Source organism: Malaclemys terrapin, chromosome 13, assembly GCF_027887155.1.
Source record: "Malaclemys terrapin pileata isolate rMalTer1 chromosome 13, rMalTer1.hap1, whole genome shotgun sequence".
Classification (NCBI taxonomy): domain Eukaryota; kingdom Metazoa; phylum Chordata; order Testudines; family Emydidae; genus Malaclemys; species Malaclemys terrapin.
The window spans coordinates 41,798,820-41,868,218 of record NC_071517.1 but is presented as its reverse complement, the minus strand read 5'-3'; the positions used below and the strand labels follow the sequence as shown (position 1 = coordinate 41,868,218).

General features: G+C 51.1%; 4 protein-coding genes and 1 non-coding gene across 7 annotated transcripts in view; 2 read left to right on the top strand and 3 right to left on the bottom strand.

The window, feature by feature from the left end:
- The window catches only part of LOC128847387 (zinc finger protein 239-like), a 3,959-nt gene extending 902 nt beyond the window's left edge, over positions 1-3,057 (bottom strand). Inside the window, exons 1-2 of the mRNA XM_054046778.1 lie at positions 3,051-3,057; positions 1-2,795 (exon numbers count right to left, since the gene is read on the bottom strand). The exon at positions 1-2,795 is cut by the window's left edge and continues 902 nt beyond it. Coding sequence (XP_053902753.1) covers positions 1,687-2,795; positions 3,051-3,057 — 1,116 coding nt within the window. The 3' untranslated portion in view covers positions 1-1,686. The remainder of the gene's footprint in view (positions 2,796-3,050) is intronic.
- Positions 3,058-3,118: 61 nt separating this feature from the next.
- On the top strand, positions 3,119-6,479 carry LOC128847529 (uncharacterized). Its single transcript, XM_054047022.1, has 2 exons — positions 3,119-4,389; positions 4,939-6,479. The coding sequence occupies exons 1-2, from the start codon at positions 4,026-4,028 to the stop codon at positions 5,547-5,549; spliced, it is 975 nt and encodes a 324-aa protein (XP_053902997.1). The 5' UTR covers positions 3,119-4,025; the 3' UTR covers positions 5,550-6,479.
- A 5,964-nt stretch (positions 6,480-12,443) lies between these two features.
- Positions 12,444-12,515, top strand: TRNAD-GUC (transfer RNA aspartic acid (anticodon GUC)). Its single transcript has one exon. It is a non-coding gene; the product is annotated as a tRNA-Asp (tRNA).
- A 13,633-nt stretch (positions 12,516-26,148) lies between these two features.
- On the bottom strand, positions 26,149-47,684 carry LOC128847502 (zinc finger protein 850-like). Of its 3 annotated transcripts, XM_054046970.1 has the most exons (6): positions 47,560-47,684; positions 37,508-37,564; positions 30,199-30,286; positions 29,589-29,715; positions 28,895-29,008; positions 26,149-28,523 (listed from the first exon to the last, which is right to left on the bottom strand). In XM_054046970.1, the coding sequence occupies exons 3-6, from the start codon at positions 30,220-30,222 to the stop codon at positions 26,158-26,160; spliced, it is 2,631 nt and encodes an 876-aa protein (XP_053902945.1). In that variant the 5' UTR covers positions 30,223-30,286; positions 37,508-37,564; positions 47,560-47,684; the 3' UTR covers positions 26,149-26,157. The 3 variants fall into 3 exon arrangements, with proteins under 3 accessions (XP_053902945.1, XP_053902944.1, XP_053902946.1); XM_054046969.1 differs by lacking the exon at positions 47,560-47,684 and having other exon boundaries at positions 37,508-37,725; XM_054046971.1 differs by lacking the exon at positions 47,560-47,684 and having other exon boundaries at positions 26,149-28,520; positions 37,508-37,725.
- Positions 41,426-47,684, bottom strand: LOC128847521 (zinc finger protein OZF-like). Its single transcript, XM_054047010.1, has 5 exons — positions 47,532-47,684; positions 45,700-45,787; positions 45,206-45,332; positions 43,320-43,433; positions 41,426-43,007 (listed from the first exon to the last, which is right to left on the bottom strand). Exons 2-5 carry the CDS (start codon positions 45,721-45,723, stop codon positions 41,635-41,637), a joined length of 1,638 nt encoding a protein of 545 aa, XP_053902985.1. The 5' UTR covers positions 45,724-45,787; positions 47,532-47,684; the 3' UTR covers positions 41,426-41,634.
- Positions 47,685-69,399: the final 21,715 nt, after the last annotated feature.

Genomic DNA, 69,399 nt, shown 5'->3' with positions numbered 1-69,399 from the left:
AGGCTGGGAGCTGCAGGGGTTGCCCAGGTGCCTGCAGTGGCCAGGGAGCTCCCAGGGTCCCCCTGAATCATGGGGACTGCAGAGCTGCGGGGTATCCCCCCCACTCACGACAAGGGGGAGTGCAGAGCCAAGGGGGGATCCCCAATGCCTGTGGAGACTGGATTCCCCCACACAAGGGAGGATTAGGGAGCTTCAAAGGATCTCCTCCCTGCACCTTGCGCTGGGGGCGGATTCCCGAGGGGAATTCCCGACCTCCTGGCCTCTGGGGAGGTTTAGGGGGGATTCACCCCCATTCACAGGGCCTGGGGAGCCACAGGGAATTCCCAAAAGCACGGGGGGAGGGGGCTGGGGACCTGTTTCTTCCCTGCCCCTGGGGAAGTTCCCCAATGCTCCCGGCCCCTGGGGAGCTGCTCGGTATTTGCCTCACATCAGCGGGTCCTTGGGAACACCAGAGGTCCCAGGCACGCATGGGCACTGGAGAACTGAGGGGGATCCCACAACACCTGTGGGTAGTGGGGAACCACGGGGCATTCCCCAGCACCAGGGAAGAGTGGGAAGCCGTGGGGCCGCGAGAATTGGGGACCATTGGCGGAATGCCACCCCTCCGTTGGTGGTGGCTTGCAAGCTGCGGGGGTGTTTCCCCACCAGCTGAAGCAGCTGCGGAGCCGCAGGGAACCCTCCCCCCCCCACATTGTGGGCTAGGGAGCCCTGGGGACTGACCCCGTGGAGGCTGGGGAAATGCAGGGCATTCCCCCCCATCAGCAGCAGCTGGAGTCAGAGCGATGGGGGAATCCCCCCACCCCCAAGGACTGGGGAAACTGGGGGTCCCGTGGGGGAGGGTAGTCACAGGGCATTCCCCCCGTCCATAGGGGCTAAGGAGCCACAATGGCTGAATGAAAATTGCTCCACACACAAGGCATTTCAGAAGTTGTGACCAGGGTCCTGAGGGGCCACACTGAGATTGCTCAATTAGGGCAAACTGCAAAGAATGGGCCGACAATCCTCAAAACTGGTGGATATTCCAATACTTAGATTCACCAAGCCAGTCCTTAGGTCAGTTTCACTGTAGAGATGATGCTTTAGAATGGCAAAGGGTCCTTTACAGAAACATTTCATCACGTTCTAGTCCAATGTTCACATTTCAATGTCAGGCGGTCCAGAGGGGACTGGAGATCTCCATCTTCCGACTCACACTCCAACCCCGAATAACGCTTCGGCAGATCAGAGAAGAAAGAATAATTTTTGCAGTGTCTCGACAGCACACAGTCCTTGGCTAAACAACAGGCCTTTGAAGTAACCTTCTATTTCCTAAACATCACTGGTAATTAATTACATGGATTAACATGAGGTGATTCTCCATAAAGCAGAGTTTACCACAAACTTTCAGGAGACAAACAATGACATTATTACAACCAAGTTTTATCTAAATGTTAATATTCCCTTTTGATCTCTGAATTCACAGAATACAGCCCTAGACAGGAACCGTTTATTTCCACTGTTAACCTCTAACAAGATACAGCTAAACAAAGACCACTACAGTTACCATCTTCTTCCATGTCTTTAACAATACACGTTTACCTCTCTAAGCTCTAGTTTATCTAAGGAGGACACACTTTTCTAACATGTCTCTAAAGGTTGAATCTAGGTCAATTACATGCATTTTCCTTAACACTTTCTGTCTCTGTGTCACAGAAGTTCAGATCCTGTGTGGATTCTCCCATGTTTAATGAGATGTGATCTCTGTGTGTAACTTTTCCCACAGTCCAAGCACTTGTGAGGTCTCTCTCCTGTGTGGGTTCTTTGATGTTTAACAAGGTCTGACCTCCATATGAAACCTTTACCACAGATTAAACACTTGTGGGGTCTCTCTCCTGTGTGGATTCTCTGATGTTTAAGAAGGTCTGACCTCTGTATGAAACTTTTTCCACAGTCCACGCACTTATGGGGTCTCTCTCTTGTGTGGGTTCTCTGATGTTTAACAAGGTCTGACCTCCATACGAAACTTTTTCCACAGACTAAGCACTTATGGGGTCTCTCTCCTGTGTGGATTGCCTGATGTTTAAGAAGGTCTGACCTCTGTATGAACCTTTTCCCACAGTCCAAGCACTTATGGGATCTCTCTCCTGTGTGGAATGCCTGATGATTAAAAAGGTGTGACCTCTGTCTGAAATTTTTCCCACAGTCTAAGCACTTATGGGGTCTCTCTCCTGTGTGGATTGCCTGATGTTTAAGAAGGTCTGACCTCTGTATGAAACTTTTCCCACAGTCGAAGCACTTATATGGTCTCTCTCCTGTGTGGCTTAACTGATGTCTTATTAGTTCTGACTTCCAAATGAAACATTTCCCGCACTCGAGGCATTGAGAGGCTCTCTCTCCAGTGTAGCGTCTTCCATGGTTATTCAGGTCTGAGCGATTACTGAAGCTTTTCCCATGGTCCAAGCATTGAAGGGGTTTCTCTCCAGTATGGATTGTCTGATGTGTAACAAGCTGTGATCTCACAATGAATCCTTTCCCACACTGCAGGCAGTGACAGGGTGTCTCTTCCTTGGGAATTGTCTGCTGGGTTGTGGGATCCTTGTCGCCTCCCCCACATTTAATAGATTCAACCAGTTTCTTCCTTGGGTGGTTTCCCACAAGCCTCTCTGATCTGTGCCAATTTCTGCAGGCTTCTCCCTGTTCCCAGCATTGGGAAAAATTCCCTTCAGCTCTTCCAACAAATGTGCCCCATCGTTCCACTTCCCCGGGAATTTCCTGATGATGATTCCCCTCCACGTTCTCCCTCCCTCGCTCAGCACCTGCTAAGAGAAAGAGAGACAATCCGGAAAGGAGTCATTGTGCTGGGGAAAAAGAGGAATAGCACCGAGGGAAAACCCGACACAAAGACTGAGCAATTGGATTCTGCCTCCACATCCCACCCAAACACTCATAGGGAAGGAGAGACGGGAAGGAAACTCCTGCAGCTAACAGGGTGGGTGGAAATCTTGACCAATATCTGCTGACGACAGCCCTGCCCTGGCTGAGATGAGGAAGAACTGAGGGCCCTTGCTCACACCACATTTTTGGGATTCTCAACTTTTTCCTTCATTCTCCAGATGGTTTCTGTGTCAGTCCTCACCTGTGCGGGTGCCTCTCGGGATATCTCTTTCCTCACAGGCCTGGAGATCGGGCACCCACGGCTCTTCCCCTCATTCCAGCCGGGCGATCAGCTCAGGTTTGGGAATGGGAAATCCTGCGCAGGGGGGGAAATCAGACCAGATCAGGGTGCATGGAGGATATGAGAGCGCATCTGTCACCAAGGACATTCTGTGAACGGAACCTGTCCCTGTGCTGTGCTGGAGAACATGGAACCCAAGAGGATGGGAACATGGTCACTGAGTCCTCTTGGGAGAGGCAGACGTCTGGGGAGGTGAGGGGAATGTTTACACCCTCACTAGGAGTTGCCAGGATCTGTGCAGTCTAGGGGCCTTGCTAATGCACACACAGCTCTGGCGTTAAACTCCTGCCTATTTCTAAGGCCTTGGCTACACTTGCGAGTTACAGCGCTGTAAAGCCGCCCCCAGCGCTGTACCTCGCTCCCCGTCCACACTGGCAAGGCATTTGCAGCGCTGTATCTCCGCGGCTACAGCGCTGCTGGTACTCCACCTCCCCGAGAGGAATAAAGAATATTGCGCTGCCGCTGCTGCGCCAGTGTGGCCACCCAATGCGCTCCGATTGGCCTCCAGAAGTATTCGGCAGTATCCCACAATGCCTGTTCTAGCCACTCTGGTCATCAGTTTGAACTCTACTGCTCTGTCCTCAGGTGACCAACCTTTATATTCCCCGGGAATTTTAAAAATCCCCTTCCTGTTTGCTCAGCCAGGCGTGGAGTGCTCTCAGTGACCATGTCTCCACACGTCAAGTGAGCCCCGGTATGGAGCAATGGCGAGTTGCTGGACCTCATCAGTGTTTGGGGGGAGGAAGCTGTCCAATTCCAGCTGCGCTCCCGCCGTAGGAATTATGATATCTTCAGGGAGATATCAAGGGTCATGATGGAAAGGGGCCATGACCAGGATGCCCTGCAGTGCAGGATTAAAGTGAAGGAGCTGCGGAGTGCCTACCGCAAAGCCCACGAGGCAAACGGCCGCTGGGGTGCTCCCCCCGTGACCTGCCAATTCTACAAAGAGCTGGACGCGATGCTTGGGGGTGACCCCACCTCCACTCCGAGCACCACCATGGACACTTCAGAGTGGGGGGAGGAGGATGAAAGCGGGAGTGAGGGTGCTGGGGCGGGGGGAGACACCCTGGAATCCCTGGAGCCATGCAGCCAGGAGCTCTTCTCAAGCCAGGAGGAAGGTAGCCACTCGCAGCGGCCAGTACTTGGTGGAGGACAAACAGAAGAGCAGGTTCCCGGTAAGCGGCTTTTTTTTTTCGTGAAGGAATTCTTCTAAAGTCTCATACAGAACTTGTGCAATGCGCTTGCTCAGGTTTATCGGGAGAGCCACCGTGGTCCTTGTCTCAGTCAGGCTAACGTGTCCACGCCACTGTGGCGCGAGGGGCGGGGGGACCTTTGCTGCACACAGGCAAGCTGCATATGGGCCAGGACAGAGGCCCCATTGCAGTAGAAGACCCTCCCTTGCTTCCCAGGTCACCCTCAGCAGCGAGATAGCTTCCAGGACAAACTCCTGTGGAAAATGTTGGGACAGTGTTCAGTGTAGGTGCCCCCTGCAGCCGTTGGCTCTCCCCAAGGCACAGAAACCCAGAGGACAATTCAGCCCTGAAACAATCAATCCCCCTTACTCACGATTTTGGGGCTCCCGTGGGTTATGTGCGCTCTCTTTGGGATGGGAAAATTATGCTATTGTGTAGACTGTGTGCGCCCTCCTTAAGTGCGGGGGAATCATTGCTCTGTCTGGTATAAACAATGCTGCCTCTGTTAAATGTTGCATTTTGCCTTTACAGATGCAACCTTGAGATCTCAGCCGTCCGTGTTATCACCGGCTGAGAAACTTCAAAAACTCCAGAAGAGACCGCAAAAAAGCAAAGGAGACACGCTGCAAGAAGTGATGCATCAATCTCTTAAAGAGAATCAAAAAGCGCAGGAGTGGAGGGAGAGTGAAAGCAGGATCCGCAAGGAAAACGCAGCGCACCGGAAGCAAAGCATGGATCGGCTGATAAGCATCATGGAACACCAAGCGGACTTTATCCAGGCGCTTATAGTCATGCAGGCGGAGCACTACCGCGCCCGCCACCCCCCCCTGCAGCCCTTGTCCCAAAACTCTTTCCCTTGTGCCCCAACCCACTTTCCCCAACATCTGGATTCTTACCGCCACCAGCTGCCTCCAACACTTATATCTTCACCACCCAGCCCTGAAAACTATGACCCTTACCCTCTGCACTCAACCCCCATCACCAGGCATTTTAGCCATCCTGAAGTACAGCCCTCATTGCACAGCACTCCAGACAGGACATACGCAAATCTGAGATTGTACCATTCCGCACCCTACCCCATTGCCCTTTCTGTTTCCCAAGCAGTTGTGTTTCTTTTTAATAAATGGATTTTTTGGCTTTGAAAACATTCTTTATTATTGCATAAAGTAAAAGATACCTTAGCCCAGGAAAGAAACAGGCACTGCAAGTCTGCTTAGCAAACACAGATTCCTACTAACATTGTAACCACTGCACTTCACTCCCGTGCAGGGCACCAGATATCACTGCTGGTTTTCAGCCTCAAATTGCTCCCTAAAGGCCTCCCTAATCCTTGCAGTCCCGTGCTGGGCCCCTGTAATAGCCCTGATCTCTGGCTGTGCAAATTCAGCCTCCAGGTGTTGAACCTCGGAGGTCCATGCCTGAGTGAATCTTTCACCCTTCCCTTCACAAATATTATGGAGGGCACAGCACGCGGATATAACCGCGGGGATGCTGTTTTCACCCAAGTCCAGCTTCCCGTACAGAGATCGCCAGCGGCCCTTTAAATGGCCAAAGGCACACTCCACAGTCATTCGGCACCGGCTCAGCCTATAGTTGAACCATTCCTTGCTGCTGTCAAGGCTCCCTGTGTAGGGTTTCATGAGCCATGGCATTAGAGGGTAAGCGGGATCTCCAAGGATCACAATGGGCATTTCAACTTCCCCTACCGTGATCTTCCGCTCTGGGAAAAAAGTCCCGGCCTGCAGCTTCCTGAACAGGCCAGTGTTCCGAAAGATGCGTGCGTCATGCACCTTTCCGGGCCAGCCTGTGTTAATGTCAATGAAACACCCACAGTGATCCACAAGCGCCTGGAGAACCATAGAGAAATACCCCTTCCGATTAACATACTCGGATGCTAGGTGGGGTGGTGCCAGAATAGGAATGTGCGTCCCATCTATCGCCCCTCCACAGTTAGGGAACCCCATTTGTGCAAAGGCATCCACAATGTCCTGCACATTACCCGGAGTCATGGGTCTTCTGAATAGGATGCGATTAATGGCCTTGCAAACTTGCATCAACACGATTCCAACAGTTGACTTTCCCACTCCAAACTGGTTAGCGACCAATCAGTAGCTGTCTGGATTTGCCAGCTTCCAGATTGCAATAGCCAACTGCTTCTCCACTGGCAGGGCAGCTCTCAATCCCGTGTCCTTGCGCCGCAGGGTGGGGGCGAGCCCTCACACAGTCCCATGAAAGTCACTTTTCTCATCTGAAAGTTCTGCAGCCACTGCTCGTCATCCCAGACTTCCATGACAATGTGATCCCACCACTCGGTGCTTGTTTCCCGAGCCCAAAAGCGGTGTTCCACGGTGCTGAGCATGTTTGTGAATGCCACAAGCAATTTTGTGTCGTACGCGTTACGCGGCTCGACAGCATCGTCGGACTCCTCACTCTCACTGTCACTTTGGATCTTAAGGAACAGTTCGACAGCCAAACGTAACGTGCTGGCGAGACTCGTCAGCATACGCCTCACCAGTTCGAGCTCCATTTCCTGCAGACAGATCGCGCTGCACAGAAACCGTTGAAAGATGGCGCCAAATGTGGACGGAAACACAGGGATTGCTGGGATGCGAAGTGATGCATCACGGGGTGTTGGGACAGGACCCAGAATCCCCTGCACCACCGCCCCCTTCCCACAACCCACAGCGCCAGAATGGGAAGAGGTGCTCTGTGGGATAGCTGCCCATAATGCACTGCTCCCAATGACACTGCAAGTGCCGCAAATGTGGCCACGACAGAGCGCTGGGCAGCTGTCAGTGTGGACAGACTGCAGCGCTTTCCCTACTCAGCTGTACGAATTCAAGGTTTAACTCTCAGCGCTGTACAGCTGCAAGTGTAGCCATACCCTAAACCTTCCCAATCACAGGAGCTATTCCCAAGAAGGGAGGTAAATAAGGATTGTGTGTGTGAATGGGAATCAATACAGACAGGACAATGAATGTATTTCTGCCCCTTTGAAAGCTGGAGGGGTGGGGATGAGCTAGCATGTCCATTAAGTTTTGACACCGTGTCTCACTGGAGGGTACAGAGATGGAGGTCTCTCTCACACAGCAGCTGTGCAGGACGCAAAACATTCCCCTCTGGTCACTGACGAGGGAAGAACCTGACCAGATTAATACATACGGACTCCACGGCTTCTAATAACCCAGGGCACGGGAATCCCTTACCCAGTGAGGTCACCGTCTCGTAGTTCTCCTGCATGACGTCCCTGTAGAGGGCTTTCTGAGCGGGGTCCAGCAGAGCCCCCTGGCCCTGGGTGAAATACACAGCCACCTCCTCAAAGGTCACTGGCATCTGAAACAACAAGAATACCTCCACTTAGCACCTATTTCCCCAGCCACAATCTCTCTAGTCACAGGAAAGGGGGAAAAACTCGAAGCTCTGGGCGGCCAGAGTAGCAGAATCCCACCCCCACCCGTCAGAGCAGCCAGGAGGCTTCAGGGGATGTGGAAGTTGAGAGCTCCTTGTCCCCCCCTGCACACAGAGCAGGGCAGGGTCTTTTCATTTCCCACACACCTGCCAGCCACAGGCTGATACAGGAACCACAGCTGTGAGCCAACAGCTCAGAATCCCAACAGCTTCCCTTCGTATTTCACAGCAGCCTCTGCCCAGTGGGTTCAGAGTCCAGCCCTGTGCAGGGGGGTTATGTCCTGTTTTCGAAATGGGCAAATGTCCCTCTCCCCTTTGCTGCCAATGGTCCTACTCAAAAAATCAGCAGGTTTATCACACCCTGTCTCTTCCCTGCCTCTCCCTCCCCCAGCCCAGCAGGTCCCTGAAAATCCCCTACCTGAGCTGGCTCCATCACAGCCATTTCCCTTCCCTGTCTCCTGGAAGATGGGCCGATCTGGAGTGAAATGTGGACGTGATTCCTCAGCCTGTCGGGGCGAGAGAGGCGATGGGGGAGGTTACAGAAGGGGCTGGAGTCCATGTCACACCCCGATTCTCCCCAGGCTCTTTAGACCCTTCCAGTAATAGCATCTCTGAGCCAAATGCTAGAAAAAGAGCAGAATCAAAGGGGCCACTTTGGGGGATTGCCCCCCATTGCAGTGTAAACCCCTCTCCCTGAGCAACAGCCGGAGCCCTCTGGTGGCATCATCTGAAGAATGAGCTGCCCTGGACTCCCCCAGCAGCCCCGAGGGACAGGCAGGCAGAGGCTGATCCCATTGGCCCATCCGCACGTCCCCCTTGCCAGAGCCAGCAGTGACTCCGGTCTGACACCAGTGTGGCTGAGATCTGAATCCTGCAGGGAAATCAGACCAAGACCTAGGGCAGCCCTGAACACTCAAGGATCAGACCGCCAAAGGCCATGAGTTTGTCTCTTTTTAAAAAAATCCAATGTAAGCTGCGAGCAGTGTGTGTGCGCGAACGGAGGGGGTCGCGTGTGGATATTTGCCTTGTAACTAGGCTCTGCTGGGGAAATGTAACTCGGACAGACAGCATTGTCTGTTACCCCCGTCGTACATGGGGATGGTCATATCGGTGAGTCTGTGACTGCCATGCTCACAAAGGTGTGAGGCAGAGTCTGGCAGGTGTAACAAAAATCTATTAAGCTCCTTTCACACATTGTCGTGTTGTGGCTCAGCACAGGTGCAGAGCGCAGGGCTGATCTTGCTCCAAAGCATCGAGAAGTAGGGTGTGGCGGTTACCAGACATGCTCTGTATTTGTTTCCAAAGCTGCATCGGATGTTTTCATTGGGCACATGTCACATGGTATGGCCACTCCCTCTTTACTCACCTGAGAGCTGAGGCAATCAGAGTTTGGAGGGGAGATAGGTGTTTAGGACAGTCACCATCTCCATGCTCTGGAACGGCTCTGAATGAAGCCAGGCAGGACTCTGGTGCAGTTTGTCCCTCTCAGGGCGCACTGTCACCAGGGGCAAGGGATCAAAGGAGTCTTTATAGTTCACTCTTATGGGACAAGAGTGCCGCCACTTGGTCTATATTCCTTATAAAGGGGATCACAGAGCAGTCAGGCCAACACCCTCTGTGCGCACAGCAGGATCTACCATGACACTATCAGGCCTTTTCCCTCCTGCTCATGAGGGATGTCCTGTCCTTTGCAGCAGAGAGAAGAGGAGCGAGATCACCTTACATTTCCACCTCAACCCATCTACTGAAATTCTGTCAGACCAAAGCTGATACTGGGAAATATCCTAATGGCGTTTCTATACAAGGCAACACTCAGGGAAGATGAGATGAGTGCCCCACTGTTTCGCTCCTTCTCTTTGGACTTGAAACATCACATGTGCGTTATACTTGGACGATACAAAACTTAAAAATGTTCAAGAAGTAACCAAAGACCTGATGATTTGTAGTGTTTGGGGGAAAGTCTCCTGCACTTATCTGGCTGTCCTGACTGCCAATGTCAAAATTAAGGCCACCTTACTTCTGAATGAGAGCGTCCACACAGGGGTTTAAAGCTCTAGAATTCATATATGGATTAACTTCACACCTTTAACATCAGACCATGCAGACAAGCCCTGAAGAAGTAAAGGGGAGGGAAGAAGAGAAATTGGTGAGAAGGGCTGGGGGAGACTCTGCTAATTCTTTTAATTTTAAAAGTTTTAATTTGTTTTCCATGACACCCATAGAAATGGGCACAGACATTCATATGCAGCGCCTGGCACAGGAGCAGAAGCAATAGACACAGAATCAGTATCAGCGTTTTCAGCCCTTGAACAATAATGGGTCATTTAACATCGGAGTCGGCAGCTTAATCTGTGTCTATAAGAAAACGGGTGTTTTTCACATGGGGTAACTGACCTCACCTGCATTAGCTAGACCACTGCAAAAACAGAGAAGAGGCAAAGTACATTAGTTTCACCAAAAGGTAAACAAGGTGAGGTCAGCACGGTGTCCCCCAACCTGACCAATGCAAAGGAGATACAGAGCAATTCGTTTTAAAAATTCTTTGACTGCGGCCGTACAAATCAGTACATCTGTCAGAACAAAGGACATCCCTGAAATGGATCACAACAAAAAATGGAAAACATAGGGAATTGGAAGCATAAACAATGTGGTAGAAAAATCCACATCAATGCATACAGTAAATGAAGTTATAGAAAAGTAAAGTGGGCCATTCAGAGTGTGCAGGATGGGGGGGTTACTTACAGAAATAAGGTTTTCAAATCAGTTTTCAATTGCAAGTGTGGGAGGGGAATCACATGTTCCTGGAAGTGTAAAATGGCATTGAATGTTACAGGATTGTCCAACCATCCTAGATATATGGATCGTTTGGAAGGGGTAGCAGTAAAACTATAAATCCAGTACACCCCAAAGGCTCAGACACAAAAAGGTAATAAAAGAAAAACAAAATTTATCTACTTATTTGTTTAAATTCTAGACTTTAGGGTGCAAAACTCATGGGGTTTGAATTATTTGGGTTGTCAATCTGTCTTGCGGTTATATTTCTATCCCTAGTTAAAAAAAACCCAGACATTTATTTTTGAGAAGTATTTTATACGAGACACTCTAAGGCCCTTAGGAACTGAGTTTTAAAATGATTGAGGCCACTAGTCGCATATTTAAAAATATCTAGGTGCCTTCAACCTTGAAACTTCTGTCTGTTAGTGAATATTTGGGAACTATGTTCAATACGCAAATGGGACATGAGAAAAAACACCAGGGTGCTGGATAGAGAGACAAAGTAACAGTTGGCTAAAGCAAAGGAAATTGAAGTTTTCAGATCAGCCCATGAAATCGTCAGCGCTGAACTCAAATTACAACATTACAATAGAAACAGGAACTGTTACAATGTCATCGGGAGATGTGATTGCTGAAGCTACTCGCAACTATTAATACTTCCCATGATGATTTGCCATTAAAAATATGAATTCTATGGCCCAATGACGTCCCTCCACACAAAGCTAATGAAGTTGAAGATGAAGAGCTCAGAGTAATAAAAAGAATATTTTCATAAGGCACTAATGTGCAGGAGTGAAACTGCCCAGACTGGATTCCAAGAGGAGTGAAACTCGGGGCACAGGGACAGTGGCTAGGACACACTGATGAAGCGCTGGGCGGCTTTACACAGACACAGGAACTGAGACCTGGATTCTTTAAACACTCGAAGCAGGTGTGACAGTGAGATCTTTGTGGGGGTGCCTGTAAATATTTCACTGGATCAAGTCTCCTTTCTTTAGCAACTCAGTAACATCTTATGGGTGGGTGGGGGGGAGGAGCCTGTCCAGACACTGCGATGCACTGGGGCCTTTAAGGACACAGCCCTGGGAAATGGGAGCTGAGATCCTGGGAAAGGGGGGGAGGAAAAGCCCCCCCCCAACCGGAGGGAACGTTTATCCCCTCTGTCCCCGCTCCTTGCCCACCCCACATGTCGCTGTCCCAGCCCCCAGCACGCCCGGGCTGGCTCCCCCGCCCCACTGCAGCTGGCTCAGCCCATCTAGGGGGAATTTTTATCCACTCTGCCCCCTTCATTCCTGGGTTTCCCCCCGCCCCGCACACACCGGGAGCTGGCGGCAGCTTTCCCGGGCCCAGGGCGGGAATCGCAGCCAGCTCCGCTGGGAGCAGCCTGGGGCCAAACCTCCCCCTGCAGCCGGGGGGTGACGGGGGGGGCGGGTCTCTCACCTTCCCTCCGATCGGGCACCCTTGGGGCAGGGGCCGGGCCGGGAAGGGGCCTGGCCGGGCTGGGGGCTCTGCCCTGGGAGAGGCTCCTGGGGAGCAGCGGGAAGGGCCCTGCTGGAGATTCCCCTCTCCCGGCTGCAGCCCGGGCTCCGGGCTCCCAGCACCAGCCGCCGGGGCTCGGGGATCTCGCCAGGAGCCTGGAGCCAGAGTCCCCGCAGCGGCTGCGAGTCACTTCGTGCTGCCGGGCCTGAGCCCAGCGATCGCTCCCCCCAGAGCCGCCTCCCAGCTGCTCCTGGGTCCTAGCGATCAACCCACCGCGCTGCAGCATCTCTGTGTCCGGCTCCTGTTCCACTCACAGGCTCTACGGTCAGAAGGGCCCATCATGAGGATCTAGCCCAAGCCAGTCATAAACCACTTCCTCGTTAGTATAGTGGTGAGTATCCCCGCCTGTCACGCGGGAGACCGGGGTTCGATTCCCCGACGGGGAGTACAATCGTTTTTTGACAGAACAGGGAGCAAGGGTCGGCAAGGTTTAGGTTGAATATTAGGAAACACTACTCTGAAAACTATTTGTATTTTAATGAATCAGTCCAGTTCCGAGTGCACACATGGCTACAACACTAAGACCAGCAGGGAGGCCAAGGAGTGAATTGGCCGTGGAGACTCAATTCCTGTTTTGCCCCAGAGCCGGTCTCTCCAGGCCAGAGCTGAAGAATATTAATGGGATCTTCAGGGGGAAGGTTGTAGGGCCACAGCCTGTGCTGCACCTGCTCTGAGGCTGGGAGAAGCCGAGGAATTCTAAGTCCAGCCCCATTACAGCAGCAACTTTCACTAACGACAAATGATGACGTGTCACTAAACGAAAACAAGAATGTGACATTTTCTCTCCAGGTGTGAGAAGGGGAAGGTCCAGCAGCCAGTGGAGATGTCTTCGGAGCTGGAAAAGAGACTCGGAGAGTTGTCTCAGAATAATAGTGCTCTAACGGAGACTCTGAAGAAGTTCAAAGGTACCAAGATGGGATCGAGGAGCGGAAATTGGGATGAGTGCAGAGACTGTGGGAGAAGATTGGGCTGCATCAGTAGGAGTGTTGCCAGCAGATCCAGGGAACTGATTATTCCCTTTTATTCAGCACTGGTGAAGCCACATCTGGAGTATGGCATCCAGTTTTGGTCCCCCCACTACAGAAGGGATGTGGACAAATTGGAGAGAGTCCAGCAAAGAGCAATGAAAATGATTAGGGGGCTGCGGCACATGACTTATGAGGAGAGGATGAGGGAACTGGGATTATTTAGTCTGCAGAAGAGAAGAGTGAGGGGGGATTTGATAGCAGCTTTCAACTACCTGATGGATGGTTCCAAAGAGGATGGAGCTCGGCTGTTCTCAGTGGTGGCAGATGACAGAACAAGGAGCAATGGTCTCAAGTTGCAGTGGGGGAGATTTAGGTTGGATATTAGGAAACACTATTTCACTAGGAAGGTGGTGAAGCACTGGAATGGGTTACCTAGGGAGGTGGTGGAATCTCCTTCCTTAGAGGTTTTTAAGGCCTGACTTCACAAAACCAATAAATATGCACTTAGGTAAGCGCTGGGGGGGGGGCTATTGTGGGGAACTTCCCTGACTTATACACCACCCTGGTGGAATTGAATAACAGAAGGCTCTGAGTCCTCGCTCCCACTCCCTTTACCCAGATGCTGCCTGACCTCAAGGACTAGTCCCCGAAACTCCGATGTTGTTGGATCCAGGATTCCTGAGGGGACTTAAGCTGCAATCTTGTTGCGATCACTGAGGATGGAGACTGGGACGTCCCCACTCCGGGGTGCTCTCTTCGCATTGGACGCTTCCCTGACTATTGCATAGAGTTCACAACAAATACAATTTATTAAACAGCGAGTAATACAAAAATTAAGGAAAATAAGGGAAGGCGAAAGGAAAACACGTCACCCCACTCTGTGAGCAGGGCCAGATTAACCCTTCTGTGGGATGAGGCTATTAGTTTTTGTGAGGCCCTCTCAGCTGGGGGTGTCTCCCTGCACTGGGCCCTCTGCTCAGGATCCCCCCTCGCTCTCCACAACTGCTCACTGCACCCAGCTCCAGACTGCTCCAGCCTCCCTCTGGCTCAGCGCTGCTGCCATAGGCCCTGACCTCCCTCCGCCCCCACCCCTTCCGCAGTAGCATAGCTGGGGGGGGGTGCAGGGGAAGCAGCAGTGCACTTTCCAAAAGCGGCACCTTAGTTAGGGGTTACCATGGCGCCAGCGGGCGGGGCCCACGCTCCACTCTGAAGCTTGGCTTCCGGGTCGGCACTGGGCTCCTGCAGGCAAGGGGGGGCAGCAGTGCCGGAGGAGCCATGCGGGGGTGGCAGCAGGCGCGGCCGGAGGAGCCATGGGGGGGGGGCGGGACCGCGAGGGCGGCACAGCATGGCTGGAGGAGCCAACCAGGATGGCCCGGGGAACAGAAAGAGAAACAGAGCCCAGGCTCGCTCCCGCTCTCCTCTCTCAGTCCGTGCTTAGCATTACTTCCCCCCTGCCACCTGCACTCCCCGCCACCACCCCCCCGCTGCCGTAGTTGCAGGGTTATTTCAGGACACAGCCCGCCTCCCTTGCTCAGAAGCGCTGCTGAAGCCTGTCCAGCGTCTCCCACGCTCAGGCTGGCATTGGTCAGGTGAGAGCTCCCCCTCCACGCTTCCTTAGGGGCTGCCCTTTCTCCACAAGTCAATCGCCCCAGAGACCAGGGGGAGGCGGCGGGGGGCCGTGTGCACAGGAGTCTTTGCAAGTCAGCAATGAGCTGCGGGGCGAGGTGGACGGAGCTGCCAGTCGCCACAAGTGGTTCAGAAGCCCCTTGGGAGGGTGGGGGGCCCGGGATGCTGCCGAGCGCTGCTCCGGGGGGTGCATTCAAGCCTCCAAGGGGGAGGCGGTGCGGCCGGAGGAACGAGGGGGGCCGCAGCATGGCCAGAGGAGCCATGGCGGGGAGGGGTACGGAGCGGCCAGAGGAGAAGCCAAGGGGGGGCGTGGCCAGAGGAGGAGCCAAGGGGGGCACCTTTTTTATGTTTGCTCCCCCTCCTCTTAGAAGCTGGCTACGCCGCTGCCCTTCCCCCAATCCCCCGCCCTGCTTCTCCCATTCTCTGGCAGGCAGCTGCAACTCACTCCAAGGGTGGGACCCCAGATGCCGACTCCCTCATTGGCCTGCCTGCCTTTCCATGAGACTGACCTACAGCCTTGACCTCTCCCCATTGGCCCTGGTGACTAGTCTCAGGTTCTTCATTTCTCCCTTCCCCTGGTTTTTGGTACTGGGAGAGGGCCAATAAAAAAAAAACCCACTAAGTTTCAGTGAGGGGCCAACAGTCCCATTACCCACACACACATCAAAATCATTGTAATGTATTTATTGCTAGTTAGTAACTCTGCTGCTGTGAAAAGTGATATTTGTATGTTGGTTAATATTTTTCACAGCCTCTCAGCGAGCAGCTTGGGTTGCCAACCAGGTAATATTTAAAACCAGACACTACAGCAGGAGTGCCGGAATCTCTCCTGCCCTGCTTCTTCTCCCCAAGGTCCCACCCCTACCCTGCCTAGTCTCCCCAAGGCTCTGCCCCCTTCCCCCAAGGCTCTGCCCCCATCCACTCCTCTTCCCACCCTCCCTGCCCCGGATCAGGAGGGACTTGCCTGTGGAGTCAGGGCTGGGAGCTGCAGGTAGGAGAAGGCAGCCCCAGATGAGTAGGGTCTGGTGCAAGTGATGACCCAGTGCCTCCCCACCTGCAGTAACTAAATTTTGGGTGTCTGGTCAATAGATCTGATCAGACACTGTCAGGTCCCCTTTTCGACTAGACTTTCCAGTCAAAAACTGGGCACCTGGCCACCCTCATAGCACCCAATGGGCAATAAGTGCTGGGAATGCGTCGGGGACAACTTCAGCTTTCCAAAGGTGGGGGAAGTAAGCGGGGGGCAGCCGGGTTAGACTCAGTTCTGACCAGCAGGGACAAATTCATTGGTATAGATGAAATAACTATAAGGTGGATGCACAACAGGTTGGAAGACTGGTTGAAAGACAGAGTAGTTATCAATGGTCTGGTGGCAAACTGGGAGGGGCCCCTATTCCATCCCCTTCCCCAAATCACAGGCCCAGTCCCACCTCTTCCCCGCCTCCTCCCCTGAGCGCGCCATGTTCCCGCTCCTCCCCCTCCCTCCCAGGGCATGCTAATGCCACCAAACAGCTGTTTGACAGTGGTCGGGCGGGAAGTGCTAGGAGGTAGGCGGTGCGCTCAGGGTGGGAGGAGGCGGAGGAGGTGGGGAAGGGGAGCTTGGTTACCAGTGGTTGCAGAGCACCCATTCATTTTTCCCTGTGGCTGCTCCAGCCCCAGAGCACCCACAGAGTCGACGCCTATGACAGCAGGTGGGTGTGGTGGGGGACAGAGAACAGGGAGTGGGGAAGGGGCAGCCCACCCTGAGCTTCTGCGGCAGCCAGGCTCCTGGGAGGGAGCAACGGCAGGAGCTGAGAGATCAGGCTCTCAGCTCTGCACACGGCCCCTTTTAGGTCGGTGGAAGCGCTTCTGGTGTGGTCAGGTCCCCCAACCCAAAGAGGGTAGCGTGGACATCGCCTACCACAGTAATTACTCTGGGGGCTGTAAGTCAACCTAATATAGGTTGACTTAGGTTTGGTGTGTAGACGTACCCTTACAAGCAAAAGGATTCTCTCACCCAAGAGATTTCAGCAGTCCATACTCACGGGAAAGCCTTCCAGCTAGGACCACTCCCCCCAGTTCAATGATGCTCCTATTGTCTTTCAAGTGATCCTGCTTCCAGAGTTACTTCTTGCTGCCGGGCCTGAGCCCAGCCAACGATCACTCCCCCAGCCTCTCCTGGGTCCTAGCGATAAACCCATTGCATTACAGCCCCCTGTCCCAGACCCTGCTCCCTGGGGACCCACCGCCCCTGGGCTCGGGCAGCTTCTCCCAGCATTAGGGGGACATCCTGCATAGAAACTTCTCCTGTCAGCATTCAGTCTCACTTGCAACCTCCCTGCAGAACAAACCCGGGCACAGGCCGCTGGCTGATCAGCCCATCTGTGGCAAACTTCTCTCCACATCTGGCTGGCTAAGGCCTTGCTTTAACCTGCCTCTCTGGTCACAGGCTACCGGCACTGGTGCAAAACGTCTGGTTGTCTCAGCTGGCTGGGCCAGATTTGTAGGGGAGAGAGAAAGAGAAGGCAAAAGGAGAGAGAGCAGAAGTGGGGGGTGGCATAATAATTTAGACCAGTGGGAAGGAAACAGATGCATGAGGGGAAGGCTGGCAGCAGAATTTCAAGTGTCACATCCCAGGGGGAGTTCAGGATTTAGCCAAAGCAGTTGAGGATGTCGGCTGGTTCCCCTTCTCTGGTCTGCCCTGCGTAACTTGCCTTTCAGGATCAGGATGATGAAAGCCCAACGGTGCCATGCTGGGTTGCAGGAGACAGTTGGTGTGAGACATACCCAAGGGTACAATCTGGACAGTTGAACTGCTTAATTCTCCATCCCAGGGCATGTTTTACACTGCTGCCCTGTGTGAACAACAAACCCTTCCACGTTCTGCTCCCACACAGCCACCAGCATCCACAGTCACTCCTGGCTGCACTGTACTGAGTGCGACCAGCCAGACACTCAGGAAAATACCAAATGACACAGCAACATCAGCCAGTTTTCTACTCCCAGCCTTGCACCCTGGGAAAGTGCATCTTGGACTGCTCAGTCTGTTTGCTGTGGCTGGACAAACTCAGTAATTAGTGGGTCACCCCCACAAAGGGGTTGGATTAGGCCACAGCCTTGTTCTCTCCAGTCAAATCCTCCAAATACTTCCATGAAAACACACAGGTCCAGACAAAACACTAAAACCAGTTTATTAACTGAAGCAAGGGGGCTTTCAGGGATTACAAGGGAGAAAGATGTAAAAGGTCAGAATTGGTTAAAAAATAAAATTAAAATATGCATTTTAAATCCTAAATTTTACCAAGCTTAGGAAGATGTGAAGCAAACAGGTTTTTGCACCCCACCCGCTGTTGCAGGCAGTTCACAGTTCTTAGTACCCAGGCTGGATTTCCTTCCAGCCTTGGTCCGTCCTCCCCACTCCAAGGCCCCCGTTGCCTTTCAAGCCATCTTGTTGCCTTCTGTAAAGATGGGAGAGGAGAGGTAAAAATAGAGGCAATTCTCCCTTGTGCTTTTATACCACTCTCCTCTTTGAGGTTCACCCCCGCAGCCGGGGGGCAGGCGACAATCAGTCTGTGGCCTAAGTGAGCGTCCAGCCGTCCTTCCGGTGAATTGTAACTCTCCTGTTCCCAGCTCCACAGCTGCTGAATGGCCGGCTGAGCAATTACTGGCCACGTAGCACCTAGCTGGTGTGCAGGTGACATTGTCTCGGAGGAGCTCGTCTGTGGGCGTTTTCCAGCTTTACAGCATGTAACAAACATACAGCAAACTCTCAGAGCTCCATGGACAGTGCTGATAGACATATTTTAACGGGACACTAATATTCAGCAGGTGATGGCTTTTCCCATGATACCTCACAAGACGTACTTTGGAGAAGATTTATCACTTTGTAAACGTGATCATAATAGTGTAGACCAGTGGTTCTCAGATGTTTTTCATTGGGCCCCCCTTCTGTGTGTCTGTGGTCATTTACGCCCCCACCCTCACAGGCACATATATTGCTACCCAGCTCTAAAGGCAGAGTAGTTGCTGGTGAGGCACCCAGCTCTGAAGGCCTCTAATAGCAGCACAAAAGTTAGGGTGGCCATGTGAAAAGTGATATTCGTCAGTATCGCTGTTCACAGCAGATTTATCACCCCATTGACACCCCTACTTCTGTGCTGCTGCTCCACCTGGGTTTGAGAGCCTGAGCATTTATCCACACCTCCCAGCTAGGCCTGTTCCTTCTTCATGAGCCCCAGCCACCCAGGGCCGACAGCCAGTGCTCTTTAAAGAAAACCCAAACAACCCACAGAGGTCACACTTCTCTTGACACATTTCTGTATCTCCCTTGGGAGGCCTGCCCCATAGTTTGAGAATTGCTAGTTTAGATAGTCACCATTGGGATTGGTAGTCATGATGGTATTGCCTGCTCTTTTCTGTGTCCAGGATCTCCAGAGAAAATGTCCGAGCAGGAAAGCGGAACAGATCCCATTGACATTAACCTTGTAAAACACATTTTGGTGATTTCAGCTATAAACATTCCCTCCATCCTTCAGCCCCTACCCCCAGCGAATTCAAAGAGACTGAGCTAGAATTGGGCAGGTCGCAGGGGCGATGGGTATAATCTCTGAATTATTGATCCCTGACTTAACACAATACAGGAACCCTTGGGATAAATTGTTAAGCTCTAACAAGATATAGCTAAACATAGACCACTATAGTTACCCCTCTTCTTCCAAGTCCTCTGTATGAAACCTTTCCCACACTCCAAGCACTTCTATGGTCTCTCTCCTGTGTGGATTGCCTGATGATTAACAAGGTTTGACCCGTGTATGGAACTTTTCCCACAGCCCAAGCACTTATGGGGTCTCTCTCCTGTCCAGAGACTTATGGGGTCTCTGATGTTTAACAAGGTGTGGGAGAGGAACTGTGTATGTGTAGGGGAGAAGTCCCAGGTGCACGCTACCAACCCAAGGAGGATAGTGGGGACATTGGCTACCTCAGTAATTACTGTGGTGGCTGTAAATCAACCTAATATAGATCGACTTAGGTTTGGTGTATAGACGTACCGCCATAAGCAAAAGGATTTCTCTCACCCAATAGCATTCAGGAGCCCGAACTCACTGGAAAGCCCTCCAGCCAGGACCACTCCCCCGAGTTCAGTGATGCACTTTCAAGGTATCTTGCTGCCATGAATTGAAATAGGGGTGGGGAGATGGCCAGAGGGATTTTTTTCCTCCTTCTCATACTCCGACCCTTGATACTGGAAAAGTCTTTGCTGGGTCTTGGGGTCAGGCAACTCCATGGCGTACGTGAGCTCCAAAGTGTCCTACAGATGAATTGTAAATTTCCGCTTTCTTCCTATTGGTGGATGGCCAGATAAAAGACTGGTGTTCTTTGAGATGTGTTGCTCATGTCTATTCCACAGTAGGTGAGTGCGCTCGCCATGTGCACCAGTTCCGGAAGTTTTTCCCCTAGCAGTACCCGTAGGGGGGGAGCACCCCCCGCGACCCTTGGAGTGGTGCCTGCCTGGCGCGGTATAAGGGGAGCTGCCCATTCCCCCCACCCTTAGTTCCTTCTTGCCAAACAACTCTGGCAGAGGGGAAGGAGGGCAGGATGTGGAATGGACATGAGCAACACATCTCGAAGAACACCAATTATGAAAAGGTAACTGTCTTTTCTTTTTTTGAGTGATTGCTCATGTGTATTCCACAGTAGGTGATTCCAAGCTATATCTGCTGGAGGTGGTTAAGAGTTCACAAGTTCTCAGGACGGAGTACCACCCTGCCGAACCTGGCATCATCCCTGGTTTGGGAGACTATCGCATAGTGCGAGGTGAACGTGTGAACTGAAGACCACGTGGCGGCCCTACAAATGTCCTGTATAGGGACGTGGGCCATGAAGGCAGCCGATGAGGCCTGTGCCATCGTCGAGTGTGCCCTCACAATGGGCAGCGGGGGGACACCCATCAGCTCGTAACAGGAGAGGATGCACGAGGTGATCCAGTTGAAAGCCGCTGAGTGGAAATCGGCTGGCCTCTTGGGTGCTCGGCCGAGGCGACGAACAGTTGTGAGGACTTTCTGAACAGCTTGATTCGCTCGAGGTAGAAAGCCAGAGCCCGCCTCACATTGAGCGTGTGGCGATGGCGCGCCTCACTAGTCACGTGGGCTTGGGGCAGAGGACTGGTAGAAAAATGTGGTAGGTGGAAACCACCTTCAGGAGGAACGTGCGGTGTGGGCGGAGCTGGACCTTGTCCTTATGTCCGTATACAGCGGCTCGGAGGTCAGGGCCCGGATCTCCGAGACTCACCTGGCCAACGTGATAGCAACCAGGAAGGCCACCTTCCACGAGAGGTGAGACCAGGAACTCGTGGCTAACGGTTCAAACAGGGGCCTCGTAAGACGAGTCAGCACCACATTCAGGTCCCATTGCGGGACCAGGGGCTTAGAATATGGGTAAAGACAGTCCAAACCCTTAAGAAACCGGCCAGTCATACCATGGGAGAACACAGTGTCCATCACACAGAGGATGGAAGGCCGATAGGTGCACCCTGACTGACGAGGGTGCCAGGCCCTGGGCCCTCAGGCGGAGGAGGTAATCAAGGATAAGCTGGATCGGGGCAGCCGTTGGGGACACACCTTGGTCCGTTGTCCACCTAGAAAACCGAGACCACTTCGTAGGAGTGACGCCCTTCCCTAGGCCTCCCCGAAGCAGAACCAAGGCATTGCCGGTTCTGCTGGGTCGTGAACAGGTCCACCTGGGGACTTCTCCACCTTCAGAAGAGCTGGCGGGCCACTTCCGGGTGTAGAGACCACTCGTGCTGAGAGGAGCAGTCCCTGCTCAAGCAATCCGCCCTCACGTTCTGAGTGCCCGGCAGGTGAAAGGCTTTTAGGTGGATGTCGTGGGCTATACAGAAGTCCTACAGACTGAGGGCTTTGTGGCAGAGGGCAGAGGATCAGGCCCCGCCTTTCCTGTTGATATAGAATATCGAGGCCATGTTGTCCATGAGAATCCGGACTACCTTGCCCTTCAGGTGTGAGCAGCAGGCCACACACGCCAGCTGCACTGCCCTGAGTTCCTTGACGTTTATGTGAAGGGTCAGGTCTTGCGGAGACCGCAGGCCTTAGGTATGAAAATTCCCCCCAGCCCAGGACCGATGCATCGGACACCAGCTCCAACTACGGGGCCCTTTCCCTGAATGGGACCCCTTGGAGCATGTTGCTTGGGGCGAACCACCACCGCAGGGAAGTGATCACTGAGTTCGGCATGGTGAGAACCTTGTCCATTCTGTCCGTGGCCTGGGAGAACTGCGAGGCCAGCCAGAGCTGGAGGGGCCTCATGCTGAGTCTGGTGTTGCGGACCATATACATGCACGCCGACATGTGACCTAGCAGCTGCAGGCAAGCCCTGGCTGTCATCACCGGGAACCTTGCGATCGAGTCGATGAGCCCTGTCAGCGTCTCAAACCTGTCCGGAGGGAGAGAGGCCTTGGCCGACATTGTGTCCAGGAGCGCCCTGATAAACTCTATGTGTTGGACCAGGATTAACGTGGACTTGGTGTTGTTTATCAACAGGCCCAGGGCGGTGCATGTGGACAGGAGGAGTGCCACATGATCCCTCACCTGTGATCGGGAGGTGCCCTTGACCAGCCAGTCATCCAGCCCCCGAGCGTCTCGTCAAAAATGCCTTTTACCCCCCTGCTTGCCCTTAGAGGACCCAGGCTGGGGGGCAGGCTGATACTGCCTTTGCAGGCGTTTTTTATAGTCCCGCTGCTTCTTCTCGGTGGCCTTGTATTTCGGGAAGGCGACCTGGGTGGGAGCCTGCTGTGGCTTGAACATGGGTTTTGCCAGAGTAGGGACATAGAGGCCCAAGGTCTGGAGGGTCGTGCGGGAGTCTTTCATGCCGTGCAGCCTTGTGTCTGTCTCCTCCGCAAACAGTGCCTTCCCGTTGAAAGGGAGATCCTGCAGTGATGACTAGGATGCCTCATGAACACCACCGGGGCCATGGACTGTGCGGCCATGTCCGCTGTATCCAAAGTAGCCTGCAGGGATGGATGCCCTTGCGGCCACTGCCCCTTCCTCCACTAGCGTCTTAAACTCTTTTGTATCGTGTTCCCGGAGGAAGTCCTCGAACTTGGGGAGGGATCCCCAGAGATTAAACTCGTAGCAACCCAGGAGTGCCTGATAGTTTGCTACTCTTAGCTGGAAGCTTGATGACTAATAAACTTTTCTCCCAAAAGCATCCAGCCGCCGAGAGTCTTTGGTCTTAGGGGTCGGGGCTGGCTGCTCCTCCTGTTCCCTGTGGTTGACCAACTCGACCACCAAGGAGTATACAAGGTGGGTATACAAATACTCGTGCCCCTTAGTGGGTACAAAGTACTCGTGCTCCGCCTTCTTCGAGATGGGAGCCAACGAGGCTGGAGTTTGCCACAGGGCATTTGAGATCCGTGCCATCCCTTCTTGGAGTGGCAAGGCCACCCTGCCCAGTGCCGAGGGGGACAGCACATTGAACAGGGAGTCTGAGGGCTCCTCCATCTCCTCTGCCTGGAGGTGGAGGCTCGCTGCCACCCTTTTTAAGAGTTCTTGGTGGGCCCGGTAGTCCTCCTGCGGGATGGAGGGGGGCAGGGCCACAATTAGCTCCTCCGGATGGGGTGAGGAGGCCGGTGCGGTGCTTTGGGTGTCGGCTGGCACCGGAGGGTCCACCACCTGGTCAGACTCCGGGCTCATGGATGGGGGTCGGCCTGACTTCAAGGCTGTCCCGGTCTGTTGACATCCTAGGCTCCCTTCTTGCCTGCACCCAACCTCGGAATCTAGCAATAGGGAGATGCTGACTCCTTCCCCTATCATTTTTGGGGTGTCATACATGGTCCTTTAGATGTATGGGGCAGCGTCACATGAAACTGACAAGCTAAGTGTAGTCACTATGTGGCTGTGATGCAGCGAGTTCACAGTTCTCAGCCTCAGCCGTCTAACTCTCAGGATCAAACCCAGCAGTTTCCCAGCTCTGCTGTTCCTGCCTTCTTCCCCTCCCAGCAGTATCTCACATCACTGCAGGGATCAGGCAGTAACTTTTTCTCCATTTCAGTCTCTGCCTCTTGCACTCTGAATCTAGCTCGCAGCATCTGTGTTTGTGCTGAGAGATACTGACACTGTCATTGTTCAAACCACACAAAAATATCTCAAGACAAAGCGTTAGATAAAAATTAAAATCTAAAAAAGGACTATTCGAACAAACGATCATTTGTTTCCTGAGGTCTTCAATAAACCTGAGCTACATCCTGTCAAACTAAACTAATATCAAAGTACGTGACTTCACGGTCTTCACGAAGAGAGAAAAACCCACAGTCCAGGGTAGGCCATAAAACACTTTCACATTCATAAAGTGAAATCTCAAATAATCTTTTAAGACTCAAAATCAGGAAAATAAACGTACCCATTTTCTTCTGAAGTGGCTAAACCAGCTTCACTTCTAGCCTCATAATTCGGTTGTATTATTTGCAGCATTATAATAAAAGAAAGAGAAAGAAAGAAAAATTTTCCCATCTACAAATGATCTGGACTAGCCTAGAAAAAGTCAGGAAGCAATTTTACCAATAGATGAAAACAGGGCTATAAGATCTGAAAGGTCAAACTGTGCTTTGAGGTTCATTGGGATTTCCCTGCCCACTCCTAGGTCTGGGACACTGTCTTCCCAAGCCCTCAGGAGTCTGACTTAGGATCATAGACATCAAAACTGTGATTCCTAAGCATGGAGAGCCAGGGACATGGTGGTAAGTGACATTGGGACACGGAGGGGTAGAATTGGGTCATGATAAAACTCTGCATTGCTGAGACAGAGGCTGCTATGTGGAGAGTGGAGCGTGATGGTGATGGGGGAAGGAGGAAAACCCTCAGACTCACCCCTTCACCCTAAAATAGCAAAGAAGGTAAAACACCACATTTTACTTTCCCTGCTCCACATTCTTTTAGCATCTAGTTAATTCTGCTTCATAAGGGAGAAAATGTACAAAAACTAAATGCTTTTCAGCCTTGCCCGGAATAATGTGAGACTATCTGGGAATGAGACAATCCGGCCCCAAAGGGGAAATTCAGGGACTAATGATCACTCTCCTAATGGGAGAGAGTTGGAACACATTAGTAAGCAGTCAAGGGACACCAGACCCAAGCAGCAATGGGTGCTGGAGCCTTCTCCCTCCCCATTTTGTCAAGGATATTTTTAATAAAACTCATGGACAGGTCATGGGATTCTGTGAATTTTTCTTTATTACCTGTGATCTGTCCATGAGTTTTACTAAAAATGTCCATGACAAACTCTTAGCCTTACACATAAGATGCTCGGGGTGAATTTACACTAGGAAATCTGGTGCAGGGTCACAAAGATGAGCTGGCTGATCCTGACCATGATTCCTACCGTAGACAGACGCTCGGAGGCTGATGCTGCGGAGGCAGAGGTGGGATCTCCAGGCCTCCGACAAAAGGCCTGTGGGAATCAGTGCCTCTCAGTGGCACTGTCTGAATGCAGAGGGGGCAGGTAGAAGGGGCCGAGGGGGTGAGTGAGAAGAGGCAGCACCTCTCTGCCCCTGTGCTCTCCCACGCCTCTTATCCTATCATCCCCAAACACTCGATAGCTCCAGCACCCAGCTCCCCCTGCTTCCCAGCTCCACCAGCCCCAACCATTCAATCCCCAGTGTCTGCCCAAGAACCCATCGCCCTGGTGCCTTTACATTTGATCCCCCAGAGCCCAGCGCCCTGAGGGATGAGGGGAGGGGAGGAGTTACCAGCCCCCAGGGACACTCCCCCTGCAGGGAACAGCTCCAGGTAAGTGGGGGAGCCCATCTCAGGGGCTGGGGACAGGTGTGTAGAGTGAAGGTGGGGCCTGGCCCAAGTGTCCTTCTCCTCATCTCCATGGCAGGGGGATCCCGGCTGGGAGGGGAAGGGAGAGGGGGGAACTTCAGCCAGGCAGAGAGAACATCTGGCAGAGTTTCTCTCTCTCCCTTCCCCCGCCTGTGTCCCATCAGCTCAGCAGCCACGGCTGCAGCAGGGAGGAGGGGCTGATCGGGGCATCTCCTCCTCTGCCTGGGGTTTGCTTAGACCAGGCAGAGCCAATGGGTCACTAACCAGCTGATGCTCGGCTGCTGTTGGATCCTCACCCCAGCGATGGGCAGCTGGAACCTTGGGAGTCAAATGCCCCTGTTGTGTGTGGGAACGAGGAAATGGGTTGGTCACCATGGCCAGCCCTAGTCAGGGCACTGAGAAAATTTCCCTGCTGTGTGGAGGAGTCTGATGTCCACTGTGGTGTTAGTTCCACTTGGAGCATTTTCCACGCTGAGAACATCTCAGTGGTTTCTTTCCTGTGCGGATTTGTGGATGCTTGATACTCCGGGAGCACCAAATGAAGCTTCTCCCACATTCAAGGTCTCTCTGTTTTGTGGATCACTGATGTGTGAAGTCAAGCTGAATCGTCTTCTGCAGTCAGGCTATTGCTGGGGTCTCTCACCTTTGTGGATTTTCTGATGTTTGGTGAGCTCTGAGCTCTTACTGAAGCTTTTCCCACACTCAAGGCATTTATAAGGTCTCTCCCTCATGTGGATTCTCCCATGTCGAGTAAGGTATGAGCGCTGACTGAAAGTTTTCCCACAGTCCAAGCATTTATGGGGTTTCTCTCCCGTGTGGGTTTTCTGATGATTAGTAAGTTTTGTTCTGTAAACAAAACTTTTCCCACAGTCAAGGCATTTATAGGGTTTGTCGCCTGTGTGGATTCTCTGATGAGTAATAAGGTGTGAGTGCTGCCTGAAAGTTTTCCCACAGTCAAAGCATTTAAAGGGTCTCTCTCCTGTATGCACTCTCTGGTGTCTAATAAGTTGTGACTTCTGAAGGAAGTTTTTCCCACAGTCCAAGCATTTATGGGGTCTTTCTCCTGTATGGGTTGCCTGATGTGTAATAAGTTTTGTTCTGTCAAGGAAACTTTTCCCACAATCGAGGCATTTATAGGATTTGTCACCAGTGTGGATCTTCTGATGCTTAATAAGGTTTGAACGGCAAATGAAACTTTTCCCACACTCAGGGCATTTATGGGGTCGTAATCCTGTGTGGATTCTCTGATGTGCAATAAGGTGTGGGCTCTGACTAAAACTTTTCCCACACTCAGGGCATTTGTAGGGTGTTTCTCCTGTGTGGATTCTCCTATGTTTAGTAAGGGATGAACTTTCCTTGAAATCTTTCCCACAGTCAAGGCATTTATATGGTCTCTCTCCTGTGTGGATTCTCCCATGTTTAGTAAGCTGTGAGCTCTGACTGAAAGTTTTCCCACAGTCAAGGCATTTATGGGTTTTCTCTCCTGTGTGGGTTTTCTGATGTGTATTAAGGGTTGATTTCAAACTGAAACTTTTCCCACACTCAAGGCATTGATAGGGTCTCTCTCCTGTGTGGGTCCTCTGATGTGAAATAAGGTTTGAAGTTTGACTAAAACTTTTCCCACACTCAAGGCATTTATAGGGTTTTTCTCCTGTGTGCAGTCTCCGGTGTCTAATAAAGTTTGACTTCTTACTGAAGCTTTTCCCACAGTCCAAGCATTTATGAGGTCTCTCTCCTGTGTGGATTGCCTGATGTCTAGTAAGTTTTGTTCTGTCAACAAAACTTTTCCCACAGTTGAGGCATTTATAGGGTTTGGCACCTGTGTGGATTCTCTGATGTTTAATAAGGTGTGAGCGGCTAATGAAATTTTTCCCACACTCAAAGCATTTGTACGGTCTCTCTCCTGTGTGGATTCTCCTATGTTTAGTAAGCTGTGAGCGCTGACCAAAAGTTTTCCCACAGTCCAAGCATTTATGGGGTTTCTCTCCTGTGTGGGTTTTCTGATGTGTATTAAGGGTTGATTTCAAATTGAAACTTTTCCCACACTCAAGGCATGTATAGGGTCTCTCCCCTGTGTGCAGTCTCTGGTGTGTAATAAGGTGTATCTTCTGAATGAAGCTTTTCCCACAGTCCAAGCATTTATGGGGTCTCGCTCCTGTGTGGATTGCCTGATGTCTAATAAGTTTTGTACTGTCAATGAAACTTTTCCCACAGTCGAGGCATTTATAGGGTTTGGCACCCGTGTGGATTCTCCTATGTTTAGCAAGGTGTGAACGACAAATGAAATTTTTCCCACACTCAAGGCATTTATACGGTCTCTCTCCTGTGTGGATTCTCCTATGTTCAATAAGGTATGAGTTCTGACTGAAAGCTTTCCCACAGTCCAAGCATTTATGGGGTTTCTCTCCCGTGTGGGTTTTCTGATGCATATTAAGAGTTGATTTCAAACGGAAACTTTTCCCACACTCAAGGCATTTATAGGGTCTTTCTCCTGTGTGGATTCTCATATTTTTAATAAGGGATGAACTTTTGCTAAAACTTTTTCCATAGTCGAGGCATGTATTGGGTCTCTGGTGTATAATAAGACTTGGCTTCTTACTGAAGCTCTTCCCACAGTCCAAGCATTTATAGGGCTTCTCTCCTGTGTGGGTTCTCTGATGTGTACTAAGTTTTGCACTAAAACGGAATCTTTTTCCACAGTCAAGGCATTCGTAGGGTTTCTCTTCATTGTGACTTGTCTGCTGGACTGTGGTTTCCTTGGGATCCTTGCATCCTCTGCCACGTTGAATGGATTCATCCAGTTTCTTCCCGGGAAAGTTTCTCAGCTGCATCTCTGATCTATGTCGATCTCCCCAGGCATTTCCCTGCTCCAAGCGCTGGGAAAAATTCCCTTCAGCTTTTCTCAAAAATGTCTCCTGCAGTTCCACTTTCCCAGGACCTTCATGCTGCTGATTCTCCTCCTTTTTCTCACTCACTGTCCTATCACCTGCTGGGAGAGAGAGAAGCCAGACACTAGGAGTCACTGCCTGTGCTGGGGGGAAAGGACAGAAAGGGGAATAGCAAAGCGGGAAAACACAACACAGTGACTATTGGGGAGATGGAGACGTTGAATTCTGCCTCCACATCCCACCCAAACACTCCCAGGGAAGTAAAGTCAAGAAGGAAATTCCCGACAGCTAACAGGATGGGTGGGAAGCCAGACTGATATTTGACTTGATGCTATGGCACCTGCTGACTGCAACCCTGACCTGGGTGAGTTGCAGCAGAACTGAGGGCTTTAACTCACTGCACATTTTGGGAGTCCCAGCTTTTTCCTTCACTCACCAGATGGTTTCTTTGTCAGTTTCCCTGACTCCTCACCTGTGCTGGTGCCTCTCGGGCTCTCCCTTTCCTTGGAGTCCTGGAGATCCGGGACCCACGGCTCTTCCCCTCGTTCCAGCCGGGCGATCAAGTCAGGTTTGGGAATGGGGAATCCTGCACAGGGGGTGAAATCAGGCAAGGTCAGGGCGCAGGGAGCACTGGTAGAGTATTTGCCATTCGGAACATTCCCTGAGTTTAACCTGACTCTACATGGGACTGTGGTAACCCAGACCCTTTGGGAGAAGCAGAAATCTGGGGGCACAGGGGTGTGGTTACACCCTCACTCGGAGTTCTCAGGATAGATGTACTGCAGGGACTCGCTGACACACACAGAGCTCAGGTGCTAAGCTCCTGTCTATTTCCAAACCTGCAGAACCGAGAGCCCTCCCAAAGGCTGCAGCTAGTCCCAAGAGGGCCGGTGAACGGGTGTGTGAAGGAGAAACAACACAGGCAGGACAACACCCTGCTTCTGGCCCCTTGAAAGCTGGAGAGATGGGGATGAATTAGCATGTCCATTAGGTTTCTGACTCTCCTGTTCCCTTGAATGGGGTATGGAGATGAAAGTCTCCCTCTCACTGCAGCTGTGGACTACGTGACCGTCCCCCTGAATCCAAAAGACCAGAGAAGAACCTGACCAGATTCAGACATGCAGACCCCACAACTTCTAATACCCAAGGGGATGGGAATCCCTTACCCAGTGAGGTCACCATCTCATAGTTCTCCTGCATGACGTCCCTGTAGAGGGCTCTCTGAGCGGGGTCCAGCAGATCCCCCTGCCTCTGGGTGAAATACACAGCCACCTCCTCGAAGGTCACCTGCATCTGAAACAAGAGTCCCACACTGACTACATGCTGCTGCAGCCAGAAACCACTAGTCATGGGGGAGAGGGGGAAACAAAACATTGAAGCTCTGGGAGGGCCGGAGAAGCAGAAACTCATCCCCACCCTGTTCAGGGAAGCCAGGAAGTTTCAGGGAGTGGGTAGAAGGTGAGAGCTCCTTGTACCCCCCAGCACACTGAGCAGGGCAGCATCTTCTCATTTCCCACACGCCTGCCAGCCACAGGCTGATACGGGAAGCAGAGCTCTGAGCCAGGGGCAGGGACAGGAATCCCAACAGCTTCCCTTCGTATTTCACAGCAGCCTCTGGCCAGTGGGTTTAGGCTCCAGCAGTGGGAGTCTGGTCAGTTTGCCCAGCCCTGCCCAGAGAGGTTGGGTCCTGTTTTAGAAACGGGGGAATGTTTATCACACCCTTTTCCTCCCTGCCTCTCCCTCACCTCATCCAGCAGCTCCCTGAAAATCACCTACCTGAGCTAGCTCCATCACAGCCATTTTCCTTCCCTGTCCCCTGGAAGATGGGATGATCTGGAACAAAGTCTAGATGTGTTTCCTCAGCCTGTTGGGGCGAGAGGGATGATGGGGGAGGTTACAGAAGGGACTTGAGTCCAAATCACACCCCGATTCCCCCCAGGCTCTCTCTCTGCAGATAGATGCTCTGGACTCTGCCATGCTGGGAACAAACCTGGTTAGTTTATTACCACACAGCCCAGGCTCCTCCCAAGAGAACTAAACCCTCCAGGAACCCTTTTAAACTTCCCGGTAACAGCATCTCTGAGCCAAATGCTGGAAAAAGGAGTCACTTTAGGGCACTGCCCCACAGTGTATTGTAACCCCTCTAGCTCTCCCCCTTCTCCCTCAGTCCTGCGGTGCTCAGCAGAGTGAGCAACTGGCTTTTCCTCTCTCAGCTCCTCCCCTTGTTCCCAGGAGAGCTGACTGCCCCGGGGGTGCAGGGAATGGATCTGGGCAGGGCTGGGAGCTGGGAACCTCCCTCCCCACTTCTTGCTCCTGCTGCCCGTCAAGTCTCTCCGCTCTCCCCTTTATCTTCTTCCCTCACCCTGGGAGAACGGGCGACTGCCCCATTGTCGTGGGCCTTTGCTCTCATTACACAGCTCAGCCACTGACACTGGTAACGGGGGTTGAACCCGGCTGTGCCACTGAGGGCAACAGCTCTGGGACCCACAGACACAGGGAGCCCCCTCCCCTTGTAGGCCAAACTCACCAGCCAGTCCCTGAAAGGGGCCCTTTGTGTAGAGTCATTTTCCTGTCTGGCTCAAGCACTTTCCCCAGGTTTCTCCATCACCTGCAGGCTCAGGTATCCTAGGGGCTGGTCTGGTCTCAGAGGGGTGTGATGAAGCGGGAATGTTCTTAATGTTTTTTCTGAATACTGTGTGTGCCTCCGTTTCCCCGTGTGTTACTCAAGTATCGGGGGTGGGATACGGGTGTGTGATGATTGTGGACATCCCTAGTGGGCAGGGGTGACTGCAGACTGGCTGCCTAGGCACAGAGAATGGCCGACACTCTGTATCCTGGCAAGAGATGGCTGGAGCCCGTCCTCTGCAAGGAACCAGCTGAAGGTGCTGGAGAACAAAGAGGGGGGAGGCCAGGTGACCTGTTTTCCTGGGAAGGAGAGAAAGCACGGAGGAGGGACAGCTGGGCATCACTGAGGATGGGGGGCTGGAAGCGGGTCAGTTGCCTGGTTTGGGACTCAGCGGGGAGAGTCCAGGGCTCGGGACTCTGGATTCCCCCCCAGATGGACTTTGCTGAAAGCTCCTGATTTCTGTGCTAACAAGCTCAGTTCTATGCTGTGTTCCCAGCAACCAATAAACCCGTCTGTTTTCCAAGCTGGCTGAGAGTCACAGCTGACTGTGGAGGTGGGGTGCACCGCCCCTGTGAGGGACATGTCAGGGTTCCCCAGGTGTCCCATCCAGGTGGACTCACGGTGTGAACAGGGGTGCCGAATACTACAAGGTCAGACCCAGAAAGCTTCTTGCCCTGGTGAGAGTGTGCTCCGAGGGGAGACACACTGCACCAGAGTCCTGCCTGGCTTCATTCATAGCAGCTCCAGGGCACGGAGACTGTGACTCTGTGACATGGGGCTGTCCGAAACACCTATCTCCCCTCCAAGCTCTCATTGCCTCAGCTCTCAGGTGAGTAAAGAAGGAGCGGCCAAGCCAGGTGGCTGGCCTGCAATGAAAACATCCGATGCAGCTTTGGAAACAAATACAGAGCATGTCTGGTAACTGCCCCACCCTACTTCTGGATGCTTTGGAGCAAGATCAGCCCTGCGCTCTGCACCTGTGCTGAGCCACAACACGACAATGTGTGAAAGGAGCTTAATAGATTTTTGTTACACGTGCCGGACTGTGCCTCACACCTTTGTGAGCATGGCAGTCACAGACTCACCGATATGACCATCCCCATGTACAACAGGGGTAACAGACAGTGCTGCCAGGGGCGGCGAGTTATGTGGGCTCATGGTGCCCGGGCTCCACCAATGTTCAGGGCCAGGTCTCTCTCCCATCCCCGCCTGCTGCCCCTGCGCCTCCCCCAGGCCCGGGAGCGTCCCTGCCTCTCCCCTGCAGCTCCACGCTGCCTCCCCTCTGCTGGCTCTGGGCATCAACTGCCGCCGCAGGGTCCTAGTGCCCCCCATCCACTGCTGCCAGGGCAGACTGACCCTGAGCCTGCCCTTCTGTCTCAGATCCTTTCATTTTCTGGTGGGATCCTCCACCAGCACAGGGGGGCCCACCACCCGCAGTCACCGCTCCTGCCCCATGCTGGACAAGGGGTAGCCCCAATCCCCACCCTGAAAGAGACTACAGTGAGGGCAGCAGCAGGGGAGGAGGCACAAATGTGATGGCAGCCCCCCTCCTGGCACCCACCACAGGGGAGGTGAGGGCGCTTCCTGGACCTGAGAGGGGCCGTAGGAGCACATGCACTGACAGTGGTGTGAGGTGACTGTGGTGCAGGGGAGAGTGGGGGGCTCCTCCCTCAGAGCTCGCTGCTGCCTGCGAGGAGAGGGCTGGGGGGAGTCCTCCTCTCTGGCTTGCCTGCAACCCAAACCCCTCATCACCAGCCCCACCCCCGAGCCCTCACATTTTTACATTATTTTAAAAAATATATAGTAACTCCTCACTTAACGTTGTAGTTCTGTTCCTGAAAAATGCTACGTTAAGCAAAACAATGTTAAGTTAATCCAATTAATTAATGTAAATGGGGAGGGGGGGGGGGCTAGGTTCCAGGGAATTTTTTTTTTGCCAGACAAAAGACTATATTTTATACACACACACACACATATATATCTATAGACACCCCCCCATACACAGTATAAGTTTTAAACAAACAAACTGTACACAGTGATGATGACTGTGAAGCTTTGTTGAGGTGGTGGAGTCAGAGGGTGGGATATTCCCCAGAGAATGCCTTACTGCTAAATGATGAACTAGCACTCGGCTGAGCCCTCAAGGGTTAACACATTGTTGCTAATGTAGCCTCACACTCTACAAGGCAGCACGAATGGAGGGAGGGGAGACAGCATGGCAGAGAAAGACAGACACACACCCTGTGTGTCAGAGAGAGACGCGCATTGCCCCTTTAAAGTAGGCTGACCCCACTCTAACTACATTGCCTTTTTAAGTAGATCAGCAAGTAGAGACAGCAGCTGCTGCCAGCAAGCTCCCTCTGTCCTGAGCCCTGCAGGAGCAGGGGAGGGGGAAACCCTGACATCAGCACCCCTTTTCCCCCTGCACAGCAAGCAAGAGGTTCACAGGAGCAGCTCCAAGGCCACACAGGGAACTCAGGGGAGCTGTTGTGCATCTGCTGGTCTACCCTGGTTCCAAGCCCCCACCACTAGCTCCAATAGGCTGCGCTTTCTGCAAGCAGTGGACAAAGTAGGCGGCTGCCAAACAACCTTATAAGGGAGCATTGTGCAACTTTAAACGAGCATGTTCCCTAATTCAGAGGTTCTCAAACTGTGGTCCACGGACCATCAGTGGTCTGCGAGCTCCATACAGGTGGTCCACGGATAGTTCCCTCTAAGGTGCGCGCCTGGGTGGCCGCACACGAGAGAATGAAGGGCCACCCACCTAATTAGTGGAGTCGTGCAGGCGTGACTCCACTAATTAGGTGCCTGGACCCTGGAGAAGATGCACATATAAGCTCAGGTGGTGCCCTTGAGGGGAATAGGGAGTAAGTGGGAGGGGGCAGTGATGTGAGAAAAGGAGGTTGGGGAATTTGGGACATGCAGGGCTGCGGCGGCCAGAGAAAGAGGTGACTTTCCCCCACTCCAGGGCTGTGGCTGCCAGGGAGAGACCCCCCCTCCTTCCCAGTCCCAGCTTAGGGGCTGCTGTGGTGGGGAAGAGAGGGAGAGACCCCCGCTCCTTCCCAGCCGCAGCTTGGGGGCTGCCGTGGCAGGGAACAGAGGGCACATCCATCGCATTAGGAAGGTTAAGACTACTGATATTAAAATATGAGTTGTGTGACAGCGGACTATAACAGCATTTAAAAGAGAACTGGATAAATTCATGGAGGTTAAGTCCATTAACGGCTGTTAGCCAGGATGGGTAAGGAATGGTGTCCCTAGCTCTGTTTGTCAGAGGGTGGAGATGGATGGCAGGAAAGAGATCACTTGATCATTACCTGTTAGGTCCACTCCCTCTGGGACACCTGGTATTGGCCACTGTCGGGAGACAGGATCCTGGGCTAGACGGACCTTTGGGCTGACCCAGTACGGCCGTTCTTATGTGATTTTATGTGTAGAACAAAAAAACATTAATTATTAAGGGGTTTTTTTACATAGCACTTTTATCCAAAGCGCTTTACAATAGTTAGCTAATGGTACAAACAACATTTGGAAAGATCATTAAGTGGCCCGCTGAGACCCCCAGCAATTTTCAAGTGGTCCGCGAAAAAGAAAGTTTGAGAGCCACTGCTCTAATTGATCAGCAACGTAACAACGAAACAACGTTAACCGGGACGACTTTAAGTGAGGAGTTCCTGTATATTGGGTTACAAGGCAGGTGTGGGGGGGCGGAACTTGGATCTGTTCTGGGCACCACCAAAAGTTATACAAACCTGCCGCCCTGAATGCTGCCTGTATAAGTTACCTAGTCATGGCAGTGCCTAGTTAGTAAGAGATATAGTTTAGCTACCCTGTGGTTAGCGAGCAAGGAGAGGCTGAGATCAAAGAGTCTTTACAGTTTAAAGCACCAAAACGGGGGTTCATTCCCACTTGGTCTGTGTTGCTTATAAAGGGGATCCCTGTATAGCAGGATCTGCTATGAAACTATCTGGCCTTCATTCTCCTGCTCCTAAAGGATGTCCTGTCCTTTGCAGGAGAGGGAGGAGGAGCGAGATCACCTTATATTTCAACCTCAACCCCTCTCATGAAAATTTTGTCAGGTCAAAGCTTTGAAATATTGTTATGGCGTTTTCACACAAGGCAACACTCAGGGAAGATGAGACGAGTACCCCACTGCCTTTTTTTTTGGACTTGAAACATCGAATGTGGGTTGCACCTGGACTATCCAAGCTTTAAACACGTTCAAGAAGAGATCAAAGGCCTGATGAATTACAGTGGTGGGGGGAAGGTTTCCTGCACTTGTCTGTGGTTGCCCTGACCGCCACTGTCGAAACGAAGGCCACCTTACATCTGAATGAGAGCGGCCACACAGGAGTTTGAAGCCCTGGGATTTATTTGCATTAACTTTACACTGTTAGCATCCAACCATACAGACAAGCTGTGAGGAAATAAAGGAAAGGAAATGTGGGGAAATGGTGGTGGTGGGAAAGTGCTAACTCTTTAGTTTTAAATGTTTTCATTTCTTTTTCATGACGCCCCCACAAACAGGTGCAGACATTCAGAGGCAGCGCTTGGCAAAGAAACAGGAGTAGTAGCCACACAATCAGTATCAGAGTTTTCAGTCCATAAACAATAATGGGCCATTTAACGTTGGAATCAGCAATAGAGTCTGCGTCTATAAGAAAATGGGCATATTTACCATGGGGCAACTAACCTGCATTAGCTATCCTACTGCGAAAACATAAAAGGAAAGGATGAGGTCAGCACGGTGTCCCCCGGCCTGACCAATGCAAAGGAGGAACAGAGCAATTCGTTTTAAAAATTATTTGACTTGGGCTGTAGAAATCGGTACATTTGCCAGAAGGAAGAACATGGATCACAACAAAAGATGTAGCATCCATAAAAGGCTGGGAACTTAAATAGGCAACAAACAATGTGGTAGAAAAATCTACATCGCTGCATGCAATAAATGAAGTCATAGAAAAGTCAAGTGGGCCATTTAGACTGTGCCGGATGGGGAGTTACTTACAGAAATAAGGTTTTAAAATCAATTTTCAATTGCAAGTGTGGGAGGGGAATCACATGTTCCTGAAAGTGTAAAATGGCATTGAATGTTACAGGATTGTACAACCATCCTAGATACAGGGACCCTTTGGAAGGGGTAGCAGTAAAACTTAGAAGCTAGTACACCCCAAAGGCTCAACCACAAAAAGATGATAAGCCAAAAACAAATTTTATTCATTTCTTCATTTAAATTCTAAACTGTTGGGTGCATAACTCACGGGGTTTGAATTCTTGGGGTTGTCAATCTATCTTGGGGTTGTATATCTATGCTTAGGGGGGGAAATATCACAAAGTTCCTTTGGAGAAGCCCTGTATAGGAGACACTCTAAGGCCCCTAGGGACAGATTTTTTAAAGGATTTCGGCCACTAGTGGCATATTACAAAGTATCTAAGACTAACAGATGTATTGGAGCATAAGCTTTCGTGGGTGAATGCCCACTTCGTCGGATGCAAGTGGGCATTCACCCACGAAAGCTTATGCTCCATTACATCTGTTAGTCTTAAAGGTGCCATAGGACTCTCTGTTGCTTTTTACAGATCCAGACTAACATGGCTACCCCTCTGGTACAAAGTATCTAGGTGCCTTCAACCTTGAAACTTCTGGCCGTTAGTGAGTATTTGGGAACCAAGTTCTACACACAAATAGGACATGGGATAAAGCACTAGGGAGCTGGATAGAGAGACAAAAGACCAATTGGCTAAGTTTCAGAGGCGAGCCCCATTGGTGGATCAAAGGAAGTTGAGGGAGTTTTGAGACCAGCCCATGAAATCTGTCAGCACTGAACTCAAATTACAACATTGCAATCGAAACAGGAACTGTTACACTAGACACAGGGGGAGATGTGGTTGCAGATGGGGATGTAAAAGCTTAACCGCTAAACATTAGGCTTCTCGGTTTAACGGCCTTAACCATTAGCTCAGGCAGCCCCATGCTGGCCGGAGGGAGCCCCTGGCGCTGGGACGCCTGCACCGGTCTCGGCCACGTGGCCGCGGCAGAACCGCAACCGAATCCCAGCCCCGTTCCAGCGCCTGTGCTGCCCCCGGCCCTGATTGTGCCCCTGGGCCCCGCTCCTTCCCCGGCCCCCAGTCGGGGCCCCCCACCCCGCATTCAGTTTGGCCCCGGCCCACCTTCTCCCCCTCCCTGTTTGCCCCCCTCAGATCTCCCTGAGCCGCAACCTCCCTCCGCACCAGCGCGGCCAGGGGCAGGGAAACAAAGCAGCGGGGGGCGGGTAACATGATCCTGCCCCCGCCCCTCAGGTGTGGCTCCCCCAGCCCCGCACACACCGGGAGCTGGCGGCAGCTATCCCGGGCCCAGGGCGGGAATCGCAGCCAGCTCCGCTGGGAGCAGCCTGGGGCCAAACCTCCCCCTGCAGCCCGGGGGTGACGGGGGGGGGGGGGGGCGCGAGTCTCTCTCACCTTCCCTCCGAGCGGGGCCCCCTGGGGCAGGGGCCTGGCCGGGCTGGGGGCTCTGCCCTGGGAGAGGCTCCTGGAGCAGCGGGAAGGGCCCTGCTGGAGATTCCCCTCTCCCGGCTGCAGCCCGGGCTCCGGGCTCCCAGCACCAGCCGCCGGGGCTCGGGGATCTCGCCAGGAGCCTGGAGCCAGAGTCCCCGCAGCGGCTGCGAGTCACTTCCTGCTGCCGGGCCTGTGCCCAGCGATCGCTCCCCCAGAGCCGCCTCCCAGCTGCTCCTGGGTCCTAGCGATAAACCGCTCCCATGCGGCTTTTCTGGCCATCAGGGCTTCACCTGCCCTGGTCACAGCACTTTGGGAGCATCCTGCATAGAAGCCAGAGGATCAATGGGGGGACAGAAGGGAGACGTGCAGACCCCGGGGAGAAGGGGGGTTTCTAGGGAGACTCGGGTTGTTCTAGAGCCGCCAGAGGTGACGGGAGCCGGGACACTCTGTGTGTGATTCGCTCTGGTAACAGGCTGGCACAGGGAGCAGTTGGGCAGAGCTGGTCTCTTGTCTCCACACCACATTCACTGGTTACCAGCCCTGGGCCGGAGCTCCCAGCTCTGCTCCCCTCGCTCGGGTCATGGAGCTGTCAGAGCCTTGGCCCTGGTGCCGGTGACTTGTAGGTCCAGATGAACCCACCCCGTGTGGGTTTTCTGATGATCAGTAAGTTGTGTTCTGTAAACAAAACTTTTCCCATACTCAAGGCATTTATACGGTCTTTCTCCTGTGTGGATTTTCCTATGATTAATAAGTCTTGAGTGCTGACTGGAAGTTTTCCCACAGTCCAAGCATTTATGGGGTTTCTCTCTTGTGTGGGTTTTCTGATGTTTAGTAAGATTTGATCTCTGAATGAAACTTTTCCCACACTCAAGGCATTTATAGGGTTTTTTCCCATATGGATTCTCCCATGATTGATGAGGTATGAATTTTTTCCAAAACGTTTCCCACACTTGAGGCATCTATAGGGTCTCTCTCCTGTGTGCACTCTCTGGGGTACAATAAGACATGGCTTCTTATTGAAGCTTTTCCCACAGTCCAAGCATTCATAGGACTTCTCTCCTGTCTGTGTTCTCCAGTACACACAGGCTATCGGCACTGGTGCAAAACGTCTGGTTGTCTCAGCTGGCTGGGCCAGATTTGTAGGGGAGAGAGAGAGAGAGAGAGAGAAGGCAAAAGGATAGAGAATAAAAGGGGGAGGGAGGGTGGCATAATAGTTCAGACCAGTGAGAAGGAAACAGACACATAGCGGAAGACTGGCAGCAGAACCTCAAGTGTCACATCTCAGGGAGAGTTCAGGATTTAGCCGAAGCTGAAGCAGTTGAGGATGTTGGCTGGTTCCTCTTCTCTGGTTTGCCCTGCTCAGCTTCCCTTTCAGGATCAGGATGATGAAAGCCCAACAGTGCCATGTGGGTCCCAGGAGACAGTGGGTGTGAGACATAGCCCAGGGTACAATCTGGACTGTTGAGTTGCTTAATTCTCCATCCCAGGGCATCTTTTACACTGCTGCCCTGTGTGAACAACAAACCCCTCCACGCTCTGCTCCCACACAGCCACCAGCCTTCAAAGTCACTCCTGGCTACACTGTACTGAGTGCGACCAGCCAGACACTCAGGAACGTACCAAACGACACAGCAACATCAGCCAGTTTTATACTCCAGCCTTATACCCTGGGAATGTGCATCTTGGACTGCTCAGTCTGTTCACGGTGCTGGACAAACGCAATCATTAGTTGGACATCTCCACAAAGGGGCTGGATAAGGCCACAGCCTTGTTCTTTCAAGTCAAATCCCCCAAACACTTCAATGAAAACACACAGGTCCAGACAAAACACTAAAACCAGTTTATTAAATGGAGCAAGGGGGTTTTCAGGGATTACAAGGGAGAAAGATGTAAAAGGTCAGAACTGGTTAAAAAAAAAACCAATTTAAACATGAATTTTAAATCCTAAATATTACTAAACTAAGGAAGATGCGAAGCAAACAGGATTTCCCACCCCACCCACTGTTGCAGGCAGTTCACAGTTCTGAGTACCCAGGCTGGATTTCCTTCCAGCCTTGGTCCGCCCTCCTCAGAACAAAGCCCCTGTTGCCTTTCAAGCCATCTTGTTGCCTTCTGTAAAGATGGGGGAGAGGTGAAAATGGAGGCAATTCTCCCTTGTTTTTATACCACTCTCCTCTTTGAGGTTCACCCCCCAGCCAGGGGGCAGGTGATAATCAGCCTGTGGCCTGAGCATCCAGCCATCCTTGAGGTCAGGGGTTCTCAACCTATTTCTTGCTGACGCACCCTTCTGCAGCCTATAAAAACACCAGGGCCCAAGTGGGGGAGAGGGGTGGAGGAGTGTGGGACACCGGGTTGGGGGACACCCTTGGGCATAGGCATAGTTTTACTTCTATTTGGGGGGGGGAGGGCTGGCGGGGCTCAAGCCAGCTCTGCACAGCAGGGTCCAGGGAGGGCACGGCACCTCCATCCCCCTTACTCACTCAGAAGGCCACCCAGCCTGGGTAGTGGGGGGATGCAACCAAAAAACATAACTCAGTAGGGGTGACTCAGCTCAAAAAGTTGGAAAATTGCTCAAGGTATGGGCAGGGGTGTAGCTAGGGGCTGTGTGCAGGCAAGGGGTAGCTCAGGGTGCAGACAGGGAGTAGCTAGGGGCTGTGTGCAGGCAGGGGCGTAGCTATGGGTGCAGGGAGGGGATAGCTAGGGGCTGTGTGCAGACAGGGGGGTAGCTCATGGTGCAGGTGTGCAGGCAGGAGGTTAGCTAGTGGCTGTGTAGTGGCAGGGGTGCTCCCAGTACAACTTATAGCTTCAGGGGGCATTGGGGATCCCAGCTTCAGCCTCCCCACTACTCCGGGATTTGGAGATGCGGGGGGCCACGCTGGTTTCTGCCTCCCCACTGCTCCCAGCTTTGGGGCCTGCCGGCTTCAGCTCTGCAATGCTCCCAGACAGGGCGTGGAGACCCGGGAAAGCTGACAGATATATTTTAACCAGACAATAATATTCAGCAGATGATGACTTTTCCTATGATACCTCACAAGACATACTTTGTAGATTTCTCATTTTGTAAACGTGATGACCATAATAGTGCAGACCAGTGGCCCTCACAGGTGTTTCATCGCGCCCCCCCCCCTTTGTGTCTGTGGTCATTTATACTCCCATCCTCACAGGCACATATATCGCCACACAGCTCTAAAGGCAGAGTAGTTGCTGGTGAGGCGCCCAGCTCTGAAGCCTTCCAATAGCAGCACAGAAGTTAGGGTGGCCACGTGAAAAGTGATATTCCTCAATATTGCTGTTCACAGCAGACTTTTCACCCCATTGACACCCTAACTTCTGTGCTGCTACTGCACCTGGGTTTGAGAGCCTGAGCATTTATCCCCACCTCCAAGCTAGGCCTGTTCCTTCTTCATGAGCCCCAGGCATGTGGGGCCGACAGCCAGTGCTCTTTAAAAAAAAAAACCAAACAACCCACACTGATCATGCCTCCCTTGATACATTCCTGTGCCTCCACTGGGAGGCTCTGCCCACAGTTTGAGAATTGCTAGTGTAGAGAGTCACCGTGGGGATTGATAGCCAAGATGGTAACACCTGCTCCTTTCCGTCTCCGGGATCCCCAGAGAAAATGTCCGAGCAGGAGAGCGGAACAGATCCCATTGACATTAACCTTGTAAAACACATTTTGGTGATTTCAGCTATAAACATTCCCTCCATCCTTCAGCCCCAGCAAATTCAATGAGACTGAGCTAGAATTGGGCAGGTGGCAAAGGCGACGGGTATAATCTCTGAATTATTGATCCCTGAATTAACAGAATACAGGAACCCTTGGGATAAATTGTTAACCTCCGACAAGATATAGTTAAACATAGACCACTACAATTACCCCTCTTCTTCCAAATCTTTAACAATACATGTTTACATTTCAAACTCTAGCTTATCTAAGATGGAAACACTTTCGAAATTTCTCTCTAAAGGTTGATATGAGTCAGTTATACGCAAGTTGCTTAAACCTTTCTTGCCATGTGTTGCACAAGTTTAGAACTTGCGTGGATTCTCCCATGTTTAATGAGGTCTGACCTCTGTATGAAACTTTTCCCTCAGTCGAAGCACTTATGGGGTCTCTCTCCTATGTGGATTGTCTGATGATTAACAAGGTCTATCTTCCGCTTGAAACGTTTCTCACAGTCAAAGCACTTGTGGGGTCTCTCGTCTATGTGGATTGCCTGATGTTTAACAAGGGTTGACCTCTCTATGAAACTTTTCCCACAGTTCAAGCACTTGTGTCTCTCTCCTGTGTGGGTTGTCTTATGTTTCACAAGAGTTGACTTCTGTGTGAAACTTTTCCCACAATCCAAGCACTTGTGGGGTCTCTCTCCTGTGTGGGTTGCCTGATGTTGAACAAGGCTTGACCTTTGTATGAAACTTTTCCCACAATCCAAGCACTTGTGAGGTCTCTCTCCTGTGTGGGTTGCCTGATGTTGAACAAGGCTTGACCTTTGTATGAAACTTTTCCCACAATCCAAGCACTTATGGGGTCTCTCTCCTGTGTGGGTTGCCTGATGTTGAACAAGGCTTGACCTCCATCTGAAACTTTTCCCACAGTCCAAACATTTATGGGGTCTCTCTCCTGTGTGGATTGCCTGATGTTGAACAAGGCTTGACCTTTGTATGAAACTTTTCCCACAATCCAAGCACTTGTGGGGTCTCTCTCCTGTGTGGGTTGCCTGATGTTGAACAAGGCTTGACCTTTGTATGAAACTTTTCCCACAATCCAAGCACTTATGGGGTCTCTCTCCTGTGTGGATTGCCTGATGTTGAACAAGGCTTGACCTCCATCTGAAACTTTTCCCACAGTCCAAACATTTATGGGGTCTCTCTCCTGTGTGGATTGCCTGATGATTAACAAGCACTGACCTCCATGTGAAACTTTTCCCACAGTCTAAGCACTTATGGGATCTCTCTCCTCTGTGGCTTTTCTTATGTGAATTTAATGCTGACTTGGAACTGAAACATTTCCCGCACTCAAGGCATTGAATGGGCTTCCCTCCAGTGTGGCTTTTCCCATGGTTATTAAGATCAGAATGCTTATTGAAGCTTTCCCCACGTACCAAGTATTGAAGGGGTTTCTCTCCAATATGGATTGTCTGATGTGTAACAAGCTGTGATCTCACAATGAATCCTTTCCCACACTGCAGGCAGTGCCATGGTGTCTCTTCATTCGGATTTGTCTGTTGTGCTCTGGGATCCTCATCTCCTCCCCCACCGTTAATAGATTCAGCCACTCTCTTCCTTGGGTAGTTTCCCACAAGCCTCTTTGACCTATGCCAATTTCCCAATGCTTCTCCCTGCTCCAAGCACTGGGAAAGATTCCCTTCAGCTCTTCCCACATAGGTCCCCTGTGGTTGCACTGCCCCAGAAACTTCCTCATGATGATTCTCCTCCTCATTTTCACTCCCTCGCTCAGCTCCTGCTGGGAGACAGACAATCCAGACAGGAGTCATTGTGCTGGGGAGAAAGAGGAATAGCACCAAGGGCAAACCCAACACAAAGACTGAGCAATTGGATTCTGCCTCCACATCCCACCCAAACACTCACAGGGAAGGAGAGACGGGAAGGAACCTCCTGCAGCTAAGAGGCTGGGTGGAATAGTGTGAGCGATATCTGCTGACCACTGCCCTGCTCTGGGTGAGATGAGGAAGAACTGAGGGCATAACTCACACCATATTTTGGGATTCTCAACTTTTTCCTTCATTCCCCAGATGGTTTGTATGTCAGTCCTCACCTGTGCTGGTACATTTTGGAACCTTTCTTTCCTCACAGGCCCAGAGATCCAGCACCCAGGGCTCTTCCCCTCGTTCCAGCCGGGCGATCAGCTCAGGTCTGGGAATGGGAAATCCTGTGCAGAGGGTGAAATCAGACCAGATCACGGTGCATGGAGCATTGGTGGAGTATTTGTCACCAAGGACATTCCATGAGTGGAACGTTTCCCTGTGCTCTGCTGGAGGAACGTGGAATCCAAGAGGATGGGAACATGGTCACTGAGCCCCCTTGTGCAGAGGAAGTTGTCTGGGGAGGTGAGTTGAATGATTACTACACCCTCACTAGGTGTTCCCAGGATCTCTGAGCTCTGGGGGCCTTGCTGACTCACACACAGCTCTGCACTTAAACCCCTGCCTCTTTCTAAACCTGCAGAGCCCAGAGCCCTCCCCATGGCTGGAGCTAGTCCCAAGGAGGGAGGTGAACAGGGATTGTATGTGCAGCCGAGAGACACCACAGACAGGACAATGCTGGATTTATGCCTCTTTGAAAGCTGAAGGGGTGGGGAGGCCCGCAAAACTCGTAAAGCAGCAAGGGCCATATTACTCCAAATAAAACAGCTGAGGGCCAAAACCCACCAGGTGGGCCCGTAAACAGCTCCCCATTGCCACTCAGCCCCCCCAAAACACCCAACCCAGCCCCTCAAACAACCCCCCCAGCAATGCCCACCCCATGGAAAAAACCCTCCTTCCCCAGCGCTGCCCCACTGAAACAGTGGTATTGAACCATGGTAATAAGTTATAGCGGACCCCTAAGGTAGTATAATTAAGGTAAACGAAAATGTCTTTTTGCTAGAGGTAGAATAAGATCTTCCCCCTCACTTTGTAATCAATTGCCCTGTTGAATGAATGAGCTGTGAATGAGGAAGGCATGGAAGGCAGCACCTCCAGACAGCTGCAACCCTTGGAGAGGGGCTGGGAGCCAGACCAAGGACAATTAAACTTGTCAAGTGGGTAGACTAGAGAAGAGCAGACATACTGACGGCCTCGGGGGTTAGAAGCAAGCACCTTCCATTGGGAACACCCTCTTTGCAGCACTGGGACACCCCCCAGCCCAGAGAAAAGCAGCAAAAAGGACCAATTATTATGAGAGACAAGATCAGTAGAACAGGTCAGCCACCAACTCACCGCTCATCTCCTCACCCCCCCCAAGTATGAAGCCCCCCGCCACTGCCCGCCTTTCTCCTCACCCCCCCCACACCATCCCAGCTCGCCTACTCACCCGCTGCTGCCCGCTCGTCTCCTCAGCCCCCTCCACTACCCACCTGCTCACTTCCTCAACCCCCCTCCCCCACCCCACCTGCCGCTGCACATCCGCTCACCTCCTCAGCGCCCTACTGCCCCCGTCTCGCCTCCTCACCACCCACTCGCCTCCTCAGCCTCCCTCCCCCGTTGCCAGTAAACCTACCCCCACCTCCTCAGCCCCACTCCCACGCCGCCAGCTCACCTGTCTGCCCGCCGCTCGCCTCTTACCTTCTGCTGCAGCCCCCGCCCCCTACTGCTGGCTCACCCTCACTCCCCAGCCTGCCACTGGCATCTTCACCACCCCGCCCACCTGCCGGGCAGCCAGCCGTTGGCTGGCCCCACCCTGCTGCTTGCCTACTCACCCGCTGTGGGCCACACAGTGAGCCCACACGGGCCGTATGTTGTGCAGGCCGGGTTTAATTTGTCCATTAGGTTTTGATACCCATGTCCCACTGGAGAGGGCACAAAGATGCAAGTCTCTCTCACATGGCAGAAGTGCATTATGGAACCACTCACCTCTGATCTAACTGATCAGGGAAGAACCTGACCAGATTCAGATAAGCAGACCCCACAGTTTCTAATAACTGAGGGGACGGGAATCCCTTACCCAGAGAGATCACCATCTCGTAGTTCTCCTGCATGACGTCCCTGTAGAGGGCTCTCTGAGCGGGGTCCAGCAGAGCCCCCTGCCCCTGGGTGAAATACACAGCCACCTCCTCGAAGGTCACCGGCATCTGAAAGAAAAAGAGTCCCCTAATCAGCACGTGCTGCCCCAGCCACAATCCCCCTTTTCACAGGGGAGGAGGCCCATAAAAAGCTGAATCCCCCCTCCCGCGCCCTGTTCAAAACAGCCAAGAGGCTTCAGCGGATGGGAGAAGGTGAGACCTTCTTGTCTCCCCCAGCACACGGAGCAGGGCAGGGTCTTCTCATTTCCCACATGCCTATCAGACACAGGCTGATACGGGAAGTAGAGCGCTGACCCAGGGACAGGGATCCCGACAGCTTCCCTTTGTATTTCACAGCAGCCTCTGCCCAGTGGGGTCAGGCACTGGCAGTGGGAGTCTGGTCAGTTTTTCCAGCCCCGCCTTGAAAATCCCCTACCTTAGGTGGCTCCATCACAGCCATTTCCCTTCCCTGTCCCCTGGAAGATGGGACGAACTGGAGCGACTCGTGGACGTGATTCCTCAGCCTGTCGGGGCGAGAGGGGTAATGGGGGAGGTTCCAGAAGGGGCTTGAGTCCATGACACACCCCAATTCCTCCCATGCTCTCTCCTTACAGACAGATGCTCTGGGCTCTGCTGCGCTGGGAAAACCCTCAGTCACTTTATCACAGCACAGACCCGGCCTCTCCCTCCAGCACTGAACCCCTGAGACACTTTTAACGCACCCCCCCCCACAAGGACAGAGTCTCTAAGACAAATAATAGAAAAGAGCCGAATCAAAGAATCCACTTTGGGGGATCTCCCCTGACATTGGCCCCGAGGGCAGTGTGTCCCCCCAGCAGTGCAGGGACTCGTCCAGGGTAGGACCTGGCTTCTCCTCTCTCAGCTCCTCTCTTTGTTCCCAGGAGAGTCAGTCTGCCCACGGGCCATGCAGGGAATGGATCCGGGCAGGGCTAGGAGCTGGGAGTCTCCCTCCCCACTTCCTGCTCCTGTTGCCCCTTTCGGTCTCACCCCTCCCCTTCCTGTCTCCTTCCCTCTCTCCTCTGCCTGGGAGAACTGGGGACTGTCCTGATCCCATGGGCGTTTGCTCTCCAGGGTGAGCCTGGCTGTGTCACTGAGGGCAGCAGCTCTGGGACCCGCAGACCCACGGGGAACCCCTCCCCCTCCAGTACAAACTCACCACAGGTCCCTGAAAGGGGCCCTTTGTGCAGAGTCACTTTCCTGCCCAGACCCAGTGCTTCCCCCCAGGTCTCCCCATCACCTGCAGGCTCCGGCTCAGGGGCTGGTGTGAGCAGAGCCGGGGGCTGGTTCCAGGCACGGTGAAAGTCCCCAATTGGGCTGGCCCGGGGGGGGGGGGGGTTAATGAAGGTCTGTCCCTAGCACAGACCCAGCTGGGAGCAGCAGTTTCACACTCTGGGCTCTCAGGTACAGGAGGCAGCAGCATCTGAGCCAGGGAGCACCAGCCTCCTCCTCTCCCTTGGCCAGAACCGGAGCAGCTAATGCCTGAGCCTCCCTCTCCTGGCCCTGAAGCCCCCAGGGACAGGCAGGCAGAGGCTGATCCCATTGGCCCATCCGCATTCACCTCCCCTGCCACAGCCAGCAGTGACTCTGGTCTGACTCCGGTGTGGCTGAGATCTGGATCCTGCCCGGAAATCAGACCAGGGCCCTGGGCAGCCCCCAAGGTGTGTCTGAAAATAATACACTAGGAGCAGGGCATGTGTGGGGGTGGGGGGTATATCTGGATATTTGCCTTGTAACTTTTGACCCCGTCTGGCTGCTGGGTGGGGGCAGCCCCTCCCCCTTTCCTGCCCCATGGGGCAGGGAATCTGGCTTGTGTCTCTCCCCACCCCTTCTCCCCGACCCCTACCCTCTTTCTCTCCGTTCTCCAGGCAGTCTGACTCTCACTCTCACTCTCCCCCGAGCCTTCCCTCCCTACATCCCCCCTTTCCCTCGCAGTGACCCCCCCACACTTGAGTTTCCCTCAATTGGAGCCCTGTTCCCATCCGCCCCATAAATCTCCACGATTCCCCTACATCGCCCCATCCCCCCTTCAGTCACCTCCTGTCCCCAGCCCATCCTGCCCCTCACACATCCTTGTTCCCCCCTTATCTACACCTGCCCCTCCTCCCGCTCCCACCCCTTCAGTCCCCCAGGAGTGGCTCCCCCCGCCCCGCACACACCGGGAGCTGGCGGCAGGGCAGGGAATCCGCTGGGAGCAGCCTGAGGCCAAACCTCCCCCTGCAGCCGGGGGGGGGATCGGGTCTCTCTCACCTTCCCTCCGAGCGGGGCCCCCCTGGACCTGGGAGAGGCTCCTGGGGAGCAGCGGGAAGGGCCCTGCTGGAGATTCCCCTCTCCCGGCTGCAGCCCGGGCTCCGGGCTCCCAGCACCAGCCGCCGGGGCTCGGGGATCTCGCCAGGAGCCTGGAGCCAGAGTCACCGCAGCGGCTGCGAGTCACTTCCTGCTGCCGGGCCTGAGCCCAGCGATCGCTCCCCCAGAGCCGCCTCCCAGCCGCTCCTGGGTCCTAGCGATCAACCCATCCGCTTGCGCTTCTCCTCTCTGTGTCCGGCTCCTGTTCCACTCACAGGCTCTAAGGTCAGAAGGGCCCATCGTGAGCATCTAACCCCGGGGGTTCTCACGACCAAATTTTTCTTGGTCTCAGAGTGTGGCCAGCAACTCTCGCTCGTGGCTGCTCTGGCACTTTTTCTTAAAATACTTAATTACCTTTAGGACAAACTAATAAATATGCACTTGAATAAGCAGGGGAACAGTCCTGCTATTGTGGGGAACATTCCTGGCTTATATACAGCCCCGGTGGAATTGGCTAGCGAAAGGATCTGAGTCCTCGCTCCCACTTCCTTCACCAAGAGGCCTGCCTGACCTCATGGACTCCCCTTTTACTTTGGTCCCCATAACCCCAAGGCTGGGCCCAGGGCTCCTGAGGGGCTCAACCCCCAATCTTCTTGTGATCATTCAGGACAGGTTCCCCATTGTGGGGTGCCTCCCCTAATGCTCCCTTGACCATTACACAGAGTTCAGAACAAATACAATTAATTAAACAGCAACTTAAAAAAAATAAGGAGAAAAGTGGGAAAGATTAAAGGAAAACACATCACCCCGCTCTGTGGGAGGAACCACAACCAGCATCTCTGGAACGTCAGGGCAGTTCACAGTCTGTTCCTCATATGTCCCTGACTGTGCTGCGGGGAGGCTGCAGGTCAAACACTTACTCTGGTGGTGGCCACATGCCCTCAGGCTCTAGGTGGCAGGACCCTTCTTCCTAGCGTCAGCTTCTTCCTGTCAGGGTTATGATCCCCCACCCAGTCTGGCCTGCAAGGCCTCTTGGCTGAGGGTGTCCCCTTCGTTCACTGCTCCCAGCTCCGGACTGCTCCAGTTTCCCTCCACCTCAGCACAGCTCTGCTCTCTCCTTAGCGCCTCCCGCTCTGCTCTGGCCCAGCCAGCTCCAGCTCACACAGAGAATGGGACCCCAGCCTGCTGACTCCCTCATTGGCCTGCCTGTCCTGTCAATCAGGCTGACCTAAAGCATTGGCTCCTCCCCATTGTCAGTCTCAGGATCTTGATTTCTCATTGGCCCTTCCCCTTTCTTTTGGAACTAGGAGATGGCCAACCTACCCCCTCCCTTAAGCTTCAGTAAGGAGCTTCCTCTTTAGCCAGCTGAAGACCAAATGGAGGGGTCTCCCACCGGTTTAAATAGACTTTCTTTTGTGGGTGGAGATCCCCCTCCTCCCTCCTATGCAAAGTCCAGCTCCAAGATGGAGTTCTGGAGTCGCCTGGGCAAGTCACATGTCCATGCATGACTCACAGTCTTTAGCTGCAGAAGCCATTGTTCACATGGTCTCTTGTATGTCTCCAGGAAGACTTCTTATGTGGATTGGAGCATTCCAAGATGCATTGTTCCTCAAGTGCTTCCTGATCCTGTACTTAACCTTGCAAATTCCTTCCTAAAGAAGCTGACCAAATGCCTCACAAAGCTTACTTAGAAATCAAGCAAGCATACAGCCCATATTCTTAACCTCAAGTACAAAATGATATATGTGTACAAATAGGATGAATAGATATAGTAGATCATAACCTTTACAGAGATATGTTACAGGGCACAGGCAGCACAAAACATATTCCAGTTATGTCATATTCCCATAAAGCCTTATGGGAGGTACCGTCACATCCTCCCCCTGAGCTTACTGCCAGAGACTTGGACACTGTCCATGGTGGAGGCAGTACCTGTAAAATTCCTGTTTGTCTTTGGTCACACTCCTTTTCAGTACCTTGAAACCATATGATGTCATTCCTAGGGGTTCTAGCCAGTTTTGGGGTTCCTGGTCCCCAGATGCCTGAAAACAGGTTGGGGTGTAGTAGTGCTACCAGAATGCAGATAGGAATATCCGTTAAAGTAGAGGTGTCTTGACATTTAGCCACCAATGCCATGAAGTGGTGTGCCTCAGTTTCCCCTTCTACACAGCAGCATGGGCCTGTTATGCTTTTGCTGCAGTGCCAAGCTTCCAGTCTGTTTATAGGGATAGGCTGAAAAGTAACATGCTTGGGGGGCTGTCTTGTCACTGTCCCTAGCATGTACAACAATTTCTTCCACAAATCAGGTATGTCCCACATCTTTAAAGGGTTTACCACTAGTATGAATTCTTTTGTTTTATCCCATAGGTGAATTAGCAAAAGACACAAGGTTAACAGCCAATCTACGGTGGACAGGCTTTGTTCACTCAATTTGACTTGTTTAGCCTCTATTGCATTTTCCCAGTTGTCTGTGCCCTCTGATAGACACTTCTGCCTCTTTGGGGAAGGCTTTTAATTCAGGCAGGTGTTTGGGTCTTTGGCCAGGAAAGGGTGTACTGCAAGCATGCCTGCCCTCGGCCCCTCCCTCTGGAATTTCTCTGGGCTGGACCCACCCATGCAGAGATTCCTCCCTCCTCCTCCCCCCTCATAGTTTTATCTCTTAGAAGTGTAGCAAGAACAACATCTTTCAATGGGGTGCTCTGGACCCCCTTTGGACACCCCACATTCTGTTCCCAACAGGTCATCTGGATAAATCCCCCCCCCCCAGGAGACCTGACCCCCAGGTTTCCCTTAAAACCTGATCCACAGGAGAGGGGACTGGCATTTTAAATGCAGATTTTTCACCATCTTCCTGGGAAAGTCCCTTCCTACAAAAGGTGGGCGGACTCTCTGGCCCCCCCTCACCTTCCCTCTGGGCTTCCCTCTCTGGGCTCCCCTCTGCGTCAGACACTCTCGTGTCCCCCAAAAGGGAAGGTGACCTATGGGCTCACAGCTACCAACTATGGCAGACTCTTCACTGGCCAGCAAAATTCCCCCCTTTTCACTCAGGTTGGGTTTGCTTGCAGCTATAGAGATCTTGGGGTCTGCTTCCACCGCAGTGGTCACCAGGACCCCAACTTCCACCTTTGGGACACACGCCTCTGTGCACCCCAGGGCAGGCCCTGCCCCCTGCTGACCTGCAACTTCCTGGTAGTCAACAGCCGGGGTGGCCCCCCCTGTAACAAGTGGTACAGCCCTCTCCCCGAGGGAGATGATTACGGGACAGGAGCTGGCTTTGTCCAGCACCTCCATCTGAAACTTCCCTTGAGCCCCCGGGCTACAGGAACTGTCTAGAACCATCCCTGCCCCCGAAGCTGCATCCTTTACTCCTGCAGAGGAATCTAATAAGAGACACCCTCCTATTCCCCAAGCAGTCCATGTGACTTCATCCCCCCCAGGGCTTTTAGCAAAAGACTCCTTCTCACCAAACTGGGAGGGATTGCAACTGCTTTGGAGGACAGGGTCATAATTCAAAATGATCTGGACAAATTGGAGAAATGGTCTGAGGTAAACAGGATGAAGTTTAACAAAGACAAATGCAAAGTGCTGCACTTAGGTAGGAAAAATCAGTTTCACACATACAGAATGGGAAGAGATCATCTAGGAAGGAGTATGGCAGAAAGGGATCTAGGGGTTATAGTGGACAAGCTAAATAGGAGTCAACAGTATGATGCTGTTGCAAAAAAAGCAAACATGATTCTGGGATGTATTAACAGGTGTGTTGTGAGCAAGACACGAGAAGTCATTCTTCCTCTCTACTCTGCGCTGGTTAGGCGTCAACTGGAGTATTGTGTCCAGTTCTGGGCACCGCATTTCAAGAAAGATGTGCAGAAATTGGAGAGGGTCCAGAGAAGAGCAACAAGAATGATTAAAGGTCTTGAGAACATGACCTATGAAGGAAGGCTGAAAGAATTGGGTTTCTTTAGTTTGGAAAAGAGAAGACTGAGAGGGGACATGATAGCAGTTTTCAGGTATCTAAAAGGGTGTCATAAGGAGGAGGGAGAAAACTTGTTCACCTTAGCCTCTAAGGATAGAACAAGAAGCAATGGGCTTAAACTGCAGCAAGGGAGGTTTAGGTTGGACATTAGGAAAAAGTTCCTAACTGTCAGGGTGGTTAAATACTGGAATAAATTGCCTAGGGAGGTTGTAGAATCTCCATCTCTGGAGATATTTAAGAGTAGGTTAGATAAATGTCTATCAGGGATGGTCTAGACAGTATTGGCTCCTGCCATGAGGGCAGGGGACTGGACTTGATGACCTCTCGAGGTCCCCTCCAGTTCTAGAATCTATGAATCTACTAATGTGATATATGCCATCATGTGCCAGCAATGCCCCTCTGCCATGTACATTGGACAAACTGGACAGTCTCTATGTAAAAGAATAAATGGACACAAATCAACATCAGGAATGGTAACATACAAAAGCCTGTAGGAGAACACTTCAATCTCCCTGGACATTCAATAACAGATTTAAATGTAGCCATCCTTCAACCTAAAAGCTTCAAAAACAGACTTCAAAGAGAAACTGCAGACCTACAATTCATTTTCAAACTTAACACCATCAATTTGGGCCTCAATAGGGACTGGGAATGGCTGGCTCACTACAAAAGCAATTTTCCTTCTCTTGGTATTGACCCCTCTTCATCAAATATTGGGATTGGTCCACATCCACCCTGATTGAATTAGCCCTGTCAACACTGGTTCTCCACTTGTAAGGTAACGTCCTTTTCTTCATGGGCCAGTATATATATGCCTGTATCTGTAATTTTCACTCCATGCATTGGAAGTGGGGTTTTTTACCCATGAAAACTTATGCCCAAATAAATCTGTTAGTCTTTAAAGTGCCACCGGACTTCTAATTGTTTTTAAGGGCTGACTTCTAATGGAAACCATTCCCACAGTGCAGGCATTTATAGGCTTTCTCTTCAGCGTGGATTCTTTGATGGTTATTAAGGTTTCTGCTATTACTGAAGCTTTTCCCACATGCCAAGCATTTATAAAGTCTCTCTCCTGTTTGGCTTGCCTGATGTGTAACAAGGCCTGATCTTGCTGTGTAACTTTTTCCATAGTCCAAGCACTTATAGGGTCTCACTCCTCTGTGGCTTATCTGATGTGTAACAAGCTTTGATCTCTGTATGAAACTTTTCCCACAGTCCAAGCACTTATTGGGTCTCTCTCCAGTGTAGATTACACTGCTCAACAGCCAAAATGCTTCTGAAATAAATGTAGTCAAACTTTACTAATTCTGGGTCACTGAGAAGGAAAATGATGCTTAAAATTGTTGATTGGCTCTAGTTTTCAAGATATGCTATTGGGTCAGTATATACGACCCTTGACTTGGGAATGGCGGAGGATAAGTGAGTTCTAAAGGGAAAGGCTCTCAATTTAAACCAGAAATGACTAAAATACATCTTTGACTGGATCTATGAATAAATCTATGACTAGGTTTGGACAGTACTTGTTTTTTAGGCACAACAATGAATGATGCAATCTGAAGCTGGTATTGCATCATACATGATATGAATTGCATCATGTTATTCCTAGAAGTCATGGACGATGCAATCATAACGAAGCTTACATCACTCTGTTGAACAAATTGCCCTATATCAACTCTAGAAATCATACAGTGTCATGCTATCTTATTTGTCAGTGTTTGATTTTGCAAAGGGACACATTTCTGTTTAGCCAAAGCGAGCAGAGATGCCTCGTACTTGTGTGAACAGTGCAGATAACTTCTGCTATGTTTATGGGGAAGTGACTTCTGCATCACAAAAGCGCAGAATAACCACTCTGGTTAAGAAAGCCTATCACCCTTATTTTGGCTGCAAAATTGGAGATCAGGACAAGAGGTGGGCCCACACATATGCTGCAACACTTGTGCAACAAATCTTTGCCAGTGGTTGAACAGGAAAAGGAAATCTATGCCTTTTGCAGTGCCAATGATTTGGAGAGAGCCAACAGATCATACCAGCAATTGTTACTTCTGCATGGTGCCTCCAGTTGGGAAAGGTGTGTCAAAGAAGAAAAAGTGGACTGTGCATTATCCAAACATTCCATCAGCTATACGCCCAGTACCCCAGAGAGAAGGACTGCCGGTTCCTGATGCACCAGAATCATTCTCACTTGAGTGAGACGAGGAAGAGGATGAAACTTTTGGTCCTGAACCATCAATGTCACAGGACCCACATTTTCTCCCATCCTCCTCCTCTGAACCACACCTCATAACACAAGGTGAACTGAATGACCTTGTCAGGGATTTGGAACTACCCAAGAGTAAGGCAGAGCTGTTGGGCTCCAGACTACAGCAGTGGAATCTCCTGGCAGGTGATGTTAGGGTTTCCATGTTCCATGACCGTCAAAAGGATCTTGTCCCATTCTTCTTCATGGAAGGTGATCTTGTAGCCTGCAACAACATTGATGGTGTGATGGCAGCCCTCAACATCATTCACGATCCAGATGAGTGGAGACTGTTCATTGATTCATCAAAGACGAGTCTTAAAGCTGTTTTACTGCATAATGGCAATGTTTTGCCATCAATTCCAGTTGGTCAGGCAGTCCATATGAAGGAAACCTGTGACAACATGAAACAACTTTTGAGGTGCATAAACTATGACCAACATCAGTGGCAGCTTTGTGGTGATTTAAAGGTTGTTGCTCTCTTGCTTGGTCTGCAGACTGGATACACAAAGTACTGCTGTTTTCTCTGCGAATGGGATAGTCGTGCAAAAGATTCCCACTACATCAAGAAAGATTGGCCACTCCGACAGTCATTGGAGCCTGGGAGGAAAAGTGTTCAGCATCCACCACTTGTTGAATCAAGGAAGATTTTGTTACCACCCTTACACATCAAGCTGGGTCTGATGAAGAACTTTATCAAGGCTATTGACAAAACACAAGCAGCTTTCAAGTACCTCCGTGGAAAATTTCCAAGATTAAGTGAAGCTAAGATAAAGGAAGATGTCTTTGTTGGTCCTCAGATTCATGAACTTCTTCGAGATGATGCATTAGACCATGCACTGCGTGGCGAGGAAAAGACGGCATGGAAAGCCTTCCAGTTAGTGGCAATAAATTTTCTCGGAAACAACAAGGCAGACAACTACAGGTTGTTGGTTGGAAACCACCTCAAGGCATACAAAAGCCTTGGTTGCAACATGTCACTAAAGATACATTTTTTGCACTCTCATCTAGATTTTTTTCCACTGAACTGCAGAGCAGTGAGCGACGAGCACGGCGAGCGATTTCACCAGGACATTGCAACAATGGAGAAACGCTATCAGGGCAAATGGAGCCCATCAATGCTTGCAGACTATTGCTGGACAGTGACAAGAGATGCTCCATTTAATGAATACAAGAGACAAGCCAAGAAGCGCCGAGTAGACACTGAATAGGACTAAACTATGTACATAACAGCTTTTTGCCTTTTGTTTCATAATAAATTTTATTTATATAACCCTTTTGCTGATTTTTAAAGTGTTACATAAACAGGACAGGTGAAATATTATCATGTAAAGCAACCATAAACACATGAAAAGACCTAGGTTTACAATTTATGATTAAAACTCTACTATCTACACAATAGACATAGACATAAAATGTAAAAACTTAAATATCTTAGAAACAGTAGTCAATCAGTTGTTTTAATTGTCATATTTTAATTCAGCACATGAAAATACATAATAAATAGCACATTTTATCTCTGAAGCAGACGACTTCTCAAAAATTGTAGACCAGTGTTATCTGTTGTGCAATAAGGGCTGAATTCCAGTTGAATCATTTCCCGCAGTTGAGACACTGATAGGGTTTCCCTGCCGTGTGGCTTCTCCCATGGTTATTAAGGTCTGAGCAGTTACTGAAGCTTTCCCCATGGTTCAAGCATTGAAGGGGTTTCTTTCCAGTATGAATTGTCTGATGTGTAACAAGGTGTGATATCAGAATGAATCCTTTCCCATATTCGAGGCATTGATAGGGTTTCTCTTTGGTAGGGTTTGTCTGCTGGACTGTGGTTTCATTGGGACTCTTTTCTCCTCCCTCATATAGAATAGATCCAACCACTTTCTTCCTTGGGTGGTTCCCCAGCAGCCTCTCTGACCTGTGCCAATTTCCCCAGGCTTCTCCCTGTTCCAAGCCCTGGAAAAATTCCCTGCAGCTCTTCCCAAAAAGGTCCTCAGTGGTTCCGCTTCCCCAGGACCTTCCTCATGATCATTTTTCTCCTTGTTCTCATTCACTATCTCATCACCTGGTGGGGGAGAGAGACAATCCAGACAGGAGTCATTGTGCTGGGGAGAAAGAGGAATAGCATAAAGGGAAAATCCCACACACTAAATTTGCACAGACTGAGCAATTGGATTCTGTTTCCACTTCCCACCCAAAGACTCAGAGAGAAGGAAAGATGGGAAGGAAGCTCCAACAGTTAACAGGGTGAGTGGAAAGCTGTGAGCGATATCTGCAGACTAAAGCCCTGCTGTGGGTGAGATGAGGAAGAACTGAGGGTGCTTACTCACACCACATTTTTGGAATTCTCAACTTTTTCCTTCATTCCCCAGATGGTTTCTATGACAGTCTTCACCTGTCCGCGTGCCTCTCGGGATCTCTCTTTCCTTGCAGGCCTGGAGATCGGGCACCCACGGCTCCTCTCCTCACTCCAGCTAGGCAATCAGCTCAGGTTTGGGAATGGGAAATCCTGCACAGGTGGTGAAATTAGACCAGATCAGAGTGCTTGAAGTAGTGGGAGAGTGTCTGTCACAAAGGACATTCTGTGCATTGAACCTGTCCTCTTCTGTGCTGGGGGATCGTGCAACATGATGGGATGGGAACATGGTCACTGAGCCCCCTTGGGATAGGCAGATATTTGAGGAGGTGGGGAAAATTATTATTATTATATTATTATTATACCCTCACTAGGCATTCCCAGGATCTGTGCTCTCTGGGGGCCTTGCTGCCGCACACCCAGCTCTGGTGTTAAACTCCTGCCTCTTCCTAAACCTGCAGAGCCCAGAGCCCTCCCCATGGCTGGAGCTATTCCCAAGGAGGGAAGTGAAGAGGGATTTTTTGTGTGAATGGGAAACAATACATATGGGACAATACATGGCTTCTTCCCCTTGAAAAGCTGGAGGGATGGGGATGAACTAGCATGTCCATTAGCTTTTGACACCCATGTCCCACTGGAGAGGGCATGGAGCTGTGCATTACTCAAAACATTCCCCTCTGATCTAACTGACCAGAGAAGTACCTGACCAGATTCAGACACGCAGACCCCATAGCTTCCAATAACCGAGGGGACAGGAATCCCTTACCCATTGAGGTCACCATCTTGTAGTTTTCCTGCATGACATCTCTGTAGAGGGCTCTCTGACAAGGGTCCAGCAAAGCCCCCTGCCCCTGGCTGAAATACACAGCCACCTCCTCGAAGGTCACCAGCATCTGAAACAACAAGAGTCCCTCACTCAGCACCTGCTGCCCCAGCCACAATCTCACTTTTCACAGGGGAAGATGCCTAGAAAAACAGAATCCCCCCTCCCGGTCAGAGCAGCCAGGAGGCTTTGGGGGTGGGGGAGAAATTGAGAGCTCCTTGTCCCCATCCTGTCCTCCCCTTCCTCTCCCCACCAGCAGATGGATCAGGGCAGGGTCTTTTCATACCAGCCCCAGAATATGATGAAGTGGGAATGTTCTTTATGGTCTCCCTGAATATGGTGTGTGTTCCTCAGTGTGTTACTCAAGTATCAAGGTGGTGGGATATGGGTGTGTGATCCTTGCAGAGACCCCTTAGTGGGCAGGTGTGACTGCCAACTGACTATCTGGGCAAAGAGAAGTGCCAGCACTCTGGATCTTGGCAAGTGGTGGCTGGTGCCCATCCTCTGCAAGGAGACAGCCGAAGGTGTTAGAGAACAATGAGGTGGATATCGGGGACCTGTTTGGCCAGGAAAGGGACAAAGCACATAAGAGGGGTAGCTGGGGGGCTGGAAGTGGGTCAGTCTCCTGGTTTGGGGTTCAGTGAAAAGAACCCAGGGCTCTGGATGCCCCCAAGATGGACTTTGCTGAATATTCCTGATGTCTGTGATAACAAGCTCTATTCTCAGGCCACTTGTCCAGTCTGGCTGCAGGAGGGGATCTGGGGACAGACAGAGGGGGCCTGGGAGAGTCTGGGGAGCAGCCACCTGAGACTGGAAATGGAAATCCAGCTGTGGTGAGAAAGGAGTGTTTGCCAGGCATGTGGCTGGTTATCGGGGCAGCCAGAGAGCTGAATATAATGTTGCAGTTATTTAATGCCTTACACTGGGGAATTCCTACATTCTTGCAGCTGTATGGTGTGAGCTGAAATTATTTTCCTTAAGGTGAAGGCTGGCACCGCTCCAATTTTGCTGGAGAATGCATGTCTGGAGATCTGTAGCTATCAGTGACATGCCTTCATTCTGCTGCTGTTTCATGTGGCTGGGCACTGCAGCCAGGACTCTATTGCAGCGGAGTGGATTTGAGATCTGATTCAATAGGGAATGTGGGGAGTGGCCTTCTGGAGCCAGAAAAGGAGCTGCAACTGTGATGGGAAAGACATGCTGGGCAGAGATACTGCTGTGGAAGCAGCTCGTAACACTGTTACCCATGTGTAAGGCAAACTGGTTACATGGTTGAAAACCTGCTTCTCACAGTCTTGCTGCTCCTTGGCAGCCAGATGCTGTCAGCTGTGATGGATGGGTTCAAGCAGAGGATCTCACTGCTGTTTTTTTTTTTTTTTTTTTTGCTGGTGAACGATATGCCTGAGAATACGAAATACGCCTGAGAATTGTAGTAATCAGTCAAACCCACATGACATGCAGTTATTTTTGACCAACAGAAGTTGTCTCCAGGAGCTGTGAGGAGGAGGCTGGAGAGATCTCCAACAACCAGGACAAATAACATGGCCTGGGGTAAAGTGAAACAAGCCAGAAACATTGAGTACAAATTGCCTACTGAGTGCTGTTTGTGTTTGCAGGCACCTCCCAGCCCTGTGGTCTGACCATGACCTATTCCCAGCCCTAGAAGAAAAGTCGAGTATTGGACACCATTGCAGCCCATTTTGCTAGTAAGTTAACAGAGAAAGTGCACAAGGTCACTGAAGTCAAAATGAGGACTAGAACCAGGGTCTCTAATATGGAAGCCCCAGTGGAAAGTGTCAGCAATTGGAGAGAATCTCAGAACTGGAAGGGACCCTGAAAGTTCATTGAGTCCAGCCCCCTGCCTTCATTAGCAGAACCAAGTACTGATTTTGCCTCAGATCCCTAAGTAGTCCCTTTAAGGATTGAACTCACAATCCTGGGTTTAATAGCCCAATGCTCAAACCACTGAGATAGCCCTCCCCCCAATTCTTCCCACAGCTGATGTGGTGGGGTGTGTGGTGGGGAACTGAAGAGACGTGACTCAAACCCTGCAGCAGAGCCAGGCAGGGGAACTTGGTAGTTCAGTGTGCTTTGTATTTGGGTTTAATTAAATGAAATTAATTATCTATGCTGTTGTTTTTCAAGGTTTGCTGCCGTGACACTATTTATCTCTGTAGGTTATGGAGTGATGTGCAACCAGACATAGCTATTCCACATTTCAGCCATGCAGCACATAAAGTTTCTTGCTAGTGTCGCATCCTGGCATGTTTGAATGTTGTTGGGCACTGTGACTAGCCAGCTCCCTGAACAGTTCCCCAGTTACATGGCTATATGCAGTCAACAGCCAGGCAGGCTGGAAAGTAACATGTCACAGGCTGGCCAATGTATCCGGACAGATTTGGAAGCTGAGAAGTAAAGTGACCCAACCAGCTCTCTCTAGAGAGCACAGCTGAACAATCCCTGATGTACATGTTTATATAAAGCACACGGCCCAGAGTGCGGGCTGGAGAGCAACATATCACAGTGAGGTTCAGGCTACCATCATAGTGACATACAAAGATATCCTCACTGGGGCTGGGTTGACACAACCAACTTGGGGAAGGGAAATCCCATATCTGCTTGCAAAAATCCCAGCTGGGGAATGAAAGGGAAACAGACAAGAAGAATGTTTGATATGTTTCATTTACCTTAAGTAAATGTCAGGCTTAAAAGGAGCTGAGAGGGAACTTTCAGAACCAGACCACATGGTAAAAACATCCACAAATTGAGAGAAGTGTCATTCTGAAAGGTACCAAAGTGGAAATACTGTCCATGAACTAGGGTGTGTGCGTTAATGCTACAGTCTCTTTTTCGGAAACATTTTGTAGATCTCCCTCTCTCGGTCTCTTTCCTTCTCACACTCCTTTGATTTCATCCAGTTTTATACATTGTTTTCTCTAGCACTCGCTCTCCATCAGTTTAGTTCTCTGAGTCTCCCTATCTCTTCTCTGATCCGTGTCACAGATCATTCCAACTCAGGCACCCAGTTCTCTCTGCTGAATGTATCTCCTCCCCTCTCAATGCCCCCTGAGCTTTTCCCTTCTCAGGATTGTTTTGCCTTCACTCTTCTCATTTCAGCTTCTCCCCCACTTTCCCTGGGCTTCTCTCCTTACTCCTGTTTTTCTTTATCTTCACCTTTTCCCATTTCATTTCTTCTCTCCCTTCTGGTTAAACCTGCCCTGTCCCTGACTCTCCCCTCCCCATAGTCACCTCCTCTTCATCCAGCTGACCAGGGCCAGTGCAAGGATATTTTGCACCCTAGGTGAAATTTCCACCTTGTGCCCCCGCCCCCTCCGGCCCAGGGATCCAGGGCCATCCCTAGCTATTTTGGTGCCCTACACAGCCCCCAGGCCTCCACAGGGGGGAGGGGGGCTGGCCCCAGGACTCCATGGGGGGGACTGTGGGGGGCCCTGCCCCAGGTCTCTGTAGGGGGGGGAGGTGACCCAAGACCTCTGTGGGGGATGTGGGGGAGGGGGACAGGCCACTTCCTGTGGGAAGTGGAGTGACCCGGCGCCAGCCTCCTCCAGTCCCCTGGCACCCAGCCGCACCACCCATGAGTTCATGGGTGCGGTTCCTCCCTCCCCCAAGCCTGGGAGCCAGGGAAGCAGAGAAGGCTGGGGCCAGGTCACTCTACTTCCCGCAGGAAGTAGCCAGCCCCCACACCCACGGAGGCCTGGGGCAGGGCCCCACACTGCCCACTGCAGAGGCCTGGGGCCCCAGGCTGCTCTGCTCCCCTGGCTCCCAGGCTTGATGGGAGGAGGAAGGGGAGAACCGCCCCCCAGCACTCACCGGCACGGCTGGGAGCCAGGGGAGCAGAGCAGGCTGAAGCTGGGTCTCTCCACTTACCATGCAGTGAGTGCAGGCTCAGACCTGGCTGCAGTCTTCAGGGGAGTGGGGGCGGCGCTGGGGCGGAGCAGGGGTGGGGCCATAGGGAAGAGCTGGGGAGCCCCCACTGCAGCAGCTCCCTGCCCCCCCATGGCAGCTCCCCACCCCAGCTCACCTCCACTCCACCTTCTCCCCTGAGCATGCTGGTGCCGCTCCACTTCTCCCACCTCCCAGGCTTGCAGCGCCAATAAGCTGTTTGGCACGGCAAGCCTGGGAGGGGAGGAGAATTAGAGCAGGGGCGGCATGCTCAAGGGAGAAGGCGGAGCAGAGGTGAGCTGGGGGGGAGTGGTTCCCCTACACACACACAGACCCATTACTTGCTGTGGGCAGCCCTCCCCGCGCCCCCCTGCCCCAGTTCACCTCCACTCCACCTCCTGCCCTGAGCATGCTTTTTGGTGCCCCCAACCACTTGGCGCCCTAGGCAGCCACCTAGTTTGCCTAGTGGTTGCACCGGCCTGCAGCTGACATCTCCCCACCCCCAACTCCTTCCTACTGCAGCATCCCTTCCCTGGGTCTCCCTCTCCCAGGCTCCCAGCTGGTGTGATGCTTCCAGCTTTTCCCCAAATCCTAATTAATTAATTAGGGGCCCCTGCCACACCCACATCTGCCTGTCCCCAGCCCGGCTGTTAATTCTGCCTCACAACTCCCACATCACTTCTGCCCCCAGCCCCTCCCTCATTTTCTGACCCTGCAGCCTCCCCCATCTGCCCCTCAGGCCCCTCTGCTCCTCTTGCAGCCCCAGGGGTTCTTCCCCCCACCCCTCCCATCCCTGGTGCTACAGGGACTGGAGGACGTGGAGTTTCCAGAGATCATAGAGATGAGATATCAGCGGTTGGACAGACAGAGGTCTTCCAGGAGCATAGAGTTGAGCCAGAACAGTAGATAGATGGGACTTCTCCTGGTCATAGGATGACTGTGGCTAGAGAAACCCCTTTTTCCATTCTCATTGGATTGTTCCCCCCCATGTCTCAGTGACACTGGGCTTGTCTACACTGGCAAGTTTTGTCACCAAAAACTGTCATTTGGCCACAAAACAGCAAGAGCCTACACACTACAATGGGACTTTTGTTGTGAAAAATGCCCAGTTTTGGTGACAAAAAACTTCCACCCCGACAAGAGACTTTTGTCTTTCCCCCCTCCCTTTATTGTCCACAGAGAGCCTGTGTAGACACTGCTGATTGTTTTGTGGGCAGAACTGGCTTCCCTCAGGGTCCCACAATGCCTGCCCTGAATGCTCTGCTCAGTGTTTTGATCTCTGCTGCCCTGCAGGCATGCGCCCCTCCCCTTTCAAAGCTCGAGGAAGTATCTGACAGCTGAGTGTGCTGCTCCATTTGGGGAACAAACACAGAGCAAATCATTGGAATGCTCCTGTTCTGCTCTGCACTAGGAACACCGCAGCAGGCCGACTGCTGCTGCAGGGGGAGGGGGGCAGGCTGATGTGCTCCTTTGCCATTCCTCAGCATGCAGAGCTCACAGAATTACTCATGATGCCACTCCCGGCAGCTCAAGGGGCTGTGAGAGAACTTGAATTGAATCCCAAGATGTGCAGAGATCAGCTCTTCCTTCCCACAACACCGCACTGTGGGATACATACCCATGGTGCATTGCTCACCCTGTTGACGATGGTGTCCCCAATATGGACATGATCTGTTGACAGAGGGAGCAAGTGTGAACATCCTTTGGTGATTTTTGTTTTGTCGACTTTTGGGTGTCGACATAAGTTTTGTCAACAAAAATTGGTAGTGTAGACAAGCCCGCTGTCTGGCCCAGGATCCCCAGAGACGTCCTGAATCACAGAGGACAGTGGCAAATAGGCTGCACAATCCCTGAGGTAATGATGAGATTGGCTTCTCTATCTCGCTCACTCAATGCTGTCTATGGTTTGACCATCCAGCGGCTGCACAGAATTGATACCAGAAGCAACCTCCAAGGTCACGGAGACAGCATGATATCACTGGATTGATCATATGGTGGACACACCCACTCCCATTTGTGGATTTTTGGAGAAGTGGAGCCAACTGCTGTAGGATTCTCTCTCTTCCTCCTCGTGTGGAATATTGGTGTAGGGAGCGTCTACATCTGTGGTGGCCATGATGGCGTTTTCAGGAAGATCACCAATGCATTGTAATTTCCTCAGGAAGTCAGTGGTGTCTCGAAGATAGCTAGGAGTGCTGGTAGGGTCTGTGGAGAGAGTCCAAATAGCCAGATAATCCTCCTGCAAACCTGTACAGCCACTAACTGTGGCCCTCAGTTAATCAAGTATTGTATGTCCGATATGCACCTCCAAATACATTTCAGTAAATGTTTAGCAGCAGTAAATACACTGAAATGTTGCAATTTCAGGTTTATGTTGATATTTCAAGGGTATTTGGACTTAAATATGTTGTGGCACATATTCACGTGGTTGTTTACTTATTGAATCAATGTATGCTTTCATGTACCATCACAGTAAGTAGCCTACCTTTCCATCTGCTTTCTCGACCACACAGCTCAAATATGCATCAATAACCTACAACACATGATGAAAGAAAAGTCACAATTTCAATAATATTTAATGAATCAATCCTGTTAACAAATACATGTTTAGTGGTATTTAAATGTACCTTATCACTTATCCCGCTTCTCAGTTTCAGGCAATGAAATGAAGCGCCATACAATTTTATGTTTCTCATTTTGGCCTCCAGTCTCTCTGCGTGTTTGCTGGTCATTACAAATTTGACTAGGAAAAAAATATTAACACATATCACATGCATGGTAATACACTTTCCTTTTTCTCTGTTTTACTACTGTGAATGCCGCCACTTTGTACATGAAAACCTTTAACTTAGTTCCACTTATGAAGTATGTTAATCTGTTTAAGAAAGGTGCAGGTAACCAATTACCTTTCAGAATCCATTGCTTGTCTTCCACCTCCTCCAGATGCATGTCATCAAAATTGTCATCAGCATCACTTGTATCATTGTTTGAAACATCTTGCCCTATATACTCCTCTTCTTCCATTGCTGTGACCTCTATGTTTTTCACCGTGCTGTCGTGAGATACAGTGCCATCCACTTTTCTAATCTCTTCTGTGGGTGTTTCTGGTTCAGTGTCACCAACTGCAATTTCAGTTCCAATTTTTTCCTCTAATGTGCTTTCAGCAGTTAATGTTGGTGGCTCTTCAAATGGTTTTAAGTGTGCGATATTGTACATGGTTCCTAACCATTTCCCTGAGATGGTTTGCAATTTCACTCTCTTACCCTCAACAGTCATAATTTTGTATGGTCCCCGATACCTAGTTTCCAGTACTCCTCCTTTTCTTGTTCTCTTTCTAGCATTCAGTAACAGAACAAAGTCCCCAACATCAAATTTTATTTCCCCATATTTAGAATTCTTTCTTTTAGCATAATAATAATAATAATTAATGGAGATATCCCATCTCCTAGAACTGTAAGGTCATTGAGTCCAGCCCCCTGCCTTCACTAGCAGGACCAAATACTGATTTTGCCCCAGATCCCCAAAGTGGCCCCCTCAAGGATTGAACTCACAACCCTGAGTTTAGCTATCCCTCCCCCTAATAGCTTAGTTGTTTTTCTTGTGCTTTAGAAATGTTACTTAGGGCCAGTGCAATGTCAGCATCGTGTCTCGATTTCATATTGATGTTGTACTCTTTGCAGAAATCTTCCCCGAATGCATTCCTATCTGGGATCTTTGTAAACAAATGGAGAAGGGGTTGTATTTGTAAAATGAAGACACACTGAATGCCATGTGTACATGAAAGGTGCTGGTAATAACATACACTTACCGTGTAATTCTCTGAGACTTCTTCTGGAAACACTGGGTCAGCACAAGACATTAGTTTAAAGGGTGAAATTTTTGTTGTTGCATGTACTTTAGTTTGCAAAGAAAACAAAATGGGGTCAAGTAATTCATCCCAGTTACTCCCATTGTCATCAACCATCTTCCACAATGCTCTGTAACAAATGCTCATTGATTTGTTTGTTTAAAAACAGAAAGTCACACGTACAGTCTTGACTGAAACAGATCATACATAATCAAAAAGGTGTAATACATAATGAAAAAGACTTTCCATGTAACACATTGATTTTGAAGATTTTTTTGTGAGTTGCATCTTCTTGCATAGCACACTCTACTTGCCATTAGTACTGCAATATTCCCACCCATTCACCTATCTTTTTATGGATTTATTAGCGTTTTCAGCCAAGCCATTGGTTTGTGGGTGGTACGGGCTGGTGAAGTTACGTTCTATTCTCAATCTTTCACAAATATACAGGTTAAACTGAAAGAAAATAAGTTACACCATAAACTTACATATAGACTTGTGTTAAGGAATGTTCCTTTGCGTATTTGCCACTACTTTTATGTGTAATTAGCAACAGGAATAGCCCATCTTTTATTATTTGTTTTGGAAACAAGTAGTTGTGTATTTCTTTGCTAAATATGAAGACACCGAAAAATAATTTTATAGCAACACTGATGGTGACCAACAGCAGTTTATAAAAAAAAAGTATGATGATTGTTTGAGAGCAATGGGTGACCTGATAGTGAGTTTGACTACATAGTACAAATAACCAGAAAAAAAACAGCCATTACCTTATTATTGAATTCCAGACCAAGATCTGTCAGAATCCGCTGTGGGCATCCATGTCGAACAATAATTTTGTACATGCTCTTTGCCACCTTAGATGCTGACTTACTTCTAAGTGGCAAGGCTTCCATCCATCTTGAAAGATAATCTATGGCTGTCAGTATATACCGGTATCCATCCTTTGTTACTGGTAACGGTCCTCTTAAATCTATTCCCACCAATTCCCAGATCCGAGTGACCTACATACAAGAGTACCAGTTACAGTCATACTACACGTGTTTCTTACTAAATGTTCTCAATAAACCCCTATGTCATAAGCAGAGTACACAATGTAATATGGTTACAACAGCCATAGAATCAGAATGAAAAGCCCACTTTTAAATACAGAAGAAAAAGAAAGAAAAAACAAACAAAAAGAAGTGCAAAGGTGCATTAGAGGTAATGGCTGCACTATGCTGTGCTACTTGTATGCAGTGCACTCATTTCAAAATCAAAGCCTAATTGGGTCACTGAAATAACAATGGATAATGATAAACAATAATTTGTCTGATTCCAAAATTCACCTTTATGCTTTTCAAGGTGGTATCAAGATTCAATTCCTTTCCCTCTTTCTGGCAAGTCAGACATCGTGCAACCTGTTTTTGATGGAACAATATGACATTAACATTTCATTAAGGGAACAGAGTTCACATTTGCACACCAAATATATTTTTATATTTCATTTATACATTTTGAGCTTCTTTTTCAATTGTTAATAGCATTCTTCAGGATTTAGTTTCATTACTTTACATACCCAATTGGCAATGTCTTTTGTCATCCCTGGCCAATAGTATTTTGATGTCAGCATATTCCTCGTTTTGAATATTCCTAGATGTCCACCCATTAGACTGTCATGATACCTTTCAAGGAGTTGCAGGGCTTCTTTCATGGTATGCAAAACGACAACCTTTCTTCCTTTTGCAGAATGGAACAATGTCCCCTCTGTTGATCATAGAAGATGGAGAACGGAGGATGATTAAGGTTTCTCGGGGCCTTGGGCCAGACCAATTGTTGGGCCCCTACCCACCCTGTCCGCCGGGTGCACCACATATGGCCCTATCCCTTTTGTCCTCTTCTCCAGGATCTCAGCCATGTTCCACCTAGGCTACTCACCATTACACCTGTCCCACACCTCCTTTGCTCATTTCCCACCCACCCCGCTCTTCCACACAACCCCAGGACTGGAGAAGCTCTGTCCCTGTGTCACGGCCCCAGGGCTGTACCAGGGAGTGAGAGCTCTTCCAGTCCCAGGGCTGCAGCGGGGGTTTGGATGCTGCGGTTCTTTAGGGGACCAGGAGCAGGGTGGATTCTCCTGCCCCACCAGGCACTTCTTCTGGAGATGGGGTCGGGCATAGGGGCTTCCCCTGCTGCCCCACAGCTTCTGCCGGGGCTGGGGTGGGGGCAACATGTTGCACTTAAGCTATGACTGGCTATTTGCAAAGCCATTCATTAACTATAAGGTATATGCCTATCAAAGACATCTATATACAGTATGGTTCATAATGCCTTGAGTACAAGGGGGGAATTTCAGTGTATGGTTAGAAATTATTGCTCATTGAACCTATAGTGATTGTTGGTGGTGCTTGCAGCAGACTGGATAACATACGTACGAAATGAAGCAAAGTCATAGGGTTTTTTTGGTAACATTTATACTAATTTCTCACGTAACTGCACACTGCATTTGTTGCACCACCGGCATAGATAGCAAAGGAGATTTTCTGGAAAATGTTAATAAAACCAGAGATCCCAATACCGGTCACATTGAAGGTAAGGTTAACACTCCAAATAATGCCAGTGTTGGGACATCAGGACCATCATCTACAGGTTGAAGTTTCCAGTGTAATGTGTCAGTATTTTCTTTAAAAAAAGTGTTCCTTGCCTTCCAAAGAAAAGTTGACAGCAAATCAATGCAGGAGGGGTGCAAGGTCTGGGGAGTTTGGGAAAGGGGTACTGGCTCTGACCTGGGGCAGGGGATTGGGGTACAGGAGGGTTGTGTGGATGTTCTATAAGATAAAGGAGCTGCAGTGACTTCATATAAACATAGAAACTGCTGGAAGACTCTTTTACATATTCAAAAATGTGAGCGGCAGGGTTGGAGGGAGAGAGGGGGCATCTGTACAATATTTCACAGCATTCAGTCTCCTGGCTGGAGCAGTAAAGTAGCCCTGCAGCACTTGATTATGAGAGGGAGGAGCTGCGGTGTCTAAGCTTTGACAGTCTAGGAATTGGGAGGCCTGTACCTTTAAGACCCCAGCCCCAGGAACCCACCCCCTGCTCTGGGGCTGACATGCAGCGTCCTGGGAGCAGAAGAAAAACAGTAGGGTTACCATCCTTCCAGGTTTCCCCGGACATGTCCGGCTTTTTCAGCTTTAAATGGGGGATTTCTAATAAAGTAGAAATGTCCGGGATTTCCCCCTTCCCCTCATGCAGAGTGAGGCGCAGCTGATTGGACGGCTGGGCCTGATTGAAAGCCGCGCGCAGCCACTGGGGCCTCTAGCAGCCAGAGTCCCTTCCCCTCCCCCGCTCCCTCCTCCCCCGCAGAGCAGCGCCCCAGTGTTTGGCTGCACGTGGAGCTCGCAGCTCTCCCTCGGCCTGGTGGGGGGCAGGCAAGGGACAGGGAACGGGGGGTTAGATTGGTTGGGGGTTCTGGGGGGGCTGTCGGGAGAAGGGGGTGTAGAGAGCGGTTGGGGCAGTCAGGGGACAGGGATCAGGGAGACTTAGGGGTGGGATCCTGGGGGCAGTTAGGGTGGGGGGGTCTCAGGAGAGGGCAGTCAGGGGACAGGTAGTGGGTAGGGGAATTCTGAGGGGGGCGGGAAGTGGGCAGCACCCCATGTCCTCTTTTTTGATTGTTGAAATATGGTAACCCTATCTGAAAACAGCCTCTGCACCCCCCAAACCCCTAGATTTGCGAGCACAGCAGGTGGCTCATCCCACGGGGTCACTGTTTCCCCCTCCCTAAACGGGGTTTTGTCCCCACACAGGGTCTAGCAGCGTCTCTCCACCCCCAGGTGTAAAACCGGCTCCCACCCCTGATTTTTCCCCTTCAGCCCCTCTTCTGCCACTACCTACGGTAGCTTGATCCCCCAGCTAGTAAATTTCTGCCCTCTGCTCAGACCCTGAACCGCCCCCACTGCGATTTGCCTCCTTAATCCTTTTAATCCCTCCTCCCACAAAGAGGATGCAGCAAATCATAAGTAGAAGTAAAGACAGAGAGAGGGCAGTGGCAACAGCGAAGGTTACTGGGCATGCTCAGTTCGGGAGCGCATGCTCAGAGCATCCAAAGTCACCCATAGTAGGGAATTGGGAGAGGGAGCTGTTTGTGTCCTTACATCGGGACTAAGCCCAGCGATTGCTTCCCCCAGAGCCACCTCCCAGCAGCTCCTGGGTCCTAGCGATCAACCCATCGTGCTGCAGCATCTCTGAGCGCATGTTACCAGCACTGGGTGACCAGACAGCAAGTGTGAAAAATCAGGACAGGGGATGGGGATAATAATCACCTATATAAGACAAAGCCCCAAAATATTGGGACTGTTCCTATAAAATTGGGACATCTGGTCACCCTACCAGCACTGGTGCAAAAGTTGGAGCTGTCTGGGCTGGCTGAGCCAGACTTGTGGGAAAGAGAAGCAAAAGGAGAAAGAGCAGAAGTAAGGGGGGAAGGAAAATGATGCATGAGGGGAAGGGTGACAGCAGAAACCCACCCTCATATCCACCAGGGTGCAGGACTGGCCTTGGGGCCTTTTCCCTTGGCCCCCGTGGGCTCCCCATCCTGCACCCCTTTTGCCACTAACCCTTGTTCCCTTCTGCACCCTAACTCCTACACTGTGCTCCTAACCCTTACATTTTACCACCTTCACCCCAACCTCTCCACAGTGCCACCTTCATCCTAACCC

Bases quoted from the DNA above. Each gene is read 5' to 3' on its own strand.
- LOC128847529 (XM_054047022.1), top strand. From the start codon at position 4,026: ATGATGGAAAGGGGCCATGACCAGGATGCCCTGCAGTGCAGGATTAAA. The intron at 4,390-4,938 runs GTAAGCGGCTTT...TTGCCTTTACAG, and splicing joins AACAGAAGAGCAGGTTCCCG to ATGCAACCTTGAGATCTCAG.
- LOC128847502 (XM_054046970.1), bottom strand. From the start codon at position 30,222: ATGGCTGTGATGGAGCTAGCTCAG. The intron at 29,009-29,588 runs GTAAGGGATTCC...CCCCCTGTGCAG, and splicing joins TGAGATGGTGACCTCACTGG to GATTCCCCATTCCCAAACCT. The intron at 28,524-28,894 runs GTGAGGAGTCAG...TCTCTCTCCCAG, and splicing joins CCCGAGAGGCACCAGCACAG to CAGGTGATAGGACAGTGAGT.
- LOC128847521 (XM_054047010.1), bottom strand. From the start codon at position 45,723: ATGGCTGTGATGGAGCCACCTAAG. The intron at 45,333-45,699 runs GTAGGGGATTTT...TTTTTCTTTCAG, and splicing joins CTGTGATGGAGCCACCTAAG to ATGCCGGTGACCTTCGAGGA. The intron at 43,434-45,205 runs GTAAGGGATTCC...CCCTCTGCACAG, and splicing joins CGAGATGGTGATCTCTCTGG to GATTTCCCATTCCCAGACCT.